Raw genomic sequence first — 72089 nt, 5'->3', positions numbered from 1 at the left:
TGCCACACTGTTAGATCACCGGGACAAGACAAAATTTGGCGAAATAATTGCTGCCATAGAAAGGGACGCACGTATACAGGAGTATCTGCAGAATGTGGTACGCAATCTTAGATCTGCTTTTCCAGTAAACACCAGTGCTGCACAGAGTGAATCTCAACGCTTTGTCATGGATAGGAGGAAATGGTCTTTTACTTGTCCACATCTGAGGGACCGAGGGCTGGCTGCTGTGCTGAGATGGCATTGAGTACGGTGTCCCTGCAGAGTTGCACTTTTGGTCATATACAAAATGAGTTGAAAAAGGACAGATGCTGGTGGAAAGGGGAACAGGTGTGTTGGAAAGGGGAAAAAAGTTTTTGTCCGTGGGTTTAGTGGTTAAGCAAAAGTAACATTTGCTGAAGAAACACCATCTGTTACAGTGGGACTGGCAGATTTGGATAAAGTGGTATATACTATATTACCGCTATATAACGAAAATTAATAAGAAAAGAAAGAGAAAGGTATATATCCCCATCAGCAGTCAGTGTCCACCGTGCTCCCAGATGGAAAAGGAGAGGTTGGCAACTGGAAGGTTATTACTTACAGCAAGATGGAATTGCAGCTGTATATTGCTCAGGCCAAAAGACTACTACTACTCCATCTTGCTGTAAGTAATGATATTTTCTTTTTTGCTTTTTTTATATTATATATAGTGTAGGGACCTACAAGCATGAGGTTCCCGTGACGAGGGTTGTAGGCTTACGTTTTATGGCCATAACGCTAACAAAAAACCTCAAAAACATTTTTGTACAGGATACAGCCAGGCGCCTTTTTGTTAGGCCTTGCTATCAGAGTTTCTGTCCCTACGTAGCGCGCAGTGAGGGTACGGCTTGGCAGCCCGCCTGATCTAATAGTATGGGCGTCACCTAATAGGCTGCGGGTTTGTGACTGTGCGTCTGCTAGTGTGAACAGTGCTCTATGCAAGCCACCAGTGTGCAGTTTTACCATCCAGCCATCACCTCCTCCATATTTGGAAGTGAGTGTGAATGGCTCCACCTGCACCTGTGTTGCCTCCACCTAGTGGGGGTTTAGCTGTATCCTGCTGGAGTAGTAGTAGTCTTTTGGCCTGAGCAATATACAGCTGCAATTCCATCTTGCTGTAAGTAATGATATTTTCTTTTTAGCTTTTTTTATAAACTGGAAGGTTAGGTGGAGGATACAGAGCTGTGTGGCTATGAAACTAATAGTAGCCTGAACCGAGTTAGACGCCACTCGAATCTGGAGACTGGGAGCCCTGTTAGCGTCACAGGGTCCACACGCCCACCCAGCCCAGGAACTTCCTGTTAACATCACAGGGGCTATTGAGTACGCTGACCGTGTGCCTTGGGGCCACACCTGTGGACAGCAAGCGCATCAGCAGCAGCAGGCCTGTTAATGCCGCTGGGCTGCACAAGCAGGACTTGTAGGACAGGAGCTGGTCTTAACCGTTCTGCATTACCAACTGTGGTGGCGGCCTGCATCGACGCCCTATCCCTGCCTACCTCTGGCCTAAAGCCGCAATGGATTAAACACATGAAGGTGTGCTCTTTCGGAGCATAATAGAAGACTGCGCACCTCCTTGTTGGCTCCAGCTCGTTTTATAACCTGGGTCTGCCCCAAACCAGGGTGGACCGCAATGCACCTCCTGGAGACAAAAGCAGAGTGACACGTCATGAGTGGCATAACTAGCGTCCTATTTGGAACCGCAACTTCAATAATGACCTCATGTCTGCCACGACACAAACACCTCACCAGTCATCGTCTGACCATCAATAATGAGGTGACAAGTCATAGGGGCGGGCCTCTGCAAGCCATTTGGGAGTGGCCTGGCCACATCGTCAGGACACCTGATGCCCTGTGGTCTATATGGGCCCCCCACATCAGGGGCAGGGCCAAAGAGTTCATTACCGGACCTTGTCTCTGATGCAGTAAGTGCCTGAGCAAGCTCAGTAGCATGAAATACAGTCTCTGAAAAAAGACTATCAGCTTTATCATGGTGTCTAGGCACAAAACAGGACTTAGACCCGGCACGGAGTGCAAGTACCTGTGCAAAGAGGCTTTTCGCACTAAGTGTGGGAGCATGCCCTGTATCCCGAAATGAAGACTTAGCCTCAGGAATGGCACAGTCAGGCTGAGCATACTCACTAGGCGAAACACTGTAGTTAGGCTGCGGCTGGGGTACATCGGCACACGCATGCGCACTAGCTGCCTCTCCACACTTAGACGTGGAGGAGAAATTGCTCTTCGGGTGTGGACTTAGAGATGCTGTCTATGAACAGAAGGAAAAGCTAGAGGTGTGTGTTACAGCAAGGAGCCACCGCGGAAACACTTCATTCAATTGGGAGGGGAGTCATTTTGGAGTTTGGTGAGGAGTACCGTAACGCCAGTGAGCAGCATCCTGTGCCACAGACCAACATTCTTACTGTGCTGTCTTTACTGCTTACCGTGAGAGGAGCGTAATGTCTGTATTTTTGGCAACTGGACATCACAGTACCCGGGTACGGTAGGCTGTGCCCAGACAATAATGCGGGCACACAACACTTTGTTTTATTAGCAAAACACATATCTGTTCTGGGTAGGCCAACTATTTATAGACAATAAGACTTGCTGCCTCTGCACTGTCAAATTGTCACGTACAGTTTAAATCATAGAGGGACAGCGACACATGTTTGCATTGACTGTTGCTTTTCAAGATTTCCATGACTGTGTGGCAGAGCTGTGTGGTTTGCATTCACACTGTTATCATCTGCCTTATCTGTGAGGCTTCAGCTAACAAGGGTATTCAGGGGGGCTAATGTGTTTTGTCTATGTTTAGGTAGATAACTGGGAAGCTCTTGTGATGCGCCACTGGTAAGTCGTGTTTGCACACACACACACACACACACACACACACACACGCACAAACACACAATTACTGCTACGCAGAGGGATTAGCAGGTAGTAGGCAACAGAATAGATTGTTCAAATATTGTTCAAATATTTAAATTGTATGCATGGTTCTTATTGTTTGTTTTGGTAAAGTTAAACAATCATTTATCAACCCAACTGCCCAGAGTCCTTTTCCTGTTGCCTGGTTTTGCTGCATACTGGGGAGCCCACCCTGTACACGACTTAAAATGAAGCATAAGTCGCAATGTGAATTTCACTGGGGCCAAACGTGCTTGTGCAACCACCGCCTGCCCCATCAAGTGCATCTGCGTGCTCTTTATCCTCTGTGACTGTGGGGACAGCAGTCTCACATGGTTTTTCACACTGAACTTCCACCCCTTTACACGCAACAGGGAGTGTGATTGGCAGGTCATCACTTGTTTTGGAAGTGGAAACAGATGGTATTGTTGAGCTGTCAGACATCGAGAAAACCAACATTGGATGCAGGCTACATTATATCCACACTTGCACCTTCGTCACAGATTGGCTGGACTACCTGCAGTTAATAATTGCATTCCAGAAATGGAAAGGAGTGTAGAATGCACATGTGTTGTACCTTGCTTGGCAGCAAAGGAACACTAACTTAGTATTACAGACAATTTTAGGAAGGCAGGAAAAGAGTCAGCTCTTTTGGCAAATTAAATAGCGTGGCAAAAGTGGACAGGTGGGTACAGTGGCCGTGTTCTGTGGGTACCAGGACAGTAAAGGAAGCCTCACTTTCTATCCCTCCGAATGATCAAATGCAACAAGGAATTCCCTGAGTTTGCTATAAAATTAGCATAGCAAGATGTGCATGAGGGTGTCATGCAGAGGTGCTGCAAACAGCTTTTCACCAGTGGGACACTAATGGAAGTCCAACAACCACTTTTAGGATGCCACTAAGTTTACTCAGTGTTTTCTAGTATAATGGCTTAGTAACAATGAGTCTGAGTGTGCAATGCAGAGGTGCTGCAAATAGATTTCCAATAGTGGGACACTAATGGAAGTCCAACAGCCACTTTTTGTATGCCACTAAATGGCAGCATTTTTTGTTATTATTATAGCTTATTAAAAACAGAGCAGGAGGGTGTCATGCAGAGGTGCTAGAAATAGCTTGGCACCATTAGGGCACTAATGGAGTACAACAGCCACTTCTTGTATGCCACTAGATGGCAGCATTTTTTGCTATTATCATAGCTTATTAAAAACAGAGCAGGAGGGTGTCATGCAGAGGTGCTAGAAATAACTTGGCACCAGTAGGACACTAATGGAAGTCCAACAGCCACTTTTTGTGTGCCACTAAATGGCAGCATTTTTTGCTATTATCATAGCTTATTAAAAACAGAGCAGGAGGGTGTCATGCAGAGGTGCTAGAAATAGCTTGGCACCAGTGGGACACTAATGGAAGTCCAACAGCCACTTTTAGGATGCCACTAAGTTTCCTCAGTGTTTGCTAGTATAATGGCTTAGTAACAATGAGTTTGAGTGTGCAATGCAGTGGTGCTGCAAATAGCTTTGCACCAGTGGGACAATAATGAAGTCCAACAGCCACTTTTAGGATGCCACTAAGTTTCCTCAGTGTTTGCTAGTATAATGGCTTAGTAACAATGAGTTTGAGTGTGCAATGCAGTGGTGCTGCAAATAGCTTTGCACCAGTGGGACAATAATGAAGTCCAACAGCCATTTTTAGGATGCCACTAAGTTTCCTTGGTTATATAGCACAGACAGACAGGGGAAGATACTATGTAATTTCATCCTAGTGGATTACATCACACACCCCAGTGAACGGATGTCATAGAATAAACTCCAAAATTCAACTCTGAAACTCGTGTAAAACACGCATAGGAGACTGATTCAAATAGTAAGATATTACATTTTATTAAATATTAGCAAAAAAGATAAAATTAATTTCACATAATTGTAAAATATGAGGTAGGTGGATTCTATACTCACCCACCCATCACAAAACCACCCAAGTCAACCCATCATAATCTCAAGATGATATGTAAACAGCTAGTGCAGACACAATGTGGAAACACCATGTGATTAAATAGTCACATCAAACAACAGCAGTTCTTAGACTTACCCATGGTGTAAAAAAAATGGAGAGCCTGACAATGGTGGTTCAAAGGTGGGTAGGTGAATATCCTTCAACCCGGGTTGAAGTGACTATTTAATCACATGGTGTTTCCACATTGTATCTGCACTAGCTGTTTACATATCATCTTGAGATTATGATGGGTTGACCTGGGTGGTTTAATGGCTTAGTAACAATGAGTTTGAGTGTGCAATGCAGAGGTGCTGCAAATAGATTTGTACTAGTGGGACAATAATGAAGTCCAACAGCCACTTTTAGGATGCCACTAAGTTTCCTCAGTGTTTGCTAGTATAATGGCTTAGTAACAATGAGTTTGAGTGTGCAATGTAGTGGTGCTGCAAATAGCTTTGCACCAGTGGGACAATAATGAAGTCCAAAAGCCACTTTTAGGATTCCACTAAGTTTCCACAGTGTTTGCTAGTATAATGGCTTAGTAACAATGGGTTTGAGTGTGCAATGCAGAGGTGCTGCAAATAGATTTGCACTAGTGGGAAAATAATGAAGTCCAACAGCCACTTTTAGGATGCCACTAAGTTTCCTCAGTGTTTGCTAGTATAATGGCTTAGTAACAATGAGTTTGAGTGTGCAATGCAGTGGTGCTGCAAATGGCTTTGCACCAGTGGGACAATAATGAATTCCAACAGCCACTTTTAGGATGCCACTAAGTTTCCTCAGTGTTTGCTAGTATAATGGCTTAGTAACAATGAGTTTGAGTGTGCAATGTAGAGGTGCTGCAAATAGATTTGCACTAGTGGGACAATAATGAAGTCCAACAGCCACTTTTAGGATGCCACTAAGTTTCCTCAGTGTTTGCTAGTATAATGGCATAGTAACAATGAGTTTGAGTGTGCAATGCAGTGGTGCTGCAAATAGCTTTGCACCAGTGGGACAATAATGAATTCCAACAGCCACTTTTAGGATGCCACTAAGTTTCCTCAGTGCTTGCTAGTATAATGGCTTAGTAACAATGAGTAGAGTTGAGCACGGTTCGCAGTTCGAGGTTCTCCAGTTCTAGGCTCGAGTGATTTTGGGGCCTGTTCTAGATCGAACTAGAACTCGAGCTTTTTGCAAAAGCTCGATAGTTCTAGAAACGTTCGAGAACGGTTCTAGCAGCAAAAAAAAGCTAATTCCTAGCTGGCTTTCCGCTGTAATAGTGTAAGTCACTCTGTGACTCACACTATTATGACATTTCAGTGTATAGTGTGCGGGAACAGCGCCTTCAGATCACTGCTGTTTCTATAATGGCGATCGCCATTTTTTTTTTTTTTTCCTTGTCTTCCTTCCCTAAGCGCGCGCGTGTATTGGGGCGGGCCAGCATGTCAGCCAATCCCAGACACACACACAGCTAAGTGGACTTTTAGCCAGAGAAGCAACGGCATGTGTGATAGGATGTCCATGTCACATGTCCCTGCATTATAAAACCGGACATTTTCCTCCAGGACGCCATTATCTCTTCTGCGTCTTTGGTGTCAGACATCACTGTCGCAGCTCCGTCCTGAGTCTTATCACTGATACAGCTGTATGCGCTCCATACACAGAGCTGGACAGCTTAGGGAGAGCACTTTCTATCAGTCCTTTTAAGGGCTCAAACCGGTAGGGTCAGAGCCATAGGTAACAGGTCCTGAAAACAGCGACAGCGTCTGTGTAGCCAAGGTCAGGGATTTCGTCGCTGCAGTTCAACATTAGGAGGGAATAGAAAGGCAGGCTTCCATTCCTCTACCCAGAGCCCCACAATCCTGGCACTGTACCCTCCTGTCCTCTGCACACTCCAACTCTTTTTAACTAAGCCATTATGCTAGCAAACAGTCAGTGTACCTAGAGGCATCCTAAACGTGGCTATTGTACTTTTGTCTAGTCACACTATTGCAAAGATATTTGCAGCACGTCTGCCTGCATTGCACACTCAAACTCTTTTTAACTAAGCCATTATACTAGCAAACAGTCAGTGTACCTAGTGGCATCCTAAACGTGACTATTGGACTTTTGTGTAGTCAAACTAGTGGAAAGATATTTGCAGCACGTCTGCCTGCATTGCACACTCAAACTCTTTTTAACTAAGCCATTATACTAGCAAACACTCAGTGTACCTAGTGGCATCCTACACGTGGCTATTGTACTTTTGTGTAGTCAAACTAGTGCAAAGATATTTGCAGCACGTCTGCCTGCATTGCACACTCAAACTTTTTTTTAACTAAGCCATTATACTAGCAAACAGTCAGTGTACCTAGTGGCATCCTAAACGTGGCTATTGGACTTTTGTGTAGTCAAACTAGTGGAAAGATATTTGCAGCATGTCTGCCTGCATTGCACACTCCAACTCTTTTTAACTAAGCCATTATACTAGCAAACAGTCAGTGTACCTAGTGGCATCCTAAACGTGGCTATTGGACTTTTGTGTAGTCAAACTAGTGGAAAGATATTTGCAGCATGTCTGCCTGCATTGCACACTCCAACTCTTTTTAACTAAGTCATTATACTAGCAAACACTCAGTGTACCTAGTGGCATACAAGAAGTGGTTGTTGTACTCCATTAGTGCCCCACTGGTGCAAATCTATGTGCAGCACCTCTGCATGGCACCCTCCTGCTCTGTTTTTAATGAGCTATAATGATAGCAAAAAATACTGCCATTTAGTGGAATCATAGAACTGGCTGTTGTATTCCATTAGTGCCCCACTGGTGCCAAGCTATTTCTAGCACCTCTGCATGACACCCTGCTTCTCTGTTTTTAATAAGCTATAATGATAGCAAAAAATACTGCCATTTAGTGGCATCATAGAACTGGCTGTTGTATTCCATTAGTGCCCCACTGGTGCCAAGCTATTTCTAGCACCTCTGCATGACACCCTCCTGCTCTGTTTTTAATAAGCTATAATGATAGCAAAAAATACTGCCATTTAGTGGCATCATAGAACTGGCTGTTGTATTCCATTAGTGCCCCACTGGTGCCAAGCTATTTCTAGCACCTCTGCATGACACCCTCCTGCTCTGTTTTTAATAAGCTATAATGATAGCAAAAAATACTGCCATTTAGTGGCATCATAGAACTGGCTGTTGTATTCCATTAGTGCCCCACTGGTGCCAAGCTATTTCTAGCACCTCTGCATGACACCCTCCTGCTCTGTTTTTAATAAGCTATAATGATAGCAAAAAATACTGCCATTTAGTGGCATCATAGAACTGGCTGTTGTATTCCATTAGTGCCCCACTGGTGCCAAGCTATTTGTAGCACCTCTGCATGACACCCTCCTGCTTTGTTTTTAATAAGCTATAATGATAGCAAAAAATACTGCCATTTAGTGGCATCATAGAACTGGCTGTTGTATTCCATTAGTGCCCCACTGGTGCCAAGCTATTTCTAGCACCTCTGCATGACACCCTCCTGCTCTGTTTTTAATAAGCTATAATGATAGCAAAAAATACTGCCATTTAGTGGCATCATAGAACTGGCTGTTGTATTCCATTAGTGCCCCACTGGTGCCAAGCTATTTATAGCACCTCTACATGACACCCTCATGCACATTTTGCTACGCTAATGTTATAGCAAACTCAGGGAATTCATTGCTGTATTTGATAATTCGGAGGGATAGAAAGTCAGGCTTCCTTTAGCTTTTCCTTCTGTTCATAGACAGCATCTCCAAGAGCAATTTCTCCTCCACGTCTAAGTGTGGAGAGGCAGCTAGTGCGCATACGTGTGCCGATTTACCCCAGCTGCAGCCTAACTACAGTGTTTCGCCTAGTGAGTATGCTCAGCCTGACTGTGCCATTCCTGACGCTAAGTCTTCATTTCGGGATACAGCGCATGCTCCCACACTAAGTGTGAAAAGCCTCTTTGCACAGGTGCTTGCATTCCGTGCCGGGTCTAAGTCCTGTTTTGTGCCTAGACACCATGCTAAAGCTGATAGTGTTTTTTCAGAGACTGTATTTCATGCTACTGAGCATGCTCAGGCACTTACTGCATCAGAGACTAGGTCCGGTAATGAACTCTTTGGCCCTGCCCCTGATGTGGGGGTCCCATATAGACCACAGGGCAACAGGTGTCCTCCCAAATGGCTTGCAAAGGCCCACCCCTATGACTTGTCACCGCATTATTGATGGTCAGACGATGACTGGTGAGGTGTTTGGGTCATGGCAGCCATGAGGTCATCATTGAAGTTGCGGTTCCAAATAGGACGCTAGTTATGCCACTCATGACGTGTCACTTTACTTTTGTCTCCAGGAGGTGCATTGTGGTTCACCCTGGTTTGGGGCGGACCCAGGTTATAAAAGGGGCTGGAGCCAACAAGGAGGTGCGCAGTCTTCTATTATGCTCCGAAAGAGCACACCTCCATGTGTTGAACCCATTGCGGCTTTAGGCCAGAGGTAGGCAGGGATAGGGAGTCGATGCAGGCCACCACCACAGTTGGTAACGCAGAACGGTTAAGACCAGCTCCTGTCCTACCAGTCCTGCTTGTGCAGCCCAGTGGCATTAACAGGCCTGCTGCTGCTGATGCGCCTGCTGTCCACAGGTGTGCCCCTACGCACACGGTCAGCGTACTCAATGGCCCCTGTGTTGTTAACAGGGAGTTCCTGGGCTGGGTGGGCATGTGGACCCTGTGACGCTAACAGGGCTCCCAGTCTTCAGATCCGAATGGCGTCTAACTCGGTTCAGGCTACTATTAGTTTCATAGCCACACAGCTCTGTATCCTCCACCAAACCTTCCAGTTGCCAACCTCTCCTTTTCCAACTGGGAGCACGGTGCACACTGACTCCTGATGGGGATATATACCTTTCTCTTTCTTTTCTTATTAATTTTCGTTATATAGCGGTAACATAGTATATACCACTTTATCCAAATCTGCCAGTCCCACTGTAACAGATGGTGTTTCTTCAGCAAATGTTACTGTTGCTTAACCACCAAATCCACGGACCAAAACTTTTTTCCCCTTTCCAACACACCTGTTCCCCTTTCCACCAGCATCTGTCCTTTTTCAACTCATTTTGGTATATGTCCAAAAGTGCAACTCTGCAGGGACACCGTACTCAACGCCATCTCAGCACAGCAGCCAGCCCTCGGTCCCTCAGATGTGGACAAGTAAAAGACCATTTCCTCCTATCCATGACAAAGCGTTGAGATTCACTCTGTGCAGCACTGGTGTTTAGTGGAAAAGCAGATCTAAGATTGCGTACCACATTCTGCAGATACTCCTGTATACGTGCGTCCATTTCTATGGCAGGAATTATTTCGCCAAATTTTGTCTTGTACTGGGGATCTAACAGTGTGGCAACCCAGTATTCTGGATTACTTTGAATTCATACAATCCGAGGGTCATGTTGTAGGTAGTGCAGCAAGAAGGCGCTCATGTGTCTTGTGCATCCAGGAGGACCAAGTCCTTGGTGTGTTGGTGGCAGAGAGGTGAGAATCGTGCCTCCTTCCTCTGCCCTCTCCCCACAACCTCGCACAACCGAAATGTGAGCAAGCTCTCATTCATCTGCTGAGTCTTCCATGCCCATCGCCAGTTCGTCCTCCATTTCTTCATGGGCTACTGCACCTTCCTCAACACTTTTTGCTGATACTATGCGCCCTTGTTAATCCCTCTCCCTCACCATGACTGCCGCATAGGTGCCGCTGACCATCTGGACCTCGTAGATCTTGTTATCCCTTCCGCATATGACTCCTCCTGTACTTCCTCCCATTCCTCTTGTCCCAACACCTGACTCCGAATAATAATTACAGTGTGCTCCATCATGTAGATGACCAGAATTGTCATGCTGAGAATGACATTGCCAGTGCTAAACATCTTCGTCGACATTTGTAAACTGTGTAGCAGGGTGCATAGGTCCTTGATCTGACACCACTCCAGCAGCGTGATCTGCACCACCTCTGGATCAAGTTATCCCAGGCTATATGTCCTAACGTATTGCAGCAGGGTTCGACGGTGCTGCCACAAATGCTACAACATGTGCAGATTGAAATTCCTGCATGTGGGCACATCGCATTTCAGGCGTTTAACCACCAGACCTAAAGACTTCTGTAGCGACGAAAGTTGTTGAGCTGCTGTGTGCGCACGATGGAAGTGAGCACATAGCGAGCGTGCCCGCTGCACAAGGCCATGTAGGCCGTGATGTTGTTTTAAAAATTGCTGGAGAATTAGGTTCAACACGTGAGCCATACAAGGCACGTGTGTCACATTGCCCTGACGATGGCCCTCAGCCAGGTTTGCATCATTGCCGCACACGGCTGTTAAGTCACCAACGGAGTCCGCTCCGTCAATTTGTACTCCGGTCGCCAGGTGACAACGTGTTCCTTTCATGAATAGTGCTGATGATGGGAGAGGAGTCGATGCCAGCGGCGCAGGTGGACGCAGGTTATGCTCACCCACTGGGCTGCATTACCTTGACAGATGCAGAATCTCTGGCTGAATGTAGCTGGTGGGTATCTCACAGATGAAATACCATCATTCAGCTACAACCAATGGGAAGACACCACACCCTTTTTTATGCCCATCCTGTCTGCAGACCACTGCCAGACATAGCTCTGCTTTTACCCCCAGTTCAGTTTTATGATTTTGTGTGCTTGTTACCTGACTACTTTTCCTGCTTGCTGTTTATGTACCTTGTTAACCGATCCGCATTTCACCTCTGCTTGTTTTCTGATTAAGTCCTGGTCGTCACATTCTGTTCCTGTTCCTCAATTAATTTTTTGACCCTGCCTGACTACTATTCTCTGGAACTGCAGCCTTCCACAGGTATTAATCACCTTGGGCCCTGTGTAATTCCTAATCCCTGTATAGGGGTTAAAGAGTTTCAGGGTTCTAGGGGTCCTGCTTGGTGAGTGGCTTCCCTCTAGCCTATCATTTACAGCCCATGTGAGTGTGTGGATCAAGGAAGGCGTTACACCGTGCTCTCTGCAGAAGGCCATGTGGGCCAGGATAGTGCTTTAAAAATTACTGGACAACCAGGTTCAACACGTGAACCACACAAGGCACGTGTGTCACATTGTAACAGCGAAGGGCCGCACCCATGTTTGCATCATTGTCGCACCCGGCCTTCCCTGGCTGCTGGTTGAGTGGAGACAACCATTGATGAAACTCGGTCTCCAGAGCTAACCGTCCACAACTTCTCAGCGGTGTGACTCACATTTCCCATACATTTCAAAGTAAACCTTTGACCGCCTGATGGCATTGAGCTCAGCTGCCAGCATAGTAAGGAGGTGTGTGGTAGTCCTTGTGCGCAGTTACAAGGAAGGGTGGCCTGACCACACAGGGTTTGCGCCAAGGTGGAGGACCCACACGAGGTTGAAGAGGCAGAAGCAGTGTATTAACTTCTACATACAGAAGAAGGATTGAAACAACTCGTGGGGACGGCAAGACTTGTACAGCAGACCCTTCTCCATCTCTCCCCACAGTAACCCATTGCCCAGTCAGCGACATGTAACGCCCCTGTCCATGCTTACTGGGCCAATTATCTGTGGTGAAATGCACCCTGTCACACAGAGTTTCTCAAGGAATCAGTGATGTTTAGTGCGACATGCTGGTGTAGCGCGTGCACGCCTTTGTTGGAGAAGGAGTGGCGCCTGGGCATCGGCTCTTGGGGCACTGCGATGGGCATAAGGTCTCGAAAATCCTCGGTTAAAAAGGTTGGAAAGGCAGCATTTTGGTAGCCAACAGTTTCCAGATGCTGAAAGTCAACCTCTAAGCCATGTCATGCCCTTCTAAAAGCATGTAAAACACAGCGCGGGGACTCCAACCACAGTCTCCCTCATTTCCACTAACTGGGCCACACACACCCCACTTGACTGGCATCGGTTGAGCCCCCTTTTGAAAAAGAAAAAGATGCTTTGCATGAAGCACTCTCAAAAATACGCGTGCCTTTCCCGTCCCCTGGCTGACCCAGGGGAAGAAAAGTCCTCTGAGAGCCATGACTTGTTCATCTTGGTTCTTTTAGAAACACAGCGAGGGGACTCCAACCACAGTCTCTCTCGTTGCCACTAATTGGGCCACACACACCCCACTTGACTGGCATCAATTGACCCAATTTTCAAGATGGAAAAGATGCTTTGCATGAAGCACTCTCAAAAATACGCGTGCCTTTCACCTCCCCTGGCTGACCCAGGGGAAGAAAAGTCCTCTGAGAGCCATGTCCACATTGTCAGTGGACAGACATGTGTGCTTATCTGCCAGCAGACCCCCAGCAGCACTGAAGACAGGTTCCGAGAGAACGCTGGCTGCAGGACACGACAAGATCCCCAAGGCGTACGTGGCGAGCTCAGGCAATTTATCAAGATTGGAAGCCTAAAATGAGCAGGGCTCAAGTTGCACAATAATGGAATCGATGTTTCCTTGCATATACTCATATATCTGTGTGTCCTCCTCTTTTTCCTTGTCCAGCTGTTTTGTTTTCGCATGAGTATATGTCCTTTTCACTTTCCCATGTGTTTGTGTTGTGTTGTGAGTGGTTTGTCACCTTTTGGACACCTTTGAGGGTGTTTTCTAGGTGTTTTTATGTGTTTGTGATTGCCTGCCATTGTTTCCTATGCAGTTCGAGTTCGGTTCGTCGAACGTTCGACGAGCCGAACTCGAACGGGACCTCCGTTCGGCGAACCGACCTCGAGCCGAACCGGGACCGGTTCGCTCATCTCTAACAATGAGTTTGAGTGTGCAATGTAGAGGTGCTGCAAATAGATTTGCACTAGTGGGACAATAATGAAGTCCAACACCCGCTTTTAGGATGCCACTAAGTTTCCTCAGTGTTTGCTAGTATAATGGCTTAGTAACAATGAATTTGAGTGTGCAAAGGGCAGGACGGTACAGATGCAGGGTTGTGGGTCTGGGTAGAGGAAAGGAAGCCTCCCTTTCTATCCCTCCTAATGGGGAAATGCAGCGAGGAAATCCCTGACCTTAGCTACACAGACGCTGTCATCTTATGTAGCTGTTAAAATCTGTTTTCACAGACCTGACTGTCACCTATGGCTCTGACCGTGCCGGTATTAGCCCTTACAAGGGCTGAAAGAATCTTCTATCCCTATTCTGTATAGCGCTGTGTGTAGAGCGTACACAGCAGTATCGGAGACAGGAGCTACGCCAGCGGTGACTGACACCCAGACGCAGAAGGCAGATAATGGTGTGCTGGAGGAAAATGTCCGTTTTTATAATGCATGGACATGTGACATGGACATTCTATCACACATGTCGTTGCTTCTCTGGCTAAAAGTCCACTTAGCTGTGTGTGTGTCTGGGATTGGCTGACATGCTGGCCCGCCCCACTACACGCGCGCACTTAGGGAAGGAAGACAAGGAAAAAAAAAATAAAATGGTGATCGCCATTATCCAAACAGCAGTGATCCGAATGCGCTGTTCCCGCACACTATACGCTGAAATTTCATAATAATGTGAGTCACAGAGTGACTTACACTATTACAGCGGAAAGCCAGCTAGTAATTAGCTTGTCTTTTTGCTGCTAGAATCGTTCTCGAACGTATCTAGAACTATCGAGCTTTAGCAAAAAGCTCGAGTTCTAGTTCGATCTAGAACAGCCCCCAAAATCACTCGAGCCGCGAACTGGAGAACCTCGAACCGCGAACCGCGCTCAACTCTACTTATGAGTCACAGTTGTGTTCTGAAGTCCGACAATCCGGCAGCACTTTCTCTTTGAAGCCGCTACCAGACTGTCAGATTGTGGATCATCTCATACGCAGAAAATCGTGTTTTGTTGCCAGAACATGCAAATTTGGTGCTGAAAGTTATACACCACATTATTGCATCAATCTGCATCTTCTGGCCAAAAAATGCATCTAAACGTGATGCAGTTTTGATGTGGTATTGATGTGTTTTTTGCCAGGACATGCATATTTGGTGCAGGAATTTGGTGTATAAATTTCAGCACCAAATCTTCATCTCCTGGCATAAAATCACACAAATATTCAATTTTTATGCTGTTTTCGTGCGGTTTTCTGCCAAGAGATGCAATTTTGGTGTAGAAATTTGGGGAAGACATTTGTGCACCAAATCTGCATATCTTGGCAGAAAACTACACTGAAACAGTGACAAAACTGTGGGTTTTGTGCCAGTAGATGCAGATTTGTTGCTGAAATTTATACACCAAATTCCCAAATTCCTGCACAAAATATACATCTCCTGGCAAAAAAACACATTAATATTGCCTCAATACTGTAATGTGTTTAGATCCTGTTTTTTGACAGAAGGTGTAGATTTCATGTAGGACTTTAAAGTATAAATTTTAGCACCAAATCTGCTTATCTTCGCAAAAAAGATGGGGATGCAGGTCTCATTTAACCCAATGGTGCCCAGTAAAATTCTCACAGACTGGGAGCAGGATCAGAGTGAAAATGAAGATGTGTGGCCCGTGAAACTTTGGATCCAGGCCAACATTTTGTTCCAGGCAGAAGAGCAGAAAGGTCTGTCCTTGAATGGAGAAAAGTTTCTGTTCCAATGGGATAAATTTAGCACGATGCAAGACCTCTTGTGTTGTATGTTTAGCCTACAGTCAGAGTTGCAGTATCGGCAGCAGATTATAATTCTGAGACAGGTTGTACAGCATGATCTGAGATTGTTGCAGAAGGACGTGTTGGCCCTGGGTGAAGTACTCATTAGGGCCAAAAGACGTTTTGGGAAATTAAGTGACGGGTGGGAGGCAGTACCATATGTGGTAAAATGGAGAGTAGGACCCAATATACTAGGTGGAACCAGTGGGTACTGGAAGTCGGACAAGAAATTTCCATCGTAACATGCTTCAACGGAGTCAATTTGAGCAATCAGCGGCCGCACACAGGCTGCAACTAACCCTGAGAAGACCAGACTTGACCAAACATATTGATTGATGGCCTATACCCACTCCTTGCAGATTGAAGGCTCATCTGTGTTGATGTTACCCCCCAGAGAGAGTGTTGCAAAAACTGTATCTACCTCTAGAGACAATGCACGGTTTCTTAACTTTAGTTTCTTTAATGTGGTCACCTGTGCAGTTCTGGTAACTCAGGGCCTCTGCTAATTTGGCACACATAATCAATTCCAGCACTCCTCTGCCAAGTTTTGCAGTGTGACTAAACCGTATTTTCTATCTACATATGGTTTAATGGCGTAGTTGAGGCAAATTGTCTTACAAATTGTGGTGTCCAATTTCCCGAATTACCCCTTGTGAAAATTAAAATTTGGAGCTAAAGAAATAAGTACAAAAAATCCTTTTTATGGACTAAAGTTTTGAGACTGATTGAAAATTTAGATACTCAAAAAGTTGGTTTAAGTGCTTTTAGATCTTTTTATCAGATGCGTCTTTGATTACTGCAGTGCAACTATAAGAATTTCATACATTTTTATACTTTTAATACTATTTTTACATTGTACTCAATTTTTCTTTAAACTTGAGAAAGACGCCAGTCTGGTGTGGAAACGTGCTGAGTTATAAAAAAACCCCGCTTCTTTATATTATCTGGTCAGGGACTTTCATTTCGGTTAACGCTGCCAAACACCATGAAGTGTCCTTTTCTTCAAGCCTCCTGGTGGAGGTTATCCTCCAGTCATGGGGAAACAGCATCCAATTTTGAGCTTTCACAAGAGTTGTGCCTACTAGTCAGGGCCATATTTACCAGTAATATTTGGCCAAGTTCTCACCGTACACCTAGTATCCAGTGCCAAACCCCAAACACAGACTTTTGAATGTATTACTGTTTGGGTTTGGCACCGGAATAAACACCACAGCCAATCAACAAGTACGCTGGATGTGGGCACTTCGGTCCTCAGATCAACACGTGAACTGCGCTTCCCAGCTGTAAACTCCTGTGACCTTCGTAAGGTTATCAGAGTTAACAGCAGCTCAGCTCACATGCAGAGGACAGCGTGACAGATGGCAGCTGTGAACTCCTGTGACTTTACTGACATCCTGGCTTCTCACAACAGGCTGAACTGAGTAACATGCCTAAATTGGTCCATTAACTATGATGTGCCAATTCTATAGCAGCTGTAAGCTGTGATTGTTTGGCTAGGAAGGGCCAATAACCATGAACCTTCCCAGTCTGATAATATGAGCCTCTGGCTGTCTGCTTTTACCATGGCTGGTTATTAAAAAAGGGGGATCAAATGCAGTTTTTTTTTTTTTTCAATTATTTTAGATGTGGGGTCTCCTTTATTTTTGCTTAACCAATAAAGGTAAAGCTGAAAGCTATAATCCGAGTGGAACAGAGCCATGAATATTGACCCCTTCCCAACCAGATATCAGCCCCAGCTGCTGATTTAGCTTTGGCAGTTTAGCGAAATAGAGCGTAAGACCATGTCAATTTTTTTTTATCATTTTTTTATTTTTACACTACAAAAAGCAGGTTGACTGCAACCAATCAAAGACATGTGGAAGCAGTAAAAATTCATGTAGTTTCAATAGCAGGCCAGAAAAGAGTTTGACTGCTATGTTAACTTTTGGGAATCATGTTGTGTATAACTGTCCTGCCTTTATCTCTATTTTGCTTCCTTTTGCAGCCCCCTACCCCTTACTACGACCATTTTATAGCCCTTTTTCCATTTTTCAGCACAGAAGTTCGGGTTCCCATTTACTTGTATGGAGTTTGGTGTCCAAGGTCACGTCTTGAACCAAACTTTTTTTTAAAGTCCTGCCAAACCCGACAAACCTGAGCTTCCATGGGTCTACTCATCTCTAGTGCCTGCACAATTCACTTAGGTCAGTAGATTTCCTAGCTGTAAAATATATTTTTATAAAAGTATCACCCTATGGTCTGGTTGCTCTGTTTCCCTTTTAGTTTTTTACTATTTAAAGTAAGAAGGCATGGTCACCATAAATTAAAGGGGTGGTCCTACACCAAAAATATATTTTCTAACTATCTATCTTCTTTACCCCCTATCCAAATTATCTTTATTTTACAATTACCTAAACATCTTCATTATCCATCTAATCCCTTAAGGTTTTTTTTTTGTTTTACTGCACTTCCTGTGATATTTCTCTTGAAAGAAATCTGAAATATCATGACACAGGAGGAGGGAGCTGCAGTCACTTCCCACAGCGCCCCTCACCCCTCATAGACCAGGATGTCACCAGAGGGAAGTGTAGAGAATGTTCTGGATTCTGGAAGATGTGTGATGGACGCTGTGACCAGGGTTAGTTAAGCATTGACATGTTAATCATCTCTCTTCGGCAGCTTCCATTGCTTGTGTGAAATACATCACAAATGGGTGGTGCTAGATACATTGAGTAACACCAGCGTCACCAAGAGCCTCTACCACCGCCCTCAAATTATGTATCATCAGGGGGCAGTGCTTGTGTCACTAACTACTTCTATAGCTGTCTTATATAGCTTTACTTTATTTGAAGGTGGATATAGAAGCAGTAAGGGATACTAGCACCTCCCCATTTGAAGGCAGTGCTAGAGGCTGTGGGGCAGCCCTTTGTTACTCACTACATCTAGCACCGACCCCCAATGTCTTTCACGCAGGCAAAGAAAGCGGCAGAAGAGATATGAATAGCATGCTGATGGTCCAAAAATCTCAGCCGTAGTCTTCTTTGCACATGATCCAGGATTTAGGCCATCCTCAGGGGGTACTGATGCAAGAAATTAGTAACTGCAGTGCCATCTCCCAGGGATGTCCTGTTCTGGGAAGGGTGGCAAAGAAATTAAAGTGTGATGTAACAGTGAAAAAATATAATTCCACCATAGGTTTTTGGGTTTTATTTTTCGGCAATACAAATGACAAGACATCATGATTCTTCATGTCAGTATGATTATATTGATAATACACTTGAATAGCTTTTTTTTTTTTACTATTGCAGTGGTTTAAAAATTCTGAACTTTGAAAAAAGGAAAACAATATTTGGCTGCCATTTGCTGATTCACAGAACCTTTTATTTTATTGTTTTGTGTTAATAGTACAGTGTAAAAACATATTTAATGCATGGTGAGCTGACATGCTTTTTGCTTTGTACAATTTTGGGGTAGATACAAAATTTGGATCACTTCTTCCTGCTTTTTTTGTGTTGTCATGACTGAATAAAAAATGCTCTTCTGTTGTGATAATTTTATAAATATGTCACTGCTATGTAATGTGTGATGGCTGTGTCTGTCCATGCAGGAACATGAGAGGAACCAAAGGAAGAGATTTGACTCTACACTATTTAAATATTAAAATTATAAAAATATTTTATTAACCCCTTCACCCCCGGCCACTAAAACACCCTAATGACCGGGCCATTTTTTACAATTCTGACCAGTGTCACTTTGACAGGTTATAACTCTGGAACGCTTTAACGGATCCTGGCGATTCTGACACTGTTTTTTTGTGACATATTGTACTTCATGATTGTGGTAAATTTAGACTGATATTTTTTGCGTTTGTTTGTGAAAATTTTAGAAATTTGAAGAAAAGTTTGAAAATTTTGCAATTTTTAAACTTTGAAATTTTATGCCTATAAATCTGAGAGATATGTCACACAAAATAGTTACTAAATAACATTTCCCACTTGTCTACTTTACACCAGCACAATTTTTGAAACCAATTTTATTTTTTATTAGGAATTTAGAAGGGGTCAAAGTTTGTCAGCAATTTCTCATTTTTCCAACAAAATTTACAAAACCATTTTTTTAGGGACCACATCACATTTGAAGTGACTTTGAGAGGCCTAAGGAACCAAAAATACCCAAAAGTGACCCCATTCTAAAACCTGCACTACTCACATTGCTCAAAACCAAATCTAAGAAGTTCATTAACCCTTTAGGTGCTTCACAGGAACCAAGTCCACGTGGAAGGAAAAACTGAAAATTTTACTTTTTTACACAAAAATGTTATTTTAGCCATAAAACTTTACATTTTAACAAGGAAGAAAATAGAATCTGCACCATTCAATTTAATGTGCAATTTCTCTTGAGTATGCTGATACCTCATATGTGGTAAAAATCAATTGTTTGGGTGCACGCCAGAGCTCGTAAGGAGCGCCATTCGAATTTTTTAACGTAAAATTAGCTGGACTCATTAGCGGATGCCATGTTTGGTTTGTAGACCCCTTCAGGTGCCTAAACAATAGAGCTCCCCCACAAGTGACCCCATTTTGGAAACTAGACCCCTCATGGAATTTATCTAGATATTTGTTGAGCACTTTGAACCCCTGGGGGCTTTATAGAAATTTATAATGTTGAGCCGCAAAAAGAAAAAAAAAATTACCACAAAACTGTTGCTTCAACCAGTTAGCTTTTTTTCCCACAAGGGTATCAGGAAAAAATGCACCATAAAATTTATTGTGCATTTTCTCTTGAGTACAACAATACCCTGTATGTGGTAAAAATCAATTGTTTGGGTGCACGACAGTGCTCTTAAGGGAAAAACACCATTCAAAATGTTTGAACGCAAAATTAGCTGGACTAATCAGCGGATACCATACTAGGTTTGGAGACCCCTTGAGGTGCTTAAACAATGAAGCTCCCCCACAAGCGACCCCATTTTGGAAACTAGACCTCTCAAGAAATGTATCTATATGTTTCGTGAGCCTTTTGAACCCCCGAGGGCTTCACAGAAGTTGATAACGTTGAGCCGCGAAAATATATATATATATATATATTAACCACAAAACTGTAACTTGAACCAGGTAGCTTTTTTTCACAAGGGTATCAGGAAAAAATACAGAATAAAACGTATTGTGCAATTTCTCCCGAGTACGCATATACCTCATATGTGGTGGAAAGTAATTGTTTGGGCGCATGGCACGGCTCAGAGGGAAGGAGCGCCATTTGACAGCAAAATTGGTTGGAATTATTAGAGGACGTTATGTTGCATTTGGAGACACCCCTGAGGTGCCTAAACAATGGAGTTCCCACACAAGTGACCCCATTTTGGAAACTAGACCCCTCAAGGAATTTATCTAGATGTTTAGTGAGCCCCTTAAGCCCCCAGGGGCTCCAGAGATGTTGATTATGTTGAACCATGAATGCATATTTTATTTTTTTAACCACAAAACTGTTACTTAAACTGGTAGCTTTTTTTCACAGGGGTATCAGGAAAAAATTCACCATAAAATGTATTGTGCAATTCTGAGTATGCAGATACCTCATGTGTGGTGGAAAGTAATTGTTTGGTCACATGACGGGGCTCAGATTGGAAGAAGCTCCATTTGACAGGAAAATTAGTTGGAATCATTAGCGGATGCCATGTCAAATTTGGAGACCCCCTATGGTGCCTAAACAGTAGAGCTCCCCCACAAGTGACCCTATTTTGGATCTAGACCCCTCAAGGAATTTATCTAGATTTTTGGTGACCCCCTTGTACACTCAGGGGCTCCACAGAAGTTGATAATGTTGAGCCATGAAAATTATTATTTTTGTTTTCCACAGAATTTTTGCTTCAACCAGATAGCTTTTTTCACAAGGATATCAGTAAAAAATGCACCATAAAACGTATTGTGCATTTTCTCCTGAGTACACAGATACCCCATATGTGGTGGAAAGTAGTTGTTTGGGCGCACGGCGGGGCTCAGAAGAGAAGGAGTGCCATTTGACTTTTCAAACACAGACGCTCTGCAGTGATGTGCAACCTGTGCGATCGATGTGGTTGGCGGTTCAGATTTCAACAGTCAATCACAATGATCGTCGATGGGGGGTGGCGATGAAACCTCCCTGGGGTCAAAAAAAGGTCCCCTGCTGTTAAAAACAGCAGCAGACTTAATTTGAAAGCCATTTCTATGGCCATGGCAATCAAATGAACTTTAGGCAGTAAAGTTACGTCCCTGGTCGTTAAGTCACGTAAAAATAGGACGTAACTTTACTGCCCATGGTCGTGAAGAGGTTAAACAACAAATTCAGGGATCCTGAAAACATTAAAAGATTATTGGAGAGATATGATGACAATAGAACTAGGGCATATAATACAATGTTAGGCTTGTTTCACACGTCAGTGATTCTGGTACGTTTGTGCTTTTTTTTTCTATGTACCAGAATCACTGACATACGCAGACCCATTATAATCAATAGGTATGCTCACACATCAGTGATTTTTAACTGACCTTGTCTCCGTGCGGCGTACCCGCGTGTCCGTGATTGCCACACGGAGACATGTCCATTTTTATCTGGCATCACTGATGTCCCACGGACCACGCAGTTGTGTGATCCGTGAAACACGTGTCAGAAAAAAAAGTGCAGTGGCGGCGCTCTGTGCAGCCTGTTCTGCCTGCTGCTTGTGAGCCGGCTCATTACTGTCGTGCATATTCATGAATGCACGACACAGCCGACCCGGAAGCAGCTGCTGCGGGGGTCAGCGCCGGCCGAATGCTGCACCGCGGGAGCGTTCAGCACCATGGAGAGCTGGAGCGGGCATAGGTGAGTTAATCTCTATGTGCAATCACGGACCACTGAGAATGGAGCCCGGATTGCACATAGACAACCCACGTGTGCCGTGAATCACGGCACACGGAGGGACATGTGCATGTTTTACACGTCAGTGAAGAACGTCTGTGTTTTTCACTGACGTGTGAAATGGGCCTTATCTTGATGTATGCTAAACTGTATACATACACCAGCAACTACTGTATTTATGTAACACTAAAGGGTGCTTTACACGCTGCAACATCGCTAACAATATATCGTCAGGGTCACGGTGTTTGTGACGCACATCCGGCATCGTTAGTGACATTGCAGCATGTGACAGCTAGGAGCGATGATCAACGATCGTAAAAACGTCCAAAATCGTTGATCGTAACACGTCGCTCCTTTTCATAGTATCGTTGCTGCTGCAGGTACGATGTTGTTCGTCGTTCCTGCGGCAGCACAGATAGCTATGTGTGACACCGCAGGAAAGACGAACATCTCCTTACCTGCGTCCACCGGCAATGTGGAAGGAAGGAGGTGGGCAGGATCTTCTGCCCGCTCACCTCCGCTTCTATTGGACGGCTGCCGTGTGACGTCGCTGTGACGCTGAACGAACCGCCCCATCAGAAAGGAGGCGGATCGCTGGGCAGAGCGATGTCACAGGGAAGGTAAGTCCATGTGACGGGTGCAAGTGATGCTGTGCGCCATGGGCACCGATTTGCTCGTGTCGCACAACCAACGGGGCGGGTACGCTCGCTAGCGATAGCGATATCACGGCATGTAAAGCCCCCCTAAGTGTTACATAAATAGTTGCTAGTATGTTGTATGGTAAGTAATAATAAAGAATAACATCCTATACAGGTTTTTATGTTGGGTATATAAAATTTGACATGTTTTATTGTATAGTGAATCTTGAACCATATACTTAATATAGATGCTAAATTGTAGCCAATGGTTACAAGCCGGTGGCTCAGTGGTTAGCACTGAAGTCTTGCAGTGCTGGCATCCTGGGTTCAATTCCCACCAAGGACAACATCTGCAAGGATTTTGTATGTTCTCCTTGTGTTTGCGTGGGTTTCCTCCCACACTCCAAAGACATACTGACAGGGACCTTAGATTGTGAGCCCCAATGAGGACAGTGTTGCCAATGTATGTAAAGTGCTGTGGAATTAATAGCACTATATAAGTGAATAACTATTATTATATATTATTATTATTAAAGCTTGCAGAGACCATATCAAGTCAAAATAATAAATAATAACTAAATATGGTTTGACCATACATCTTTTGGAAAGGGGATGCCACAAAAGAAAGTATACAACCATTATATATAATTATTTTTGTGAGTAAAACATTTCCCTTCCTGTTTTTAAAAAATGTTTTATCTCAAAGAAAGAATATTTTGTAATCCAGTGCTGTCCTATTTGCATACTTTGTTTTACTTCCTCCCCAGCCCAGCAGATGTGGTATGATCAGACCATGTCCCCGTATGGTCAGATACAGACATTACACAACACATAGTGGGGGAGAATGTATAAACATTTTTTTAAACACTTCCAATTGTGGAACTTATTATTATTATTATTATTATTATTATTATTTTTATTATTTTTATTATTTTTATTATTCCAAGAGCTATTGATCAAGATGAACTTTGTTCATGGGAAACCCCATTTAAATAGTTTGAAAGGGATTATTTAATAACTTAATTCATTTTTATAGTGCCATTAATTTCGACAGCGCTTTACAGAAATCATTGCAGTCCCCATTGGAGCTCATAATCTAAATTCCCTATCAGTATCTCTTTCAAATGTAGTAGGAAACTGAAATACCCAGCGGAAACCCACATAAACTACTTGCAGATGTTGTCCTTAGTAGGATTTGAACGCAGAGCCCCAGCATTGCAAGATTACAATTCAATACATTTCTTGGCGACATCAGAGTGTTATACACATCTATTTTGGTTGAGGTCTGCAGTTTTAAGATATGTCATTGATCCAGGGAGTGGCAGTCTATTTTAATTTTTGAGCTAATCTATATTTCATATAACATCCATAATTCTTCCAGTTTTCTGAGTTGACCTGTTTATTTTGCAAACTAAATTGTTTAGAAAATCCTTTGAGAATCATTACTACAAAAAAGTTTTTTGTTTATAGCAGTCATGAAAGCAATTGATATGCAAAGTAGAAACCTATGGAGACCATTGCCAGAAGGTAGTTCATTATAAATGCAAGTATCTTGTCTTAGTTTGTATAAAGAATGTTCTTTTGTTATCAATAAGTCATAAAGAAACTGTAAATTTAGGAAAAAATATATGGTTATACTAAGGTCTAAATATAATATTTATTGTGGATTCTAATGTGTATTTAAACTTTGCAGAAAGTGATATATACTGCAATTAAACTGATTCCCTCCAAAAAAATACACACATATACAGTGAGTTCAAAAAGTATTGAACACGTCACCAATTTTCTAAGTTAATATATATCTCAAGGTGCTATTGACATGAAATTCTCACCAGATGTTGGTAACAACTAGTTATGGGTGAGCACTAGGGATGATCAAATACCTCAAATATTCAGCTTCGCGAATATTCAACGAATAGGTCGCCGTTATGCGAATATTCGATGCGCAATGTAAGTCTATGAGAAGCCCGAATAGTTCAGAATAGTTGTTTTCGGGTTTCCCATAGACTTACATTGCGCATCAAATATTCGAAAATAGTCGAATAGGGGCGACCTATTCGGTAAATATTCGTGAAGCCGAATATTTGAGGTATTCGATCATCCTTAGTAGAGTTGAGCGCGGTTCGCGGTTCGAGGTTCTCCAGTTCTAGGCTCGAGTGATTTTGGGGCCTGTTCTAGATCGAACTAGAACTCGAGCTTTTTGCAAAAGCTCGATAGTTCTAGAAACGTTCGAGAACGGTTCTAGCAGCAAAAGAACAGCTAACTCCTAGCTGGTTTTCCGCTGTAATAGCGTAAGTCACTCTGTGACTCACACTATTATGAAATTTCAGTGTATAGTGTGTGGGAACAGCGCCTTCAGATCACTGCTGTTTGTATAATGGCGATCGCCATTTTTTTTTTTTTTCCTTGTCTTCCTTCCCTAAGCGCGCGCGTGTAGTGGGGAGGGCCAGCATGTCAGCCAATCCCAGACACACACAGCTAAGTGGACTTTTAGCCAGACAAGCAACGGCATGTGTGATAGGATGTCCATGTCACATGTCCCTGCATTATAAAAACGGACATTTTCCTCCAGCATGCCATTATCTGCCTTCTGCATCCTTGGTGTCAGACATCACCGGCGCAGCTCCGCCCTGAGTCCTATCGCTGAAACAGCTGTATGCGCTCCATACATAGCGCTGGACAGCTTAGGAAGAGCACTTTCTATCAGTCCTTTTAAGGGCTCGTACCGGCAGGGTCAGAGCCATAGGTGACAGGTCCTGAAAACAGCGACAGCGTCTGTGTAGCTAAGGTCAGGGATTTCCTCGCTGCATTTCCAAATTAGGAGGGAATAGAAAGGCAGGCTTCTTTTCCTCTACCCAGAGCCCCACAATCCTGGCACTGTACCCTCCTGTCCTCTGCACACTCCAACTCATTATAACTAAGCCATTATACTAGCAAACACTGAGTGTACCTAGTGGCATCCTAAACGTGGCTGTTGGACTTCTGTATAGTCCCAGTAGTGCACAGATATTTGCAGCACGTCTGCCTGCATTGCACACTCAAACTCATTGTTACTAAGCCATTATACTAGCAAACACTCAGTGAACCTAGTGGCATCCTAAACGTGGCTGTTGTACTTCTGTATAGTCCCAGTAGTGCACAGATATTTGCAGCACGTCTGCCTGCATTGCACACTCAAACTCATTGTTACTAAGCCATTATACTAGCAAACACTCAGTGAACCTAGTGGCTTCCTAAACGTGGCTGTTGGACTTCTGTATCGTCCCACTAGTGCAAAGATATTTGCAGCACGTCTGCCTGCATTGCACACTCAAACTCATTGTTACTAAGCCATTATACTAGCAAACACTCAGTGAACCTAGGGGCATTCTAAACGTGGCTGTTGGACTTCTGTATCGTCCCACTAGTGCAAAGATATTTGCAGCACGTCTGCCTGCATTGCACACTCAAACTCATTGTTACTAAGCCATTATACTAGCAAACACTCAGTGAACCTAGTGGCATCCTAAACGTGGCTATTGGACTTCTGTATAGTCCCACTAGTGCAAAGATATTTGCAGCACGTCTGCCTGCATTGCACACTCAAACTCATTGTTACTAAGCCATTATACTAGCAAACACTCAGTGAACCTAGTGGCATCCCAAACGTGGCTATTGGACTTCTGTATAGTCCCAGTAGTGCACAGATATTTGCAGCACGTCTGCCTGCATTGCACACTCAAACTCATTGTTACTAAGCCATTATACTAGCAAACACTCAGTGAACCTAGTGGCATCCTAAACGTGGCTATTGGACTTCTGTATAGTCCCACTAGTGCAAAGATATTTGCAGCACGTCTGCCTGCATTGCACACTCAAACTCATTGTTACTAAGCCATTATACTAGCAAACACTCAGTGAACCTAGTGGCATCCTAAACGTGGCTGTTGGACTTCTGTATAGTCCCACTAGTGCAAAGATATTTGCAGCACGTCTGCCTGCATTGCACACTCAAACTCATTGTTACTAAGCCATTATATTAGCAAACACTCAGTGAACCTAGTGGCATCCTAAACGTGGCTGTTGGACTTCTGTATAGTCCCAGTAGTGCACAGATATTTGCAGCACAACTGCCTGCATTGCACACTCAAACTCATTGTTACTAAGCCATTATACTAGCAAACACTCAGTGAACCTAGTGGCATCCTAAACGTGGCTGTTGTACTTCTGTATAGTCCCAGTAGTGCACAGATATTTGCAGCACGTCTGCCTGCATTGCACACTCAAACTCATTGTTACTAAGCCATTATACTAGCAAACACTCAGTGAACCTAGTGGCATCCTAAACGTGGCTGTTGGACTTCTGTATCGTCCCACTAGTGCAAAGATATTTGCAGCACATCTGCCTGCATTGCACACTCAAACTCATTGTTACTAAGCCATTATACTAGCAAACACTCAGTGAACCTAGTGGCATCCTAAACGTGGCTGTTAGACTTCTGTATAGTCCCAGTAGTGCACAGATATTTGCAGCACGTCTGCCTGCATTGCACACTCAAACTCATTGTTACTAAGCCATTATACTAGCAAACACTCAGTGAACCTAGTGGAATCCTAAACGTGGCTATTGGACTTCTGTATTTTCCCACTAGTGCAAAGATATTTGCAGCACGTCTGCCTGCATTGCACGCTCAAACTCATTGTTACTAAGCCATTATACTAGCAAACACTCAGTGAACCTAGTGGCATCCTAAACTTGGCTGTTCAACTTCTGTATAGTCCCACTAGTGCAAAGATATTTGCAGCACGTCTGCCTGCATTGCACACTCAAACTCATTGTTACTAAGCCATTATACTAGCAAACACTCAGTGAACCTAGTGGCATCCTAAACGTGGCTATTGGACTTCTGTATAGTCCCACTAGTGCAAAGATATTTGCAGCACGTCTGCCTGCATTGCACACTCAAACACATTGTTACTAAGCCATTATACTAGCAAACACTCAGTGAACCTAGTGGCATCCTAAACGTGGCTGTTGGACTTCTGTATAGTCCCACTAGTGCAAAGATATTTGCAGCACGTCTGCCTGCATTGCACACTCAAACTCATTGTTACTAAGCCATTATATTAGCAAACACTCAGTGAACCTAGTGGCATCCTAAACATGGCTGTTGGACTTCTGTATAGTCCCAGTAGTGCACAGATATTTGCAGCACATCTGCCTGCATTGCACACTCAAACTCATTGTTACTAAGCCATTATACTAGCAAACACTCAGTGAACCTAGTGGCATCCTAAACGTGGCTGTTGGACTTCTGTATCGTCCCACTAGTGCAAAGATATTTGCAGCACGTCTGCCTGCATTGCACACTCAAACTCATTGTTACTAATACATTATAATACCAAAAATTGAGTAAACTTAGTGGCATACAAGAAGTGGCTGTTGTACTCCATTAGTGCCCCACTGGTGCCAAGCTATTTCTAGCACCTCTGCATGACACCCTCCTGCTCTGTTTTTAATAAGCTATAATGATAGCAAAAAATACTGCAACTTAGTGGCATACAAAAAATGGCTGTAGGACTCCTTTATTGTGCCACTTGTGCCAAGCAATCTCAAGCACCTCTGCATTCTACCCTCATGCACATTTAGCTATGCTAATTTTATAGCAAACTCAGGGAATTCCTTGCTGCATTTGATCATTCGGAGGGATAGAAAGTGAGGCTTCTTTTACTGTCCTGGTACCCACAGAACACGGCCACTGTACCCATCTGTCCACTTTTGCCACGCTATTTAATTTGCCCAAAGAGCTGACTCTTTTTCTGCCATCCTAAAATTGTCTGGAACACTAAGTTAGTGTTCCTTTGCTGCCAAGCAAGGTACAACACATGTGCATTCTACACTTCTTTCCATTTCTGGAATGCAATTATTAACTGCAGGTAGTCCAGCCATTCTGTGACGAAGGTGGAGGCGTGGATATAATGTAGCCTACATCCAATGATGGTTCTCTCGATGTCTGACAGCTCAATAATACCTTCTTTTTCCACTTCCAAAACAAGTGATGACCTGCCAATCACACTCCCTGTTGCGGATAAAGGAGTGGAAGTTCAGTGTGAAAAACCATGTGTGACTGCTGTCCACACAGTCACAGAGGATGAAGAGCACGCAGATGCACTTGATGGGGCAGGCGGTGGTTGCACAGGCACGCTAGGCCACATTGTAGCACAGTGAAATTCACATTGCGACTTATGCTTCATTTTAAGTCGTGTACAGGGTGGGCTCCCCAGTATGCAGCAAAACCAGGCAACAGGAAAAGGACTCTAGGCAGTTGGGTTGATAAATGATTGTTTAACTTTACCAAAACAAACAATAAGAACCATGCATACAATTTAAATAATTGAACAATCTATTCTGTTGCCTACTACCTGCTAATCCCTGTGTGTAGCAGTAATTGTGTGTTTGTGCGTGTGTGTGTATGTGTGTGTGTGTGTGTGTGTGCGAACACGACTTACCAGTGGCGCATCACAAGAGCTTCCAAGTTATCTACCTAAACATAGACAAAACACATTACCCCCCTGAATACCCTTGTTAGCTGAAGCCTCACAGATAATGCAGATGATAACAGTGTGAATGCAAACCACACAACTCTGCAACACAGTCATGGAAATCTTGTAAAGCAACAGTCAATGCAAACATGTGTTGCTGTCCCTCTATGATTTAAACTGTACGTGACAATTTGACAGTGCAGAGGCAGCAAGTCTTATTGTCTATATAGTCGGCCTACCCAGAACAGATATGTGTTTTGCTAATAAAACAAAGTGTTGCGTGCCCGCATTATTGTCTGGGCACAGCCTACTGTACCCGGGTATTGTGATGTCCAGTTGCCAGAAATACAGACTTTACGCTCCTCTCACGGTAAACAGTATAGACAGCACCGTAAGAATGTTGGTCTGTGGCACAGGATGCTGCTCACTGATGTTACAGTGCTCATCATCAAAGTACAACACAACTCCCCTCACAATTGAACGAACTGTTTCCGCGGTGGCTCCTTGCTGTAACACACACCTTTAGCTTTTCCTTCTGTTCATAGACAGCATCTCCAAGTCTACACCCGAAGAGCAATTTTATATTGCTATAGTGACCAAAGGCAGATCCAAAAAAACAGCAGACCCTTGTGTGTAGTCTGCAACAATGCATGCAATGAACGGCAAATAAGCATATTGCGTTGACAGTTGCTAAAGCTGAGCAATACACCTTCACGCTGTCAATTCATATCCATGTGATACTTCATGGAGGAAGTACTCAAAAGTGTGAGTTTTTGCCTTCTACTTACAGATTGTTGACAAATCTTACAGATTCCATGACTTGGGTGATCCTTTGCGATGTCCAAAAATTCACAGGCTAGGAAAGGCTTACAGCCCATGCGACCTGCATAGCCAACACGACATCTGCTCAGAGTCAAAGTTGTGGTCCAGGATTAAGTTGTTGACGTGCTTCCAGTACTTTGTCTCTGGCCAGGAAGACGCAACGTAACCTCGTCGTCAGTAGCATCCTCCTCCACCTCCTCTGCTGACCTCATCGACTGGCTGACTTTGGTTTGACAGTAAGTGTGGTCTCCAACCTCATCAATAACCCTGTGTGTTTTCATTCCCCTCGTCCTGAGTCCTCCGAGACAACCTCTTCCTGCCCTGACCCAATAGTAAAGTTGTCCTTCCAATCAGGTATCTGTGCTCCTCATCATGTTCCCCATTGTCTCCACCAGGAGGATTTACCTTTTGGAAATGAGGGTGTAGATTAGGCTCAGCACCTTCTTCATCGGGGCCTGGATCCCACTCACAAAGCTTCTGGCCATCTGCGCAGATCATTTCCCCTGTCTCATGGAACTCGCTACCTCAACACGTCAGATTATCTGCTACACCCGCAAGCTTCAAACTGAATCTGAAAACTCATCTGTTCAGAAATGACTATAACCTTCAATGACACCACCACCATACGTACTTGACGCTCAACCTAAACCACTCCTACTGTCTCCTCCCAAAAATCCTTTAGAATGTAATCCCGCAAGGGCAGGGCACTCTTCCCTCTGTACCAGTCTGTCTATAGTTACTTGTATATGTATTCTGTATGTAACCCCCTTCTCATGTACAGCACCATGGAATCAATGGTGCTCTATAAATCAATAATAATAAAAATAATAATAACTTCTTTGTCTGTACTCCTTGCAGCTTTGGAGCAGACCTCTGATTCCCAGGCTATAGTGCGACTGAACAGCTATGCAAACTCAACCATCTCTGTCACCCCATACTCAGCAGGGCTGGTGGAAACTTGAGAGCTGTTAGGAAGCAAGTGCGATTGGATTGACACCACAGAGGAATGGAGTATTTGGGATCTTGAAATTGGGGTGGAGGAGAGGCCACTTTATGGAGCACTTCAGATCCATTGAAGCAGCTGCTGTTTTGGCCTCATCTACATTTGTTAGCGATGGTCGTGTCCATGAAAAAAGGGATCATATCAGATTATCCATGGGAAGAAGTACACCTGTTCTTTTGGATGGTATTTGTTGTTACAAAACGGTGACGCCTTAAACGCAAGCAGCCTGCTGCGGTTTCAGTTGCGCCCAGGCATCAGCTGCCATTTAGGCCTGTGCCTCGGGTTGTATAGACAAGAAAGAGATATACTGAGTTTTTGTTGGCCACACATAATAAACAATTAAGGAGTGCAACTATATAATGCAAAATATATTTATTATAGATATGTATAACAAGAAGCACTTTCATTTTACATAAAAGATGGTAAAATACAGATAAGTAGATGGAGATAAAGAATCAGAGTAATCCCTAAGTAGGGCCTCAGCAGCAAGAAATAATATTAGGGTATAGCACATGTTCCCATACATATAGTATTTAGCAAACACTATTCATAAAGTCCCCACATAGGTACCCAAAACGAGTTCCAAGTGGGGAAAACAAAGAATCAGTCCTAAATAGAGGGATCAGGCTTACCCATAGATAGTATGCAAGTGCCACTTGCTGCAAGTAGAGGTCCTCTGGGAAAAAGAAACGGCGTTTCTTTTTCCCACAGGACCTCTACTTGCAGCAAGTGGCACTTGCATACTATCTATGGGTAAGCCTGATCCCTCTATTTAGGACTGATTCTTTGTTTTCCCCACTTGGAACTCGTTTTGGGTACCTATGTGGGGACTTTATGAATAGTGTTTGCTAAATACTATATGTATGGGAACATGTGCTATACCCTAATATTATTTCTTGCTGCTGAGGCCCTACTTAGGGATTACTCTGATTCTTTATCTCCATCTACTTATCTGTATTTTACCATCTTTTATGTAAAATGAAAGTGCTTCTTGTTATACATATCTATAATAAATATATTTTGCATTATATAGTTGCACTCCTTAATTGTTTATTATGTGTGGCCAACAAAAACTCAGTATATCTCTTTCTTGTCTATACAACTCTTGTCTGAGTGGCCCTTTACACATTACTTTACATCCATCTTTGCTCCTTTTTTGTCTAATTTATCTACTGTGCCTCGGGTTGTCCAGCTGGCTGCTTTCTCCTCCACGTCTAAGTGTGGAGAGGCAGCTAGTGCGCATGCGTGTGCCGATTTACCCCAGCCGCAGCCTAACTCCAGTGTTTCGCCTAGTGAGTATGCTCAGCCTGACTGCCATTCCTGAGGCTAAGTCTTCATTTCGGGCTACAGCGCATGCTCCCACACTTAGTGCGAAAAGCCTCTTTGCACAGGTACTTGCACTCCGTGCCACGTCTAAGTCCTATGTTGTGCCTAGACACCATGCTAAAGCTGATAGTCTTTTTTCAGAGTCTGTATTTCATGCAACTGACCATGGTCAGGCACTTACTGCATCAGAAACTAGGTCCGGTAATGAACTCTTTGGCCCTGCCCCTGATGTGGGGGGCCCATTTAGACCACAGGGCATCAGGTGTCCTGACGATGTGGCCAGGCCACTCCCAAATGGCTTGCAGAGGCCCGCCCCTATGACTTGTCACCTCATTATTGATGGTCAGACGATGACTGGTGAGGTGTTTGGGTCATGACAGCCATGAGGTCATCATTGAAGTTGCGGTTCCAAATAGGAAGCTAATTATGCCACTCATGACGTATCACTCTGCTTTTGTCTCCAGGAGGTGCATTGTGGTCCACCCTGGTTTGGGGCGGACCCAGGTTATAAAAGGGGCTGGAGACAACAAGGAGGTGCGCAGTCTTCTATTATGCTCCGAAAGAGCACACCTCCATGTGTTGAACCCATTGCGGCTTTAGGCCAGAGGTAGGCAGGGATAGGGTGTCGATGCAGGCCACCACCACAGTTGGTAACGCAGAACGGTTAAGACCAGCTCCTGTCCTACAAGTCCTGCTTGTGCAGCCCAGTGGCATTAACAGGCCTGCTGCTGATGCGCCTGCTGTCCACAGGTGTGGCCCCAATGCACACGGTCAGCGTACTGAATGGCCCCTGTGATGTTAACAGGGAGTTCCTGGGCTGCGTGGGCGTGTGGACCCTGTGACGCTAACAGGACTCCCAGTCTCAAGATCCGAGTGGCGTCTAACTTGGTTCAGGCTACTATTAGTTTCATAGCCACACAGCTCTGTATCCTCCACTGAACCTTCCAGTTGCCAACCTCTCCTTTTCCATCTGGGAGCACGGTGGACACTGACTGCTGATGGGGATATATACCTTTCTCTTTCTTTTCTTATTAATTTTCGTTATATAGCGGTAACATAGTATATACCACCTTATCCAAATCTGCCAGTCCCACCGTAACAGATGGTGTTTCTTCAGCAAATGTTACTTTTGCTTAACCACCAAACCCACGGACAAAAACTTTTTTCCCCTTTCCAACACACCCGTTCCCCTTTCCACCAGCATCTGTCCTTTTTCAACTCATTTTGTATATGACCAAAAGGGCAACTCTGCAGGGACACCGTACTCAATGCCATCTCAGCACAGCAGCCAGCCCTCGGTCCCTCAGATGTGGACAAGTAAAAGACCATTTCCTCCTATCCATGACAAAGCGTTGAGATTCACTCTGTGCAGCACTGGTGGTTAGTGGAAAAGCAGATCGAAGATTGCGTACCACCTTCTGAAGATACTCCTGTACACGTGCGTCCCTTTCTATGGCAGGAATTATTTCGCCAAATTTTGTCTTGTACCGGGGATCTAACAGTGTGGCAACCCAGTAGTTAGCATTACTTCGAATTCGTACAATCCGAGGGTCATGTTGTAGGTAGTGCAGCAAGAAGACGCTCATGTGTCTTGTGCATCCAGGAGGACCAAGTCCTTGGTGTGTTGGTGGCAGAGAGGTGAGAATCGTGCCTCCTTCCTCTGCCCTCTCCCCCCAACCTCGCACAACCGAAATGTGAGCAAGCTCTCACTCCTCTGCTGAGTCTTCCATGCCCATCGCAAGTTCGTCCTCCATTTCTTCATGGCTCCTGCACCTTCCTCAACATTTTTTGCTGATACTATGCACCCTTGTTAATCCCTATCCCCCACCATAACTGCTGCCTAGGTGCCGCTTACCGTATGGACCTTGTAGATCTTATTATCCCTTCTGCATATGACTCCTCCTGTACTTCCTCACCTTCCTCTTGGACCAATACCTGACTCCGAATAATGCTTACAGGGTGCTCCATCATGTAGATGACCAGAATTGTCACGCTGAGAATGGCATTGCCAGTGCTAAACATCTTCGACGACATTTGTAAACTGTGTAGAAGGGTGCATAGGTCCTTGATCTGACACCACTCCAGCAGCGTGATCTGCACCACCTCTGGATCAAGTTAGCCCAGGGTATACGTCATACCGTATTTCAGCAGGGCTCTGCGGTGCTGCCACACACGCTGCAACATGTGCAGATTCCAATTCCTGCGTGTCGGAACATCGCATTTCCGGCGTTTAACTGCCAGACCCTAAGACTTCCGGAGCGATGAAAGTTGTTGAGCTGCTGGGTGCGAAGGATGAAAGTGATCACATAGCAGCGTGCCCGCTGCACAAGACCATGTAGGCCGGGATGGTATTTTAAAAATTGCTGGAGAATCAGATTCAACACGAGAGCCATACAAGGCCCGTGTGTCACATTGCCCTGACAAAGGGCCGCAGACAGGTTTGCATCATTGCCGCACCCGGCTGTTAAGTCACCAATGTAGTCCACTCAATCAATTTGTACTCTGGTCCCAATGGGAAGACACCACACCCTTTTTTAGGCCCCTCCTGTCTGCAGACCACTGCCAGACAAAGCTATGAACCTCTTGTTACTGTTACCCCCAGTTCAGTTTTATGAGTTTGTGTGCTTGTTACCTGATTACGTTTCCTGCTTGCTGTTTATGTACCTCGTTGGCTGATCCGCATTTCACCTCTGCTTGTTTTCTGATTAAGTCCTGGCCATTCCATTCTGTTCCTCTTCCTCAATTAATGTTTTTGACCCTGCATGATTACTATTCTCTGGAACTGCAGCCTTCCACAGGTATTGATCAACTTGGGCCCTGTGTAATTCCAAATCACTGTATAGGGGTTAAATAGGGTTAAAGGGTTTCAGGGTTCTGGGTGTCCAGCTTGGTGAGTGGCTTGCCTCTAGCCTATCCTTTACAGCCCATCTGAGTGTGTCGATCCAGGCAGGCGTTACACCGTGCCCTCTGCAGAAGGCCATGTAGGCCGGGATAGTGTTTTAAAAATTGCTGGACAACCAGGTTCAGCACGTGAGCCATACAAGGCACGTGTGTCACATTGCCCTGAAGAAGGGTCGCAGACTGGTTTGCATCATTGTCGCACCCGACCTTCCCTGACTGCTGGTTGAGTGTAGACAACCATTGATGAAACTCGATCTCACTCTCCAGAGCTAACCGTCCACAATTCCTCAGCGGTGTCTCACATTTCCCCTACATTTCAAAGTAAACATTTGACCGCCTGATGGCCTTGAGCTCTGCTGCCAGCATAGTAAGGAGGTGTGTGGGATTCCTTGGGCGCAGTTACAAGGAAGGGTGGTCTGACCACACAGGGTTTGGGCCGAGGTGGAGGACCCACACGAGGTTTAGGAGGCAGAAGCAGTGGAGGAACTTGTACATACAGAGGAAGGATTGACACACAAGTCGTGGGGACGGCAAGACTTGTACAGCAAACCCTTCTCCATCTCTCACCATAGTTACCCAGTGCCCAGTCAGCAACATGTAACTCCCCTGTCCATGCTTACTGGTCCAAGTATCTGTGTTGAAATGCACCCTGTCACACCCAGAGTTTCTCAAGGAATCGGTGAGGTTGTGTGCGACCTACTGTGGTAGCGCGGGCACGCCTTTCTTGGAGAAGGAGTGACGACTGGCCATCGGCTCTTGGGGCACTGCAATGGGCATAAGGTCTCAAAAATCCTCGGTCTCAAAAGGGTGTAAAGGCAGCCTTTCTGTTGCCAACAAGTTGCAGATGATGAAACTCAACCTCTTAGGCATGTCATGCCCTTCGAAAATCATGTAAAACACAGCGAGGGGACTCCAACCACAGTCTCCCTCGTTGCCACTAATTGGGCCACACACACCCCACTTGACTGGCATCAGTTGACCCCCCTTTTGAAAAAGAAAAAGATGCTTTGCATGAAGCACTCTCAAAAATACATGTGCCTTTCCCATCCCCTGGCTAACCCAGGGGAAGAAAAGTCCTCTGAGAGCCATGACTTGTTCATCTTGGTTCTTTTAGAAACACAGCGAGGGGACTCCAACCACAGTCTCCCTCGTTGCCACTAATTGGGCCACACACACCCCACTTGACTGGCATCAGTTGACCCCCCTTTTGAAAAAGAAAAAGATGCTTTGCATGAAGCACTCTCAAAAATACACGTGCCTTTCCCGTCCCCTGGCTGACCCAGGGGAAGAAAAGTCCTCTGAGAGCCATGACTTGTTCATCTTGGTTCTTTTAGAAACACAGCGAGGGGACTCCAACCACAGTCTCCCTCGTTGCCACTAATTGGGCCACACACACCCCACTTGACTGGCTTCAGTTGACCCAATTTTCAAGATGAAAAAGATGCTTTGCATGAAGCACTCTCAAAAATACGCGTGCCTTTCCCATCCCCTGCCTGACCCAGGGGAAGAAAAGTCCTCTGAGAGCCATGACTTGTTCATCTTGGTTCTTTTAGAAACACAGCGAGGGGACTCCAACCACAGTCTCCCTTGTTGCCACTAATTGGGCCACACACACCCCACTTGACTGGCATCACTTGATCCCCCTTTTCAAAATGAAACAGATGCTTTGCATGAAGCACTCTCAAAAATACGCGTGCCTTTCCCATCCCCTGGCTGACCCAGGGGAAGAAAAGTCCTCTGAGAGCCATGACTTGTTCATCTTGATTCTTTTAGAAACACAGCGAGGGGACTTCAACCACAGTCTCCCTCGTTTCCACTTATTGGGCCACACACACCCCACTTGACTGGCATCAGTTGACCCAATTTTCAAGATGAAAAAGATGCTTTGCATGAAGCACTCTCAAAAATACGAAAGGAAAAAAGGGGAACGATCCAGCACAAATCCTCCTTATGTTAAAATACAAGTCCTTAATCATAAGCACTTATGATTAAGGACTTGTTGGTTTTATTATTAGTCCGAAACGCGTAAAGCTTTCATGAACTGTACCCTTACCATCTAAGCGATTTTTTGGCCTTCACTATGATTTTAACGATGTTTAAATAAAGACTCGAATATTTTAACATAAGGAGGATTTGTGCTGGATCGTTCCCCTTTTTTCCTTTCACATCTTCGTTACCGGTTGGGATAGACCGTTGGATTCCGAGCACCCGCAAGGCTGAACAGTCCGGGCAACAGGTGAGCTGAAGATTCTACCATTTACATACTCTCAAAAATACGCGTGCCTTTCGCCTCCCCTGGCTGACCCAGGGGAAGAGAATTCCTCTGAGAGCCATGTCCACATTGTCGTCAGTGGACAGACGCGTGTGCTTATCTGCCAGCAGACCCCTAGCAGAACTGAAGACAGGTTCTGAGAGAATGCTGGCTGCAGGACACGACAAGATCCCCAAGGCGTACGTGGCAAGCTAAGGCAATTTATCCAGATTGGAAGCCTAAAATGAGCAGGGCTCAAGTTGCACAGTAATGGCATCGATGTTTCCTTGCATATACTCATATATCTGTGTGTCCTCTTTTTCCTTGTCCAGCTCTTTTGTTTTCGCATGAGTATATGTCCTTGTCACTTTCCCATGTGTTTGTGTTGTGTTGTGAGTTGTTTGTCACCTTTTGGACACCTTTGAGGGTGTTTTCTAGGTTTTTTTATGTGTTTGTGATTGCCTGCCATTGTTTCCTATGCAGTTCGAGTTCAGTTCGTCGAACATTCGACGAGCCGAACTCGAATGGGACCTCTGTTCGGCGAACCGGCCTCGAGCCGAACCGCGACCAGTTCGCTCATCTCTAATCCTTAGTGAGCACTAACATGCTCGAATGCTCATTACTCGATTTAAGCTAGTGAGACGCTTGGACAAGCTCAACGCCAGTAACGTGCATTATGGAAAGTTAGGCCGTTTTCGTCTCCGCCCACATACAAACAGCCATAAACAGAACATTTCTGGCTGGAGGGAGGGCAGGTTTTTTTTTCACACTACATCAGAGAAAGTTGTTTTATCCCCCAGGAGAGTCATTCAAAGACTGTGAATGGCTCTCCATGGGCTGTCTACTCACATCATGCAGTGAAGCAAGCTTCTATGTTGTGGTTGTTGTTTCACAGACGAAATCGCACCCAATATATTCAGTTGAGATCTGCAAGTAATCAAGCACCCCAATGCTTGCTCTTGTAATATAGAGTGCTGAGCTTGTTTGCCCCTCACAGGGCAATCCTGTCCACACAGGAAAGGAAATCAAACCATAGATGTCCATAAATGAAGTTATATGGAATAATGAGAAATGACACAGGGAAAAAGTACACATGAAGAAATAGAAGTGGAAAGAGCCATGGAAAGTCATAACACCAGCTGAAATCTATTAGTAATTAGCAAGCAATTCTGTCACTTATTAAAAATAATATCAGCAGTTTCAAGTGATGGCCTATAAGAAGATGTCTTTACAAAGGTGCCACAAAGAAAACATCTCATAATGGGTAAAACCAGTGAGCTGTCTCAAGATCTTTGTAATCTTATTGTTGCCAGAAGTTATGATGACACTGGTACAGAAGAATTTCAAAACCACTGTAGATTCCAGTGAGCACTGTTGGGACTATAATCCGAAAATCATAAAAACATAATTTCACCATGCACCGCTTATGACCAGATTCTTCCTGCAAGATTTCAAATAATCATCAAAATAGTTGTCCAAGTTTCAAGGACCACCTGTCAAGAACTACAAAAAGACCTGGAATCAGCATATACAATTGTTTCATAGAAAATAATAAGTAATGCACTCAGCCTCCATTGTTTGTATGTATGCTCAACATGCATGATTCTATTGTTGAACTAGAAACATGTTCAAGGGTGTTTAAAGTTTGTTCAACAACATTTAGAGAAGATTGTCAAATACTGGGAGAACATAGTTAGGTCAGATGAAACCAAAATTGAACTCTTAGGATGCCAAAGATTTACACCCCAATAACATCATACCAACAGTGAAGTTTGGAGGTGGGAGCATCATGGTATGGGGCTGATTTTCAGCATACCGCACTGGCAAACTTCATACAATTGGAGGAAGGATGAATGGACAAATGTACAGAGACATTCTTGAGATAAATGTGTTAACATCTACCATGATAATAAAGATTAAACAAGGGTCAGCATTCCAGCAAACAATTATCTCAAACACAGAGCCAAGCTGCATAGGATTAAAAGTGTTTATAATTAGGGATACGTGAACATGAACTGTAGTAAAGCTTGGGGTCTGTACTAGAGATGAGCGGTGTTCGAATCGAACCGTTCAATTGCAAATTCGAGTTGTTTCGGGCGATGTTCGAGTCGTTCGACGAACTTGAAAGATTTGCTTAACGTTCGAGTTACCGTTCGATAACGGTTTGATCACCAAAAGCGTAGCTAGTTACTAGCTGGCTTTTCCCAGTAATACTGTCAGTCACTGTTAATAATATTATCAAAATTCAGCATATAGTGTGCAGGGGGGGAAGGATTTAGATGAGTGCTGAAAGAATGGTGATCGCCATTTTTTTTTTCCTAACCACGCGTACAGTGGGGCGGGCCAGGCTGTCAGCCAATCCCATACACACACACACACACAGCAAAGTGGATTTTTGCCAGACAAGCAAGGGCATGTTTCATTGGCTGTGTATGTCACATGTCCTTGCCCTATAAGACCCGGCCATTTTCCCCATCGCCGCCATTATCTCAGTGCTGCAGGTGTGTGTCAGTCACCGCTTCCGCCACTTCTGCTGCTGTGGGTGCTATACACTTTTACAGTGCAATCTACACATCGGTTTAGGGATTAGGGATTACTTGTAATTTCAGCCCTTTTCAGGGCTAGATTAGAGCAGTTCATAGCCATTTTTGCTAGGCAGGTCTGTGCCATCGCTGTGCAAGGGTTTTTCACAGTGTCTGTCTAAATCAGCTCAGGCAATTCCTTGGGGCATAGTATCAATGTGTGTGATAGTCAGTGACGTACACTGCTGTCAAGAAAGCTACCCTATCTCTCTATTTCTACAAGCCAATTTTTAACTGCATTTAGTCCAGGAAATTCTTTGGGGCATAGTATCAGTGTGTGTGATAGTCAGTGACCTACCACTGCTGTCAAGAAAGCTACCCCACCTCTGCATTTCTACTAGTCAATTTTTAACTGTAGGTAGTCCAGGCAATTTTTTGGGGCATAGTATCAGTGTGTGTGATAGTGACGTACCACTGCTGTCAAGAAAGCTACCCCACCTCTCCATTCCTAGTAGCCAATTTGTAACTGCAGCTAGTCCAGCCAATCTGTGAGGAAGGTGCAGGCGTAGATATAACGTTGACCTTATCCAAAGGTGGTGCTCTCGATGTCTGAGAGAGCTCAACACCAGCAGCTGTTTCCACTTCCAAAACAACTGATAATCTGCCAATCACACTGCCTGTTGCGGATAAAGAGGTGGAAGGTCTGCGTCCAAAAGCATGTGAGACTGCTGTCCCCACAGTCACAGAGGATGAAGAACACGCAGATGCACTTGATGGGGCAGATGGTGGTTGCCCCACCCCGCTAGGCCGCATTGTAGCATAGTGAGCTTACCACTGTGACTTTTGCTTCATTTAAAGTCGTGTACAGGGTGACCTCCCCAGTATACAGCAAAACCACGCACTAGGAAAAGGACTCTAGGCAGTTGGGTTGATAAATGATTGTTTAACTTTACTAAAACAAACAATAAAAACCATGCATAAAACAGAAAGAATAGAACAATCTATTCACAAGGCCAAAAGCCTACACCCCTATGTTGCACCACTTAACCAAGGGACTGTCTAAATAGTCGCCTAATACCTGGTAATGCCTCTGGGTAGCAGGAGTAATTGTGTGTCTGTGTGTGCGAACACAACCTACCAGTTCTGCTAGTGCAGCCCAGTGCCATTAACTAGGCTGCTGCTGCTGCTGTGCCTGCTGTCCACAGGTGTGCCCCCCATGCAAACGGACAGCGTACTTTAGGGCCCATGTGTTTTAACAGGGAGTTCCTGGGCTGGGTGTGTGGACCCTGTGACGCTAACAGTGTTCACAGTCTCCTGATCCGAGTGTCGTCTAACTCGGGTCAGGCTCCTATTAGTTTCAGAGCCTCCCAGCTCTGTATCCTCCACCTCACTTTCGGGTTGCCAGCATCTCCTTTTCCATCTTGGAGCACGGTGGACCCCGACTGGTGATTGAGATATATACCACCTTATCCTAATCTTCCAGTCCCCCCGTAACAGATGGTGTGTCTTCAGCAGATGTTACTGTCCCTTTAACACCAACCTCATGGACACAAACATTTTTTCCCTTTCCAATACGCCTGTTCCCCTTTCCACCAGCATCTAGCCTTTTTCCACTCATTTTGTACATGACCAAATTTGCAACTCTGCAGGGACACCCTCCTCAATGCCATCTCAGCACAGCAGCCAGCCCTCGGTCCCTCAGATGTGGACAAGTAAAAGACCATTTCCTCCTAGCCATGACAAAGCGGTGAGATTCATTCTCTGCACCACTGGTGTTTAGTGAAAAAGCTGATCTAAGATTGTGTAACAGCTTCTGGAGATACTCCTGCATACGTGCGTCCCTTTCTATGGCAATAATAATTTCGCCAAATTTGGCCACAGACACCACTTAAGTGACATCAATTATTCCACAGTTGCAAACTTAAAATGGTTATTTGCATGAAGCACATTCAAAAATCCACCTGCCTTTAGCCTCCCTAGGATGACACAGGGGTAGAAAAGTCCTTGCGGATCCATGTCTATCCACATTTTCACTGGACAGAATCGTGCGCTTATCTGTCAGCACCCCCCCAGCAGCACTGAATACACGTTCCGAGAGAATGCTGGCTGTGGGATATGACAAGATCCCCAAGAACGTTTTTCCAGATTGGAAGCCCAAAATGAGCAAGGCTCAAGTTGCACAGTCATGGCATCAATGTTCACGTGCAGATACTCCTATATCTGTATCTGCTCCTCCTTTTACTCATCCAGCTCTTTTCTTTCAGCATGAGTATATGTACTTGTCACTTTTCCATGTGTTTGTGGTGTCTTCTGAGTTGTTTGTCACCTTTTGGACACCTTAGAAGGTGTTTTCTATGTGTTTGTATGTGTTTGTGTTTACCTGCCATTGTTTTCAATGGGGTTCAATGGTGTTCGTCGTCGAACGTTCGACAAACACACCCGCCGTTCGACGAACTGAACCGAACTCGAACACTAGGAGGGTGGCTCATCTCTAGTCTGTACCAGATACCTTGTGTCCAGTGCTGAACACCGAGCACAAACTTTATACTGTATCTCCAGTGCCTGTTCGGGTTAGTCACCTGAATATAGCTTGTTGAAAGGTTACAGAGTAGAAAGTCAGCAAGCTTTTAGGCTGTGGGAACTTCAAGAGCCATCGCAACGATGACCGGCGCACCCCATAACTCGGGTCTGTATGAAAGCTGGATCATGTGCCGTCCTGCCATTTTTCATTGACTAGAATAAGGAGCGTATGCTCCTCAAATGGGGGACAGTGATAGGAGCAGTTGGTAAAAAATGTTTTCTATTGTAGTTATGTGACACTGTAGAAGTGAGGGACAGTGATAGGTATATGTGATTCAAAACTAAACACAGCACTGCAATACACAATTTAGCATTGCTGTAAAAAAAAACAGCACACAGGCAGTGTAATCTATTAGTTCAATCCATCAAAAACCAAAGTGTGTATGTGTCGCCCACAGTTATGGGGTACTCGGTCCCCGGCAGTGTATAACTGGGGAAATGTCACTTGGTGGCCGTTGCCCGGTTCCGTGCCCTGGGTGCTTTTTAAAACAGGTATATTTTCCGGGGAATTAAATGAAAGTTTATCACGTGTTGCCACTTGCGGGTTGCGGTTATGGGGATGGAGCCGCCGCTGCACAGTTCTCACTACTGGGGCTGGTGTTAGTGGCAGCCTGGATGTTAGGCCCTCTACAAGCAGGGCCAGGCCCCAGAGGATAGGTGATGTAGATGGGTGTTGAAGGAAGATAGGCCACACAAGGGGTTGCAGTGTTACTGGTTCCTTTACTCACGGCAAAATGTAAACTGGTCACCCGAGGAAGGCTGGTTTTGATCCCCTTATTCCCACTGCCGGTTTAGTCACCTAGTGGCTTCTTTCCCCTGCACGTCTCTTTGGTTGCTGGGTCCCCGTGGCTTGAAGCAAGTGGCTGGGGGTCCCCTCCTGGTAGTCTCTTAATGGCAGTCCGTATGAGAGTAGCGTGAACCCTGTGGGCTCGGAGTCTCTGGTCCTGTTCCCTGGTTCTACCTAACTGGTCATTTAGTGGACTGGATTGGTTCCACCTCTAAGTGGCCATCCATTGGTCCCACTCTAGCCTGGTACCAGTCTATGGGGAATTTTGGGGAAAAACAGGGATTAACTGGAATGTTTTTGTTGTTACTGGCACTGGTCTTCTGGGTTCCTGGGGGTAGGCCATGCATCCTGGTGGGGATGCAGTACCTTGTAGCTTCCTGTTGGCTTCAGGGGTGCTACATGTACAGCATGTTTTGCTGTGTGAAAATCTTTGAAACCTCATAAAGCATTGCATCACACAGCTTTTCTTAGCGATGCAAAACAGCATTGTAATCTTTGAGCTTAACTTATCAAAAATCAGAGTTTGTACAGTGTGCCTTGCGGTGTGAATATCTATGAAACCTCATACCACATTGCATCATTCAGCTTTGCGTAATGCTCTAAAACAACTGCATACAGCCTTTGTTGTAATCGTTCTCTCTATGTAGGGCATCTAATATTTAGAACCTGTTTGTGTGTAAAAAAAATGAAGAGAACATCTAATAGGGGAAGCTGCCGTGGTGGTTCTGCTGGTGGTGTAACTGCTTCAGGGCAAAGACATGGTAGATCTGTGCCTGATACGCTCCGAACTGAAACACCTTCCTTTGGTGCATGCAGGCCGCAGACTATTCTTTATCATTCCTTAGGCCCAACGATCACTGCAGGAATGGTGAGGCCAGAACATGTTGAGGTGGTTTACATTTTCTGGCTAGCAGTCACTCCAGTTGCTTTGCATTGTCTTCCACCCACTGCACACCTGAAAGCTTAGTGCCATCTCCTAAGTTCCATGGTCATCTTCCTTCCACCTCTACCTATTCAAAATCAGCCAAGGAGTGTGAGCCACAAGTCATGCAAAAGTCACTTATGCTATTTTATGACCCTGCTGGCAGTAGTCCTGTGGCCCATCCACCTAGCTCTGCCCCAGATGTTGAAGAGACTGAGTACACTGAGGCCCAATCCCTTGTTGTGTTGGGGAATAATTCTGGCAGAGGGCTGGTGAAAATTTCTACAGATCACCACACCACAGCTCAGAGCTTGATGAAACCAAGTACCAACTGATGTGTTTTTCATCAGTGTGCAGACTTGAAAGGAGAGCAGGGCTGAGGAGTGGGTAGAAGATGAAACAAGGGATAATGACAAGGTGCTTGACCCCGCCTGGAGTGAAAGCCATGATAGTTATGTGTACATTTACGAAAAGAGGATGTGTTTAGGCAGAGGAAAAAGCAGCACAGCAAAAGAGGGAGCATGCGACAAAAGCCTTGTAGATAGACGATAGCCAGTAAGTCGGCTGTTACTGCCTGATGTGCCAGTGAAAACCTCCCAGCAAAATCAGCGCAAAAGAGCTACCTAGCATGGTATATCATCCGGGAATGTGTTGATGACAAGAGAGTGGTAGTTTGCAAGATGTGCTTTCAGAGCCTCAAGGAAAAACCTTCTCAACCTGAGAACCACCTGCATGATGCATCATCTGACTTCCAAACACGAGGTGAAGTAGAGCAGTTTCCAAAGAAATCAGGAAAGAACTTCAACTCCTCCTGCTCCCTCTTCTGCTGCAGAGTTGACATCTTCAACTGTGGTGTCGGCAACCTTGCATCCACTCATGATCATTAGGGCTACCTTCCTCTCTGCAAGCACATGATGTGGCAGCTACATCACAAACAGTAAGGCAGGCTTTGCACACTACGACATCGCAGGTGTGATGTCGGTGGGGTCAAATTGAAAATGACGTACTTCCGGCATCGCATGCGACATCGTAGTGTGTAAAGGTTCGATGATACGATTAACGAGCGCAAAAGCGTCGTAATCATATCATCGGTGCAGCGTCGGCGTAATCCATAATTACGCTGACGCGACGGTCCGATGTTGTTCCTCGCTCCTGCGGCAGCACACATCGCTGTGTGTGAAGTCGCAGGAGCGAGGAACATCTCCTACCGGCATCACCACGGCTTCCGTAGGATATGCGGAAGGAAGGAAGTGGGCGGGATGTTTACATCCTGTTATCTCCGCCCCTCCGCTCCTATTGGCCGCCTGCTGTGTGACGTCGCAGTGACGCCGCATGACGCGCCCCCTAAATAAGGAGGCGGGTCGCCGGCCAGAGCGACGGTCGCAGGGCAGGTGAGTGCATGTGAAGCTGGCGTAGCGATAATTATCGCTACGCCAGCTATCACAAGATATCGCACCTGTGTCAGGGGCGGGGACTATCGCGTGCGACATCGCAGCATCGGCTTGCGATGTCGCAACGTGCAAAGCCCGCCTAACACTACCATAACCACCACCACCACCAACATCACCTACTATTATCCCATGGTCCCTTGGAAATTTGCAGCTCCACATCCCCCAAAACATCGATAGAAAGAAGAAATACCCACCTAACCACCCACGAGCCCTGGTGATGAAGAATAGCATTTTCAAAATACCTGGATTTGAATTGCTGTCATTCATGTGGGGAAGAGTGACAGTTTCCAACAAATGATGACAATGGCTGTACAGCAGTATGTTGTTCCAAGCCTGAACTATTTTTCCAGGTGTGTCATCCCTGTCTTGCCCACACATGTGGTGGAACAAATCCGTTGTTCATGCCATAACACCATAAGTAGAAAGGTTCACATAACTGCAGGCACTTGGACCAGTAAGAACTGGAAGGGATGGTATATCTCTCAAACTGCACACTGGATAAACGTATTAGCGGCTTGGCATGAGGCACTAAGCATTCAAGCTCATGTCCTACCACCACCTCAGATCGCTAGATGTTTTGACCACCAGTGTTGCTTCCTCCTCCTACTGCGCATACCCCACCTCCTCCACCTCCTTCTAATCCGGTCAGATTAGGACCTGCATCACCAACTTCAGCACAGCCAGGGGTAAAGACAGCAGGCTGTTCTAGATCTCATCTGCTGCCTGGGGGACAAATGTCACACCACACAGGAGCTGTGAACAGACATAAAAGAACAAATACTGGCTGGTGATGGTGAAACAACAGCCCAGCCTGGTGGTGTGCAATAGCGGCCAAATCTAGTCAGCTTGACATACATCCCTTGCCTGGCACACATGCTGAATTTGCAAAGTCACTTAGGCTAAAAATCACCTCATATGTGACCAATAAGGTGACTCTGTCTGTATTTTTAGGCTGGAGAGGGTCAAATAATCATAGGCATCTGCAGTCTGAGAATACCAGACCCCAGCTGTCAGCTTCACTTTGGCTAGTTATCCAATTTGGGGAGGATCCCACTTTTTTATTATTATTTTTTACATTTTAAATAAATAATTTTAAAACAACAGCATTGGGTGCCTTCTGCGTTGGATTACTAGCCAAGGTCAAGCTGCCAGCTGTAGTCTGTCCATGTGATTATAATTTTTCTCGCACCCATAGAATTGTATTGATGAGGCACGCAGACAATTACAGCATGCTGCGATTTTCCCTGCATGCCAAATTTTGCAGAGGGAAAACTAGCAGTTGTGCTCTGCTCTATTGTTTAACATTGCTGCTCATTGCACTCGCAGATTTTTTTATGCAGATATGACTGAACCCTAAATCACTGAATATTCACAGGTTCTAACCATCTGAGAGGTACACATTTCATATTATTTTAATACATCATTTTATCACATCACATTTCTATTTGCCAATGGAACAGGTAGTTGAGACATAAATCACCACATTCAACAGCAAATTACCATGAGTTCTAACCTGTCATAAATTTATATTTGCACTATTTCATTTATTTATATATTTTTATACTCAAATTTCATTGCATATATCTTTCACTTTACTTCTCTTGTCTTTTTTTACCATTTTCATCAATTTTTTCTTTTTCCTTTTCAATATTTTGTTACTGTCTGGAACTATCCAGCTTTATTTACACTGACAGTTTGACCCTTTAGTGAGCATATGATTGGTTAGTGCCCTTTTTTAGCATCTCTATTTAACACTAGACGTCCCAGAAATGTTGTGCTCCCCCCTGAAGTCCCGAAAGAGGGTCAAATGACCCTTAGTCCAAACTGAATACAACTAACTAGAAACTATATGGTTAAACTCAATGGAAAACAACAACCTCCTGTGGTGCGACAGTAATGGCCTTAATTACAGAACAAAAGACGGTGATTATAGGATGTTAGCTAAAATCCTTCAGGTCATTCGACTTGTCTCTGGGTTCCAAAGATAGAAATGTTAAATGACCCCTCTCTGGGACTTCTAGTGTTAAGCTACTATTCATTGTGTGTACCCATATGTGCCTAAGCTCTTGAGAAAGAAGTCAGCAGACTTCGAAATGCATCGAACTAATAGAGCCCACCCTCCATTCACCAATACCAATTGTCAGCAGGGCAAGATTAATACCACATTTACTCCTACGTACAGATGAGCTAACTTGTTTAAAAAAGGTTTGCCAATTTAAAATTCGGTACGAGCCCTGGCACATTCAGTTTGGGCACAGATCCAAGGCAATGTGAAGCATATTCTAAAGGGAAGTAAACATCTCTCTTCCTCTGGGTGCACCTTGTTTCACCTTTAGATGCTTTAATAGTGTTTATCAGATTATCTATGGACACTGCACTGGTTTGCATGCACCTGCCCAGATTAGGGCAATGCAGTGTTTTGTGAGATAAATTACAATTGTGTTGAAGGTTCCATGTTTGATGGCCACAATATATCAATATAGTAGAACAAGGAGGTTGATAACCATCTGATGTAACAAGTGTATATATTCTTGGGGTGTGATTCCCCTATCCTCCCTTGTATAGCTGTCTTCCATTTTTTGTAAGCAGCTTGTAATTCCACATATTGGGATTGAAAGTTACCAATTTTGTATGTATGAGTATTATTGTGTGGCCATCAGGAGTGTAATTAATTTTTAATTCACTTGTAAGTGAGGGTTTAGTGAGGGTCAGCCGACGTGGAACGGGGGCGCCCAAAACAGTTACGGTGTCAAACCCTCCGTTGGCAGGTAGGAGCAAAGTCCCCTTAGGGAAAACTTTAGGGACCCCATATATTTGAGCTCCTCCCCTCATGTGACCCTATGTGTGTAATATCACTGGGTGTTTTGATTACTTTTAATAATATATCAATAAAATAAGTCATTTTAATTGGAAATTGAGGTTTTTCCGTTTATATTCACAGATCCAAGGGCAATTTTCACAAAAATCGGCAAAGATGGGTTTTGTTCATTAACTGTTCACAGTTACAGTAATGCTTTTCTTCTACCTTATTATCACTTTGGCTAGAATAGTGGTGCCGTATGATGAGCATGGTGACATGTTTGATGAAAGGAGGGGGTTGGGAGAGGTAAGAGGACTCTTTATTTTTTTTCCTTAATTTTAGGTGTGGATGTTAGCAACCAATTAGGGAGCAGAAAACATTCACAATGTTCAGACACAAGGCTTGTGTCATTTGGTGCCTGTCACATGTCACTCTGCATATGAAATGCAGACATGCGGCATCTGCACATTTGGGGATTGCTACAGCTTAGGGACCCTGCTGCCACTGCTGCTGCTAGACAAATAGCTAAGCTTATCTAGTGTGTTAAATTTTAGGTAGTTGAGATAGTTAGGAGAGTGATAGTGTAGAATAGGGAAGTGTATTGAATGCAGTGCATGCAGTGTACTGAACAATGTTTGCCACAAATCGGCATTTCACCATCTACTGATTGCTAATTGTGTTACTTCCAAAAATTGCTATTTCAACATCTAAAGAGTGCAAAATCTGTTCTTCAGCTCCAAATTGCTATTTCAGCATATAAATAGTGCAAAATCTTTTCTCAGCTCCAAAATGCTATTTCAGCATTTAAATAGTGCAAACCCTTTTCTCCAGCTACAAATTGCTATTTCAACAACTTACTAGTAGAGTTGAGCGCGGTTCGCGGTTCGAGGTTCTCCAGTTCTAGGCTCGAGTGATTTTGGGGCCTGTTCTAGATCGAACTAGAACTCGAGCTTTTTGCAAAAGCTCGATAGTTCTAGAAACGTTCGAGAACGGTTCTAGCAGCAAAAAAACAGCTAATTCCTAGCTGGCTTTCCGCTGTAATAGTGTAAGTCACTCTGTGACTCACACTATTATGACATTTCAGTGTATAGTGTGCGGGAACAGCGCCTTCAGATCACAGCTGTTTGTATAATGGCGATCGCCATTTTTTTTTTTCCTTGTCTTCCTTCCCTAAGCGCGCGCGTGTAGTGGGGCGGGCCAGCATGTCAACCAATCCCAGACACACACACAGCTAAGTGGACTTTTAGCCAGAGAAGCAACGGCATGTGTGATAGGATGTCCATGTCACATGTCCCTGCATTATAAAACCGGACATTTTCCTCCAGGACGCCATTATCTCTTCTGCGTCCTTGGTGTCAGACATCACTTGGGCAGCTGCGTCCTGAGTCCTATCGCTGATACAGCTGTATGCGCTCCATACACAGCGCTGGACAGCATAGGGATAGCACTTTCCATCAGTTTTTTTAAGGGCTCGTACCGGCAGGGTCAGAGCCATAGGTGACAGGTCCTGAAAACAGCGACAGCGTCTGTGCAGCAAAGGTCAGGGATTTCGTCGCTGCATTTCCCCATTAGGAGGGATAAAAAGGCAGGCTTCCATTCCTCTACCCAGAGCCCCACAATCCTGGCACTGTACCCTCCTGTCCTCTGCACACTCCAACTCATTATAACTAAGCCATTATACTAGCAAACACTCAGTGTACCTAGTAGCATCCTAAACGTGGCTATTGGACTTTGCTCTAGTCACACTAGTGCAAAGACATTTGCAGCACCTCTACCTGCATTGCACACTCCAACTCATTATTACTAAGCCATTATACTAGCAAACACTCAGTGTACCTAGTGGCATCCTAAACGTGGCTATTGGACTGTTGTCTAGTCACACTAGTGCAAAGACATTTGCAGCACGTCTGCCTGCATTGCACACTCCAACTCATTATAACTAAGCCATTATACTAGCAAACACTCAGTGTACCTAGTGGCATCCTAAACGTGGCTATTGGACTGTTGTCTAGTCACACTAGTGCAAAGACATTTGCAGCACATCTGCCTGCATTGCACACTCAAACTCATTATAACTAAGCCATTGTACTAGCAAACACTCAGTGTACCTAGTGGCATCCTAAACGTGGCTATTGGACTGTTGTCTAGTCACACTAGTGCAAAGACATTTGCAGCACCTCTGCCTGCATTGCACACTCCAACTCATTATAACTAAGCCATTATACTAGCAAACACTCAGTGTACCTAGTGGCATCCTAAACGTGGCTATTGGACTTTGCTATAGTCCCACTAGTGCAAAGACATTTTCAGCACCTCTGCCTGCATTGCACACTCCAACTCATTATAACTAAGCCATTATACTAGCAAACACTCAGTGTACCTAGTGGCATCCTAAACGTGGCTATTGGACTTTGCTATAGTCCCACTAGTGCAAAGACATTTGCAGCACCTCTGCCTGCATTGCACACTCCAACTCATTATAACTAAGCCATTATACTAGCAAACACTCAGTGTACCTAGTGGCATCCTAAACGTGGCTATTGGACTGTTGTCTAGTCACACTAGTGCAAAGACTTTTGCAGCACCTCTACCTGCATTGCACACTCCAACTCATTATAACTAAGCCATTATACTAGCAAACACTCAGTGTACCTAGTGGCATCCTAAACGTGGCTATTGGACTTTGCTATAGTCACACTAGTGCAAAGACATTTGCAGCACCTCTGCCTGCATTGCAAACTCCAACTCATTATAACTAAGCCATTATACTAGCAAACACTCAGTGTACCTAGTGGCATCCTAAACGTGGCTATTGGACTGTTGTCTAGTCACACTAGTGCAAAGACATTTGCAGCACCTCTGCCTGCATTGCACACTCCAACTCATTATAACTAAGCCATTATACTAGCAAACACTCAGTGTACCTAGTGGCATCCTAAACGTGGCTATTGGACTGTTGTCTAGTCACACTAGTGCAAAGACATTTGCAGCACCTCTACCTGCATTGCACACTCCAACTCATTATAACTAAGCCATTATACTAGCAAACACTCAGTGTACCTAGTGGCATCCTAAACGTGGCTATTGGACTTTGCTATAGTCCCACTAGTGCAAAGACATTTGCAGCACCTATACCTGCATTGCACACTCCAACTCATTATAACTAAGCCATTATACTAGCAAACACTCAGTGTACCTAGTGGCATCCTAAACGTGGCTATTGGACTTTGCTGTAGTCCCACTAGTGCAAAGACATTTGCAGCACCTCTGCCTGCATTGCACACTCCAACTCATTATAACTAAGCCATTATACTAGCAAATAGAGTTGAGCGCGGTTCGTGGTTCGAGGTTCTCCAGTTCTAGGCTCGAGTGATTTTGGGGCCTGTTCTAGATCGAACTAGAACTCGAGCTTTTTGCAAAAGCTCTATAGTTCTAGAAACGTTCGAGAACGGTTCTAGCAGCAAAAAAAACAGCTAATTCCTAGCTTGGTTTCCGCTGTAATAGTGTAAGTCACTCTGTGAATCACACTATTATGACATTTCAGTGTATAGTGTGTGGAAACAGCGCCTTCAGATCACTGCTGTTTCTATAATGGCGATCGCCATTTTTTTTTTTTTTCCTTGTCTTCCTTCCCTAAGCGCGCGCGTGTAGTGGGGCGGGCCAGCATGTCAGCCAATCCCAGACACACACACAGCTAAGTGGACTTTTAGCCAGAGAAGCAACGGCATGTGTGATAGGATGTCCATGTCACATGTCCCTGCATTATAAAACCGGACATTTTCCTCCAGGACGCCATTATCTCTTCTGCGTCTTTGGTGTCAGACATCACTGTCGCAGCTCCGTCCTCCTGAGTCCTATCGCCGATACAGCTGTATGCGCTCCATACACAGCGCTGGACAGCTTAGGGATAGCACTTTTTAGCAGTCCTTTTAACCCCTTAACGACCGCGGGCCGTAAAATTACATCCTAAATGACATAATGTTACTGCCCGCGGTCCTCCGGCGGCAGCATGCCGCGATCGGCACACATCTCAGCTGATTTTCACAGCTGAGATGTGTGCCTGCTAGGCACGAGCAGAATCATTATCTGCTCGTGCCGATTAACCCCTTATATGGCGCTGTCAATACATGACAGCGCCATTATAAGCGTGATTGCGGTAATATTTTCCATACCGCCCGATACCGGAAGTCACATGACGCAATCACGTGACTCCCGATAGTTGTCATGGTAGCACAGGGTCATGTGATGACTCCTGTACTACACTTGACTTGGTTTCACTTTCGCTGTGCCCGGGGCACAGCAAAAGAGAAAGACAGCGTATCTGCTGTTTACAGCCTTGCAGCTGTGATCAGCAGATACTGCAGAGCGATCGGAATGCTGATCGCAATAGCCCCCTAGGGGGACTAGTAAAATAAAAAAAAAAAGTTAAAAAATAAGTTTTAAAAAATTAAAAAAAAACAAAAAAACCTAAAAGTTCAAATCACCCCCCATTCGCCCCATTGAAAATTAAAGGGTTAAAAAAATAAAAAATATACACACATTTGGTATCGCCGCGTTCAGAAACGCCCGATCTATGAAAATATAAAATCAATTAATCTGATCAGTAAACGGCGTAGCGGCAAAAAAATTCCAAACGCCAAAACGACGTTTTTTGTCACCACAACTTTTGCGCAAAATGCAATAAGAGGCGATCAAAACGTAGCATCTGCACAAAAATGGTACCGTTAAATACGGCAGCTCGAGACGCAAAAAATAAGCCGTCATTGAGCCTAAGATCCTGAAAAATGAGAACGCTACGGGTCACGGAATATGGCGTAAAACGTGCGCCACTTTTTTCGGACAAACTTTTGATTTTTTTTTAACCCCTTATATAAAAGTAAACCTATACATGTTTGGTGTCTACGAACTCGCACTGACCTGAGGCATCACACCCACACATCAGTTTTACCATACAGTGAACACAGTGAATAAAATATCTCAAAAACCATAGTGCTATCGCACTTTTTTTCAATTTTTCAGCATTTGGAATTTTTTTGCCATTTTCTAGTACACAATATGGTAAAACTGATGGCTTCATTTAAAAGTACAGCTCATTCCGCAAAAAAAGAGCCCTCACATGACCATATTGACTGAAAAATAAAAAAGTTACGTCTCTCAGAAAAAGAATGGCGAAAAAATAAATTGGAAAGCGAAAAATCGGCCGGTCGTGAAGGGGTTAAGGGCTCAAACCGTTAGGGTCAGAGCCATAGGTGACAGGTCCTGAAAACAGCGACAGCGTCTGTGTAGCCAAGGTCAGGGATTTCCTCCCTGCATTTCCCTATTAGGAGGGAATAGAAAGGCAGGCTTCCATTCCTCTACCCAGAGCCCCACAATCCTGGCACTGTACCCTCCTGTCCTCTGCACACTCCAACTTATTATAACTAAGCCATTATACTAGCAAACACTCAGTGTACCTAGTGGCATCCTAAACGTGGCTATTGGACTTTGCTATAGTCACACTAGTGCAAAGACATTTGCAGAGCACGTCTGCCTGCATTGCACACTCCAACTCATTATAACTAAGCCATTATACTAGCAAACACTCAGTGTACCTAGTGGCATCCTAAACGTGGCTATTGGACTGTTGTCTAGTCACACTAGTGCAAAGACATTTGCAGAGCACGTCTGCCTGCATTGCACACTCCAACTCATTATAACTAAGCCATTATACTAGCAAACACTCAGTGTACCTAATGGCATCCTAAACGTGGCTATTGGACTTTGCTATAGCCACACTAGTGCAAAGACATTTGCAGAGCACGTCTGCCTGCATTGCACACTCCAACTCATTATAACTAAGCCATTATACTAGCAAACACTCAGAGTACCTAGTGGCATCCTAAACGTGGCTATTGGACTTTGCTATAGTCCCACTAGTGCAAAGACATTTGCAGAGCACGTCTGCCTGCATTGCACACTCCAACTCATTATAACTAAGCCATTATACTAGCAAACACTCAGTGTACATAGTGGCATCCTAAACGTGGCTATTGGACTTTGCTATAGTCACACTAGTGCAAAGACATTTGCAGAGCACGTCTGCCTGCATTGCACACTCCAACTCATTATAACTAAGCCATTATACTAGCAAACACTCAGTGTACCTAGTGGCATCCTAAACGTGGCTATTGGACTTTGCTATAGTCACACTAGTGCAAAGACATTTGCAGAGCACGTCTGCCTGCATTGCACACTCCAACTCATTATAACTAAGCCATTATACTAGCAAACACTCAGTGTACCTAGTGGCATCCTAAACGTGGCTATTGGACTTTGCTATAGTCACATTAGTGCAAAGACATTTGCAGAGCACGTCTGCCTGCATTGCACACTCCAACTCATTATAACTAAGCCATTATACTAGCAAACACTCAGTGTACCTAGTGGCATCCTAAACGTGGCTATTGGACTTTGCTATAGTCACACTAGTGCAAAGACATTTGCAGAGCACGTCTGCCTGCATTGCACACTCCAACTCATTATAACTAAGCCATTATACTAGCAAACACTCAGTGTACCTAGTGGCATCCTAAACGTGACTATTGGACTTTGCTATAGTCCCACTAGTGCAAAGACATTTGCAGAGCACGTCTGCCTGCATTGCACACTCCAACTCATTATAACTAAGCCATTATACTAGCAAACACTCAGTGTACCTAGTGGCATCCTAAACGTGGCTATTGGACTTTGCTCTAGTCACACTAGTGCAAAGACATTTGCAGAGCACGTCTGCCTGCATTGCACACTCCAACTCATTATAACTAAGCCATTATACTAGCAAACACTCAGTGTACCTAGTGGCATCCTAAACGTGGCTATTGGACTTTGCTATAGTCCCACTAGTGCAAAGACATTTGCAGAGCACGTCTGCCTGCATTGCACACTCCAACTCATTATAACTAAGCCATTATACTAGCAAAAACTCAGTGTACCTAGTGGCATCCTAAACGTGGCTATTGGACTTTGCTATAGTCACACTAGTGCAAAGACATTTGCAGAGCACGTCTGCCTGCATTGCACACTCCAACTCATTATAACTAAGCCATTATACTAGCAAACACTCAGTGTACCTAGTGGCATCCTAAACGTGGCTATTGGACTTTGCTATAGTCACACTAGTGCAAAGACATTTGCAGAGCACGTCTGCCTGCATTGCACACTCCAACTCATTATAACTAAGCCATTATACTAGCAAACACTCAGTGTACCTAGTGGCATCCTAAACGTGGCTATTGGACTGTTGTCTAGTCACAGTAGTGCAAAGACATTTGCAGAGCACGTCTGCCTGCATTGCACACTCCAACTCATTATAACTAAGCCATTATACTAGCAAACACTCAGTGTACCTAGTGGCATCCTAAACGTGGCTATTGGACTTTGCTATAGTCACACTAGTGCAAAGACATTTGCAGAGCACGTCTGCCTGCATTGCACACTCCAACTCATTATAACTAAGCCATTATACTAGCAAACACTCAGTGTACCTAGTGGCATCCTAAACGTGGCTATTGGACTTTACTATAGTCACACCAGTGCAAAGACATTTGCAGAGCGCGTCTGCCTGCATTGCACACTCCAACTCATTATAACTAAGCAATTATACTAGCAAACACTCAGTGTACCTAGTGGCATCCTAAACGTGGCTATTGGACTTTTGTGTAGTCACACTAGTGCAAAGACATTTGCAGAGCGCGTCTACCTGCATTGCAAACTCCAACTCATTATAACTAAGCCATTATACTAGCAAACACTCAGTGTACCTAGTGGCATCCTATACGTGACTATTGGACTTTGCTATAGTCACACTAGTGCAAAGACATTTGCAGAGCACGTCTGCCTGCATTGCACACTCCAACTCATTATAACTAAGCCATTATACTAGCAAACACTCAGAGTACCTAGTGGCATCCTAAATGTGGCTATTGGACTTTGCTATAGTCACACTAGTGCAAAGACATTTGCAGAGCACGTCTGCCTGCATTGCACACTCCAACTCATTATAACTAAGCCATTATACTAGCAAACACTCAGTGTACCTAGTGGCATCCTAAACGTGGCTATTGGACTGTTGTCTAGTCACACTAGTGCAAAGACATTTGCAGAGCACGTCTGCCTGCATTGCACACTCCAACTCATTATAACTAAGCCATTATACTAGCAAACACTCAGTGTACTTAGTGGCATCCTAAACGTGGCTATTGGACTTTGCTATAGTCACACTAGTGCAAAGACATTTGCAGAGCACGTCTGCCTGCATTGCACACTCCAACTCATTATAACTAAGCCATTATACTAGCAAACACTCATTGTACCTAGTGGCATCCTATCTGTGGCTATTGGACTTTGCTATAGTCACACTAGTGCAAAGAAATTTGCAGAGCACGTCTGCCTGAATTGCACACTCCAACTCAATATAACTAAGCCATTATACTAGCAAACACTCAGTGTACCTAGTGGCATCCTAAACGTGGCTATTGGACTTTGCTATAGTCACACTAGTGCAAAGACATTTGCAGAGCACGTCTGCCTGCATTGCACACTCCAACTCATTATAACTAAGCCATTATACTAGCAAGCACTCAGTGTACCTAGTGGCATCCTAAACGTGGCTATTGGACTTTGCTATAGTCACACTAGTGCAAAGACATTTGCAGAGCACGTCTGCCTGCATTGCACACTCCAACTCATTATAACTAAGCCATTATACTAGCAAACACTCAGTGTACCTAGTGGCATCCTAAACGTGGCTATTGGACTTTGCTATAGTCGCACTAGTGCAAAGACATTTGCAGAGCACGTCTGCCTGCGTTGCACACTCCAATTCATTATAACTAAGCCATTATACTAGCAAACACTCAGTGTACCTAGTGGCATCCTAAACGTGACTATTGGACTTTGCTATAGTCCCACTAGTGCAAAGACATTTGCAGAGCACGTCTGCCTGCATTGCACACTCCAACTCATTATAACTAAGCCATTATACTAGCAAACACTCAGTGTACCTAGTGGCATCCTAAACGTGGCTATTGGACTTTGCTATAGTCACACTAGTGCAAAGACATTTGCAGAGCACGTCTGCCTGCATTGCACACTCCAACTCATTATAACTAAGCCATTATACTAGCAAACACTCAGTGTACCTAGTGGCATCCTAAACGTGGCTATTGGACTTTGCTATAGTCCCACTAGTGCAAAGACATTTGCAGAGCACGTCTGCCTGCATTGCACACTCCAACTCATTATAACTAAGCCATTATACTTGCAAACACTCAGTGTACCTAGTGGCATCCTAAACGTGGCTATTGGACTTTGCTATAGTCCCACTGGTGCAAAGACATTTGCAGAGCACGTATGCGTGCATTGCACACTCCAACTCATTATAACTAAGCCATTATACTAGCAAACACTCAGTGTACCTAGTGGCATCCTAAACGTGGCTATTGGACTTTGCTATAGTCACACTAGTGCAAAGACATTTGCAGAGCACGTCTGCCTGCATTGCACACTCCAACTCATTATAACTAAGCCATTATACTAGCAAACACTCAGTGTACCTAGTGGCATCCTAAACGTGGCTATTGGACTGTTGTCTAGTCACAGTAGTGCAAAGACATTTGCAGAGCACGTCTGCCTGCATTGCACACTCCAACTCATTATAACTAAGCCATTATACTAGCAAACACTCAGTGTACCTAGTGGCATCCTAAACGTGGCTATTGGACTTTTGTGTAGTCACACTAGTGCAAAGACATTTGCAGAGCGTGTCTACCTGCATTGCACACTCCAACTCATTATAACTAAGCCATTATACTAGCAAACACTCAGTGTACCTAGTGGCATCCTAAACGTGGCTATTGGACTTTGCTATAGTCACACTAGTGCAAAGACATTTGCAGAGCACGTCTGCCTGCATTGCACACTCCAACTCATTATAACTAAGCCATTATACTAGCAAACACTCAGTGTACCTAGTGGCATCCTAAACGTGGCTATTGGACTGTTGTCTAGTCACATTAGTGCAAAGACATTTGCAGAGCACGTCTGCCTGCATTGCACACTCCAACTCATTATAACTAAGCCATTATACTGGCAAACACTCAGTGTACTTAGTGGCATCCTAAACGTGGCTATTGGACTTTGCTATAGTCACACTAGTGCAAAGACATTTGCAGAGCACGTCTGCCTGCATTGCACACTCCAACTCATTATAACTAAGCCATTATACTAGCAAACACTCAGTGTACCTAGTGGCATCCTATCTGTGGCTATTGGACTTTGCTATAGTCACACTAGTGCAAAGACATTTGCAGAGCACGTCTCCCTGCATTGCACACTCCAACTCATTATAACTAAGCCATTATACTAGCAAACACTCAGTGTACCTAGTGGCATCCTAAACGTGGCTATTGGACTTTGCTATAGTCACACTAGTGCAAAGACATTTGCAGAGCACGTCTGCCTGCATTGCACACTCCAACTCATTATAACTAAGCCATTATACTAGCAAACACTCAGTGTACCTAGTGGCATCCTAAACGTGGCTATTGGACTTTGCTATAGTCACACTAGTGCAAAGACATTTGCAGAGCACGTCTGCCTGCATTGCACACTCCAACTCATTATAACTAAGCCATTATACTAGCAAACACTCAGTGTACCTAGTGGCATCCTAAACGTGACTATTGGACTTTGCTATAGTCCCACTAGTGCAAAGACATTTGCAGAGCACGTCTGCCTGCATTGCACACTCCAACTCATTATAACTAAGCCATTATACTTGCAAACACTCAGTGTACCTAGTGGCATCCTAAACGTGGCTATTGGACTTTGCTATAGTCACACTAGTGCAAAGACATTTGCAGAGCACGTCTGCCTGCATTGCACACTCCAACTCATTATAACTAAGCCATTATACTAGCAATTTTTGCTGCCAGTTTAAAGGCCGTAGTTGCATTGTCAGGGATATTTATTCTTTATTATTCTGCTGTTAATAAAGCTAGACCACCACTGCAATCTACACCACCTCTCAATTTTTACTACCACATTTTCAGTCCACAATCTTGTCGCAATCAACATGAGTGGCAAAATGACAGATGCTGGTGGAAAGGGGAAGAGGCGTGGTGGAAAAGGCAAAAAAGGTTTTGTCCGTGGGGAAGGTGGCAAAGCTCCATTATCATCTGCTGAAGATAGAGCATCTACCAGCAAAAGTAAGATGTCTACTACTTACCGTGGACAATCCGATGTGCTCCCTTTTTTACGGACACGAACAACAGGAACAAAGGTAGATGATGGGCAAAAAAGGAAAATGCTTGAATGGATCTCAAGTGGTCCAACAAGTGCCCTCTCAGCCACTTCAAGTACCGCATCCAAAAAACACCAGTCCTCTGAGTTGTCATCCCAATCAAACTTGATTTCTCCCAGCTCTGAAGTCTCCATCAGCCCTGCACAGTATGTGGAACTGAGATGGCTGAGTCTGAAGAGCTGTTAAGTCACACTATAGCCTGGGAATCAGAGGTCTGCTCCCAAGCTACAGTGAGTACAGAACAGGAAATGGTCTGCAGTGATGCCCAGAACCTTTGTGACTCTGATTCAGGCAGTGAGGACCAAGTTTCGGAGCATAATGTTGACCCTTTGTCACAAACTGTAACACCTGTGGTTATAGACAATGAGTAACATACTGATGAAGATGAGACTCAGATACCGGTTGGGATGACAACTTAAATATTCGGTCAGGGCAAGAAGAGGCTCGGTCAGAGGGGGAGGGGAGTGCAAACACAACAATTGATGATGAAGTTCTAGATCCCACCTACTGTCAACCCACAGTCAGGCACTCGAGGAGGTCAACAGAGGTGGTGGAGGAGGATGCAACTGATGACGAAGTTACCTTGCGCCTTCCTTGACAGAGTCGGAGTACTGGTAGCACGTCTACAACTGCATCCTCAGCCACCACTCTGCCTCTGAGCATTATTCGGGTGGATCATCAGGTCGCATGGCCTCTAAGGCTTGCCTAGCCTGGTCCTTTTTTGACATAGAAAAAGATTGCCCAAATTATGTGATCTGTAAAATTTGTCATGGTTCTCTTAGTAGAGGTCAAAACCTCAGCAGTTTGACAACTTCTTCCATGAATCGTCACATGAATAAATATCATATGGCCCGGTGGGAAGCTCACCGTGCTGCAATGCGGCCTAGCGGAGCGAACCATCCACCGCCTGCCCCTTCCAGTGCATCCGCGCGCTCGTCGTCTTCTAGGACTGTGGGGACAGCTGTCACACCTGTTTTTCCACCCACAACTTCCACCACTGTAACCGCAACAGGCAGTTTGCTTGGTAGGTCGTCAGTTGTTTTGGAAGGGGAAACAAGTGAGTGTGTACAGCTGTCTCAGACATCGATAGCACCAACTTTGGATGAAGGCAACATCATGTCTCCGCCTGCACTTTCCTCACAAACCTGCATTTTTCCAGGGACACCCTACTCAACACCGTCTACACACAGCAGCCAGATCTCTGTCCCTCAGATGTGGACAAATAAAAGACCATTTCCTGCGACCCATGACAAAGCTAAGAGGTTGACTCTATCCCTCTGTAAGCTGTTGGCTACAGAAATGCTGCCTTTCCGCCTAGTGGACACACAGGATTTTAGAGACCTTATGTCTGTCGCTGTGCCCCAGTACCAGATGCCTAGTCGCCACTACTTCTCTAAGAAAGGTGTGCCCGCGCTACACCAGCATGTCGCACACAACATCACCGCTTCCTTGAGAAACTCTGTGTGTGAACGGGTGCATTTCACCACCGATACTTGGACCAGTAAGCATGGACAGGGACGTTACATGTCGCTGACTGGGCACTGGGTAACTATGGTGATAGATGGTGAAGGGTCTGCTGCACAAGTCTTGCCGTCCCCACGACTTGTGTGTCAATCCTCTGTCTGTCCAAGTTCCGCCACTGCTTCTGCATCCTCCACCTCATCTGGGTCCTCCACCTCCGCCCCAAGCCTGCCTGGTCAGGCCACCAGCGTTCTCACTGCGCAGAAGGAATCACGCACCCCTCATTACTATGCTGGCAGCAGAGCGCAACGGCATCAGGCGGTGTTTAGCTTGACATGTCTTGGGAATAAGAGTCACACAGCTGAGCAGTTGTGGTCAGCTCTGCGGTCCGAGTTTAATAAATGGTTGTCTCCACTCAACCTGCAGCCTGATAAGGCTGTGTGCGACAATGCTGCAAACCTGGGTGCGGCCCTTCGCCTGGGCAAGGTGACACACGTACCTTGTATGGCTCACGTGTTGAACCTTGTCATGCAGCAATTTTTAACACAGTATCCCGGCCTAAATGGCCTTCTGAACAGGGCACGAAAACTGTCTGCTCACTTCCGCCGTTCAAGCGCCGCAGCTGAGCGACTTGCATCGCTCCAGAAGTCTTTCGGCCTGCCGGTTCATCGCCTGAAATGCGATGTGGCGACACGCTGGAATTCAACTCTCCACATGTTACAGCGACTGTGGCAGCACCGCCGTGCCCTGGTGCAATACGTCATGACGTATAGCCTGGGCCAACGAGATGCAGAGGTGGGGCAGATCACCCTGATGGAGTGGTCTCAGATCAAGGACCTATGCACCCTTTTGCACAGTTTCGACATGGCGACGAATATGTTTAGCGCTGACAATGCCATTATCAGCATGACGATTCCAGTCATTTACATGCTGGAACACACGCTAAACACTATTCGGAGTCAGGGGGTGGGACAACAGGAAGGGGATGAACTACAGGAGGATTCATATGCGCAAGACACAACAACATCACCAAGGTCCAGACGTTCATCATCACCAAGGCGCCAGGCATGGGAGCATGGGGTACAGGGATCAACAAGGGCGCATGGTAGCAGGCGAGATTTTGAGGAAGGTGCAGGAGGACATGAAGAAATGGAGGACGAACTGTCCATGGACATGGAAGACTCAGCAGATGAGGGAGACCTTGGTCAAATTTCAGTTGAAAGAGGTTGGGGGGAGATGTCAGAGGAAGAAAGAACGGTTAGCACCTCTATGCCACAAACACAGCGTGGACTTGGTCCGCATGGCTGCGCAAGACACATGAGTGCCTTCTTGTTGCACTACCTCCAACATGACCCTCGTGTTGTCAAAATTAGAAGTGATGATGACTACTGGCTTGCCACACTATTAGATCCCCAGTACAAGTCCAAATTTTGTGACATAATTCCAGCCATAGAAAGGGACGCACGTATGCAGGAGTATCAGCAGAAGCTGTTACTCGATCTTAGATCTGCTTTTCCACCAAACAACCGTGCAGGTGCAGGGAGTGAATCTCCCAGTTGTAACTTGACAAACATGGGACGGTCTCGTCATCTTCAACAGTCTACACGTACCAGTAGGACCGTATCTGGTGCTGGTAACAGCAATTTTATGGAATCTTTTCATAATTTTTTTAGACCCTCCTTTGCAAGGCCACCAGAGACAACAAGTCTGACACATAGTCAACGGCTGGAGAGGATGATACAGGAGTATCTCCAAATGAACATCGATGCCATGACTGTGCAACTAGAGCCTTGCTCCTTTTGGGCTTCAAACCTAGAAAAATGGCCAGAGCTCGCAACTTACGCCTTGGAGATTTTGTCGTGTCCAGCTGCCAGCGTTGTCTCTGAACGTGTCTTCAGTGCTGCTGGGTGTGTGCTGACAGATAAGCGCACGCGTCTGTCCAGTGACAATGTGGACAGACTGACGTTCATCAAAATGAACAAGTCATGGATCCAGAAGGAATTTACAACCCCTGTGTCATCCTGGGGAGAGTAAATGCTTGTGGATTTGGAATGTGCTTGATGCAAATCCAGCTGTGAAGTGTACAACTAGGGCACAAGTGCTGCCACTGAATGGGTGGGTGTGTGTGGGGTACAATTTTTGGAAAAAAAGGGAGACTCCGCTTGGAGTAACCCTTGCTTACATTGTTTTTAAAAGAAGCCAAGATGAACAGAGCTGGGATCAGGAAAGACTTTGCTACCTACCCTGGTGTCATGCTGGGGACGGTTAATTATGGCGTATTTTTGAATGTGCTTGATGCAAATCTAGCTGTGAAGTGTACAACTAGGGCACAAGTGCTGCCACTGAATGGGTGGGTGTGTGTGGGGCACAATTTTTGGAAAAAAAGGGAGACTCCGCTTGGAGTAACCCTTGCTTACATTGTTTTTAAAGAAGCCAAGATGAACAGAGCTGGGATCAGGAAAGACTTTGCTACCTACCCTGGTGTCATGCTGGGGACGGTTAATTATGGCGTATTTTTGAATGTGCTTGATGCAAATCTAGCTGTGAAGTGTACAACTAGGGCACAAGTGCTGCCACTGAATGGATGGGTGTGTGTGGGGCACAATTTTTGGAAAAAAAGGGAGACTCCGCTTGGAGTAACCCTTGCTTACATTGTTTTTAAAAGAAGCCAAAATGAACAAGTCATGGGTCAGCAAAGACTTTATCTACCTACACCGGTGTCATGCTGGGGACGGTTAATTATGGCGTATTTTTGAATGTGCTTGATGCAAATCAAAACATCCTGTTTGCAACTAGGGCCCAAGTGCTGCCACTGATGGGGTGGGTGTCTGTGTGGCCCAATTTTTGGAAAAAAGGGAGGCTCCACTTGGAGTAACCCTTGCTTCCATTGTTTTTAAAAGAAGCCAAGATGAACAGAGCTGGGATCAGGAAAGACTTTGCTACCTACCCTGGTGTCATGCTGGGGACGGTTAATTATGGCGTATTTTTGAATGTGCTTGATGCAAATCTAGCTGTGAAGTGTACAACTAGGGCACAAGTGCTGCCACTGAAGGGGTGGGTATGTGTGGGGCCCAATTTTTGGAAAAAAGGGAGACTCCGCTTGGAGTAACCCTTGCTTGCTGTGTTTTTAAAAGAAGCCAAGATGAACAGAGCTGGGGCCAGGAAAGACTTTGCTACCTACCCCGGTGTCATCCTGGGGACGGATAAGAATGGCGTATTTTTGAATGTGCTTGATGCAAATCTAGCTGTGAATTGTACAACTGGGGCACAACTGCTGCCACTGAATGGGTGGGTGTGTGTGGGGCCCAATTTTTGGAAAAAAAGGGAGGCTACGCTTGGAGTCACCTTGCGGTGTTTTACATGATTTTAGAAGGGCGTGCCATGCCTATATCTGTGTGTCCTCCTCTTTTTCCTTGTCCAGCTGTTTTGTTTTCACATGAGTATATGTCCTTGTCACTTTCCCATGTGTTGTGAGTTGTTTGTCACCTTTTGGACACCTTTGAGGGTGTTTTCTAGGTGTTTTTCTGTGTTTGTGATTGTCTGCCATTGTTTCCTATGCAGTTCGAGTTCGGTTCGTCGATAGTTCGACGAACCGAACTCGAACGGGACCTCCGTTCGGCGAACCGACCTCGAGCTGAAGCGGGACCGGTTCGCTCATCTCTACTAGCAAACACTCAGTGTACCTATTGGCATCCTAAACGTGGCTATTGGACTGTTGTCTAGTCACACTAGTGCAAAGATATTTGCAGCACCTCTGGCTGCATTGCACACTCCAACTCATTATAACTAAGCCATTATACTAGCAAACACTCAGTGTACCTAGTGGCATCCTAAACGTGGCTATTGGACTGTTGTCTAGTCACACTAGTGCAAAGACATTTGCAGCACCTCTACCTGCATTGCACACTCCAATTCATTATAACTAAGCCATTATACTAGCAAACACTCAGTGTACCTAGTGGCATCATAAACGTGGCTATTGGACTGTTGTCTAGTCACACTAGTGCAAAGACATTTGCAGCACCTCTGCCTGCATTGCACACTCCAACTCATTATAACTAAGCCATTATACTAGCAAACACTCAGTGTACCTAGTGGCATCCTAAACGTGGCTATTGGACTTTGCTATAGTCCCACTATTGCAAAGACATTTGCAGCACCTCTGCCTGCATTGCACACTCCAACTCATTATAACTAAGCCATTATACTAGCAAACACTCAGTGTACCTAGTGGCTTCCTAAACGTGGCTATTGGACTTTGCTACAGTCCCACTAGTGCAAAGACATTTGCAGCACCTCTACCTGCATTGCACACTCCAACTCATTATCACTAAGCCATTATACTAGCAAACACTCAGTGTACCTAGTGGCATCCTAAACGTGGCTATTGGACTTTGCTATAGTCCCACTAGTGCAAAGACATTTGCAGCACCTCTACCTGCATTGCACACTCCAACTCATTATAACTAAGCCATTATACTAGCAAACACTCAGTGTACCTAGGGGCATCCTAAACGTGGCTATTGGACTTTGCTATAGTCCCACTAGTGCAAAGACATTTGCAGCACCTCTGCCTACATTGCACACTCCAACTCATTATAACTAAGCCATTATACTAGCAAACACTCAGTGTACCTAGTGGCATCCTAAATGTGGCTATTGGACTGTTGTCTAGTCACACTAGTGCAAAGACATTTGCAGCACCTCTGCCTGCATTGCACACTCCAACTCATTATAACTAAGCCATTATACTAGCAAACACTCAGTGTACCTAGTGGCATCCTAAACGTGGCTATTGGACTGTTGTCTAGTCACACTAGTGCAAAGACATTTGCAGCACCTCTACCTGCATTGCACACTCCAATTCATTATAACTAAGCCATTATACTAGCAAACACTCAGTGTACCTAGTGGCATCCTAAACGTGGCTATTGGACTTTGCTATAGTCCCACTAGTGCAAAGACATTTGCAGCACCTCTGCCTGCATTGCACACTCCAACTCATTATAACTAAGCCATTATACTAGCAATTTTTGCTGCAAGTTTAAGGGCCATTGTTGCATTGTCAGGGATATTTATTCTTTATTATTCTGCTGTTAATAAAGCTAGACCACCACTGCAATCTACACCACCTCTCAATTTTTACTACCACATTTTCAGTGCACAATCTTGTCACAATCAACATGAGTGGCAAAATGACAGATGCTGGTGGAAAGGGGAAGAGGCGTGGTGGAAAAGGCAAAAAAGGTTTTGTCCGTGGGGAAGGTGGCAAAGCTCCATTATCATCTGCTGAAGATAGAGCATCTACCAGCAAAAGTAAGATGTCTACTACTTACCGTGGACAATCCGATGTGCTCCCTTTTTTACGGACACGAACAACAGGAACAAAGGTAGATGATGGGCAAAAAAGGAAAATGCTTGAATGGATCTCAAGTGGTCCAACAAGTGCCCTCTCAGCCACTTCAAGTACCGCATCCAAAAAACACCAGTCCTCTGAGTTGTCATCCCAATCAAACTTGCTTTCTCCCAGCTCTGAAGTCTCCATCAGCCCTGCACAGTATGGTGGAACTGAGATGGCGGAGTCTGCAGAGCTGTTCAGTCACACTATAGCCTGGGAATCAGAGGTCTGCTCCCAAGCTACAGTGAGTACAGAACAGGAAATGGTCTGCAGTGATGCCCAGAACCTTTGTGACTCTGATTCAGGCCGTGAGGACCAAGTTTCTGAGCATAATGTTGACCCTTTGTCACAAACTGTAACACCTGTGGTTATAGACAATGAGGAACATACTGATGAAGATGAGACGCAGATACCCGATTGGGATGACAACTTAAATATTCGGTCAGGACAAGAAGAGGCTCGGTCTGAGGGGGAGGGGAGTGCAAACACAACAATTGATGATGAAGTTCTAGATCCCACCTACTGTCAACCCACAGTCAGGCACTCGAGGAGGTCAACAGAGGTGGTGGAGGAGGATGCAACTGATGACGAAGTTACCTTGCGCCTTCCTGGACAGAGTCGGAGTACTGGTAGCACGTCTACAACTGCATCCTCAGCCACCACTCTGCCTCTGAGCATTATTCGGGGTGGATCAACAGGTCGTATGGCCTCTAAGCCTTGCCTAGCCTTGTCCTTTTTTGACATAGAAAAAGATCGCCCAAATTATGTGATCTGTAAAATTTGTCATGGTTCTCTTAGTAGAGGTCAAAACCTCAGCAGTTTGACAACTTCTTCCATGAATCGTCACATGAATAAATATCATATGGCCCTGTGGGAAGCTCACCGTGCTGCAATGCGGCCTAGCAGAGCGAACCATCCACCGCCTGCCCCTTCCAGTGCATCCGCGCGCTCGTCATCTTCTAGGACTATGGGGACAGCTGTCACACCTGTTTTTCCACCCACAACTTCCACCACTGTAACCGCAACAGGCAGTTTGCTTGGTAGGTCGTCAGTTGGTTTGGAAGGGTTAACAAGTGAGTGTGTACAGCTCTCTCAGACATCGATAGCACCAACGTTGGATGAAGGCAACATCATGTCTCCGCCTGCACTTTCCTCACAAACCTGCATTTTTCCAGGGGAACCCTACTCAACACCGTCTACACACAGCAGCCAGATCTCTGTCCCTCAGATGTGGTCAAATAAAAGGCCACTTCCTGCGACCCATGACAAAGCGAAGAGGTTGACTCTATCCCTCTGTAAGCTGTTGGCTACTGAAATGCTGCCTTTCCGCCTAGTGGACACACAGGATTTTAGAGACCTTATGTCTGTAGCTGTGCCCCAGTACCAGATGCCTAGTCGCCACTACTTCTCTAAGAAAGGTGTGCCCGCGCTACACCAGCATGTCGCACACAACATCACCGCTTCCTTGAGAAACTCTGTGTGTTAACGGGTGCATTTCACCACCGATACTTGGACCAGTAAGCATGGACAGGGACGTTACATGTCGCTGACTGGGCACTGGGTAACTATGGTGATAGATGGTGAAGGGTCTGCTGCACAAGTCTTGCCGTCCCCACGACTTGTGTGTCAATCCTCTGTCTGTCCAAGTTCCGCCACTGCTTCTGCATCCTCCACCTCATCTGGGTCCTCCGCCCCAAGCCTGCCTGGTCAGGCCACCAGCGTTCTCACAGCGCAAAAGGAATCACGCACCCCTCATTACTATGCTGGCAGCAGAGCGCAACGGCATCAGGCGGTCTTTAGCTTGACATGTCTTGGGAATAAGAGTCACACAGCGGAGGAGTTGTGGTCAGCTCTGCGGTCCGAGTTTAATAAATGGTTGTCTCCACTCAACCTGCAGCCTGGTAAGGCCGTGTGCGACAATGCTGCAAACCTGGGTGCGGCCCTTCGCCTGGGCAAGGTGACACACGTACCTTGTATGGCTCACGTGTTGAACCTTGTCGTCCAGCAATTTTTAACACACTATCCCGGCCTAGATGGCCTTCTGAACAGGGCACAAAAACTGTCTGCTCACTTCCGCCGGTCAAGCGCCGCAGCTGAGCGACTTGCATCGCTCCAGAAGTCTTTCGGCCTGCCGGTTCATCGCCTGAAATGCGATGTGGCGACACGCTGGAATTCAACTCTCCACATGTTACAGCGACTGTGGCAGCACCGCCGAGCCCTGGTGCAATACGTCATGACGTATAGCCTGGGCCAACGAGATGCAGAGGTGGGTCAGATCACCATGATGGAGTGGTCTCAGATCAAGGACCTATGCACCCTTCTGCACAGTTTCGACATGGCGACGAATATGTTTAGCGCTGACAATGCCATTATCAGCATGACGATTCCAGTCATTTACATGCTGGAGCACACGCTAAACACTATTCGGAGTCAGGGGGTGGGACAACAGGAAGGGGAGGAACTACAGGAGGATTCATATGCGCAAGACACAACAACATCACCAAGGTCCAGACGTTCATCATCACCAAGGCGGCAGGCATGGGACCATGGGGGACAGGGATCAACAAGGGCGCATGGTAGCAGGCGAGATGTTGAGGAAGGTGCAGGAGAACATGAAGAAATGGAGGACGAACTGTCCATGGACATGGAAGACTCAGCGGATGAGGGAGACCTTGGTCAAATTTCAGTTGAAAGAGGTTGGGGGGAGATGTCAGAGGAAGAAAGAACGGGTAGAACCTCTATGCCACAAACACAGCATGGACTTGGTCCGCATGGCTGCGCAAGACACATGAGTGCCTTCTTGTTGCACTACCTCCAACATGACCCTCGTATTGTCAAAATTAGAAGTGACGATGACTACTGGATTGCCACACTATTAGATCCCCGGTACAAGTCCAAATTTTGTGACATAATTCCAGCCATAGAAAGGGACGCACGTATGCAGGAGTATCAGCAGAAGCTGTTACTCGATCTTAGCTCGGCTTTTCCACCAAACAACCGTGCAGGTGCAGGGAGTGATTCTCCCAGTTGTAATTTGCCAAACATGGGACGGTCTCGTCATCTTCAACAGTCTACCCGTACCAGTAGGACCGTATCTGGTGCTGGTAACAGCAATTTTATGGAATCTTTTCATAATTTTTTTAGACCCTCTTTTGCAAGGCCACCAGAGACAACAAGTCTGACACATAGTCAACGGCTGGAGAGGATGATACAGGAGTATCTCCAAATAAACATCGATGCCATGACTTTACAAATGGAGCCTTGCTCCTTTTGGGCTTCAAATCTAGAAAAATGGCCAGAGCTCTCCAGTTACGCCTTGGAGATTTTGTCGTTTCCAGCTGCCAGCGTTGTCTCTGAACGTGTCTTCAGTGCTGCTGGGTGTGTGCTAACAGATAAGCGCACGCATCTGTCCAATGACAATGTGGACAGACTGACGTTCATCAAAATGAACAAGTCATGGATCCAGAAGGAATTTACTACCCCTGTGTCATCCTGGGGAGAGTAAATGCTTGTGGATTTGGAATGTGCTTGATGCAAATCAAAACATCCTGTTTGCAACCCGGGCACAACTGCTGCCACTGAAGGGGTGGGTGTGTGTGGGGCCCAATTTTTGGAAAAAAGGGAGACTCCGCTTGGAGTAACCCTTGCTTGCTGTGTTTTTAAAAGAAGCCAAGATGAACAGAGCTGGGATCAGGAAAGACTTTGCTACCTACCCCGGTTTCATCCTGGAGACGGATAAGAATGGCGTATTTTTGAATGTGCTTGATGCAAATCTAGCTGTGAAGTGTACAACTGGGGCACAACTGCTGCCACTGAAGGGGTGGGTGTGTGTGGGGCCCAATTTTTGGAAAAAAGGGAGACTCCGCTTGGAGTAACCCTTGCTTGCTGTGTTTTTAAAAGAAGCCAAGATGAACAGAGCTGGGATCAGGAAAGACTTTACTACCTACCCCGGTGTCATCCTGGGGACGGATAAGAATGGCGTATTTTTGAATGTGCTTGATGCAAATCTAGCTGTGAAGAGTACAACTGGGGTACAACTGCTGCCACTGAAGGGGTGGGTGTGTGTGGGGCCAAATTTTTGGAAAAAAGGGTGACTCCGCTTGGAGTAACCCTTGCTTGCTGTGTTTTTAAAAGAAGCCAAGATGAACAGAGCTGGGATCAGGAAAGACTTTGCTACCTACCCCGGTGTCATCCTAGGGATGGATAAGAATGGCGTATTTTTGAATGTGCTTGATGCAAATCTAGCTGTGAAGAGTACAACTGGGGCACAACTGCTGCCACTGAAGGGGTGGGTGTGTGTGGGGCCCAATTTTTGGAAAAAAGGGAGACTCCGCTTGGAGTAACCCTTGCTTGCTGTGTTTTTAAAAGAAGCCAAGATGAACAGAGCTGGGATCAGGAAAGACTTTGCTACCTACCCCGGTGTCTTCCTGGGGACGGATAAGAATGGCGTATTTTTGAATGTGCTTGATGCAAATCTAGCTGTGAAGTGTACAACTGGGGCACAACTGCTGCCACTGAAGGGGTGGGTGTGTGGGACCCAATTTTTGGAAAAAAGGGAGACTCCGCTTGGAGTAATTCTTGCTTGCTGTGTTTTTTAAAAGGAGCCAAGATTAACAGACCTGGGATCAGGAAAGACTTTGCTACCTACCCTGGTGTCATCCTGGGGATGGTTAATTATGGCGTATTTTTGAATGTGCTTGATGCAAATCTAGCTGTGAAGTGTACAACTGGGGCACAACTGCTGCCACTGAAGGGGTGGGTGTGTGTGGGGCTCAATTTTTGGAAAAAAGGGAGACTCCGCTTGGAGTAACCCTTGCTTGCTGTGTTTTTTAAAAAGAGCCAAGATGAACAGAGCTGGGATCAGGAAAGACTTTGCTACCTACCCTGGTGTCATCCTGGGGACGGTTAATTATGGCGATTTTTGAATGTGCTTGATGCAAATCTAGCTGTGAAGTGTACAACTGGGGCACAACTGCTGCCACTGAAGGGGTGGGTGTGTGTGGGGCCCAA

The sequence above is a fragment of the Anomaloglossus baeobatrachus genome, chromosome 1 (genome assembly GCF_048569485.1).
Source record: "Anomaloglossus baeobatrachus isolate aAnoBae1 chromosome 1, aAnoBae1.hap1, whole genome shotgun sequence".
NCBI lineage: Eukaryota > Metazoa > Chordata > Amphibia > Anura > Aromobatidae > Anomaloglossus > Anomaloglossus baeobatrachus.
Note: the sequence above shows the minus strand (reverse complement) of the source record.